The sequence below is a fragment of the Phodopus roborovskii genome, unplaced genomic scaffold (genome assembly GCF_943737965.1).
Source record: "Phodopus roborovskii unplaced genomic scaffold, PHOROB, whole genome shotgun sequence".
Classification (NCBI taxonomy): Eukaryota; Metazoa; Chordata; class Mammalia; order Rodentia; family Cricetidae; genus Phodopus; species Phodopus roborovskii.
In genome coordinates, this window is record NW_026125264.1 from 4,146,988 (window position 1) to 4,219,076 (window position 72,089).

At 43.7% G+C, this 72,089-nt stretch overlaps 1 protein-coding gene across 1 annotated transcript; it reads left to right on the top strand.

The window, feature by feature from the left end:
• The first annotated feature begins 11,453 nt into the window (after nt 1-11,453).
• Nucleotides 11,454-13,501, top strand: LOC127229090 (sperm motility kinase X). The gene has a single exon (XM_051194101.1). The coding sequence runs from the start codon at nt 11,477-11,479 to the stop codon at nt 13,499-13,501; it is 2,025 nt and encodes a 674-aa protein (XP_051050058.1). The 5' UTR covers nt 11,454-11,476.
• Nucleotides 13,502-72,089: the final 58,588 nt, after the last annotated feature.

Below are 72,089 nucleotides of genomic sequence, written 5' to 3' on the forward strand. Positions count from 1 at the left end.
TATGACTTTCATTTTAGCAATGTTGTTGTTTAACAGATAAAGGACTTGTGGCTAGACGAAGATAAAGATTTACAGTAAAGACAGATTCATATTAAGAAAAACCTCTAAAGGTTTACAGTGTGTTTTAAAATATACGTAGACAAAAAAAAAAAAAAAAAAATGGTTTTAAAGAGACAAAGAGGAACTGGGTGTTGTAGCACACGCCTTTAATCCCAGCACTCAAGAGACAGAGGCAAGCAGATCTCTGTGATTTGCAAAGTAAACCTGGTATGCAGAGTGAATTCCAGGACAGATAAGAGTTACACAGAGAAACCCTGTCTCAAAAAATAAAAAGTAAAAGAAACAGAGTAATTAATAATAAAGCCACATAAAGATGAAAAGCTCAGAGAGAATCTGGTTACTGTATGCTATTGTGTTGTCTCTGCATTCTTTGACTACTGAGAAAATAACAACAATTGATAAAGGAAATGTTGCTGGATTAATTCAATTTATATATTTTAAAAATGCTTTGACTCAAAAATTTAAGTCTAAGGACAAGTTACTTGGGAAAAGGATTTCTATTTTTGTTTCCACAGAAAATAAAAAGCTGTGGATTCCTTCCAGACTAATGTGGTTTGATCAAGCCAGGCCCCCTGAAACAGAGTTCCTGATGATCCAACATTCAAAACAGCTTGAACAAGGCAGCCATGCAGACTACTGCCATCTTCTCAGGATCCCCCATGACAGCGCCCCCTGTCAGCAGGAAGTAGTTTGGAAAGAACGACGCCCAAATTCCCAAATATTGTTTATAAATGTTTGTTTTCATTTAAATGGACTTGGTTATAAATGGTTAAGGATCACAACCAATATCTTTTTAAAGGTAAAAAGGAATTATGGTATAGATATGCATAGTTTGTTTTGGAATGGATTTTCATTTATGATACAATTTAAGGTCAATTTTGTGATGTGTATATTTCTCCTTTTGTTTAGGTATTGTGTTTATATAGTTCATTCAGAAACATATTGTATAATGTAGTACAGATTATAGATAATTACCTATGATAGTCAAAGCTTAGAGTTAAGTTAGTTAGGTTTTCAAGATACACAGAGATGTATTTGAAATAAATAGACATTCTTCAAACCTTTCAAAGACCTACAGAATATGGCATTTAAAGTGGTTTAGGGTTTTTGTGACAGTGAGACATAATTGCTCTTGGCACTACCACCTGCACCAGAAAGGAAGATGGACATCGAAGAAATGCATTATGAAGTTTGCTTCCAATATGGCAAGACTAGCCATTTGGACAAGATACTGCTCTTGTCTGGACTGTTTGACTTTATGCTGTATAAACTGGACATGCAGGACCCACAGAAAAGTGACTGCTGATTCAAGATGGACATTGCTACAGAGTTCCTGCTTCATGGAAGAGTCTGCGAGACAGTATGCAGGACACAGAGAAAAGTGATTGATAAACTGCCAATACAAGAAGACAGTTTCCTGCGTTGCTGAAGAGTCTGCTAGACACACTATGGCCTATGGGCTGAAGATGGAAGATTACAAAAGAACCTTGGGTGACCAGGCAGTGAGTTGTCTCTGTCATTTCTAGAGCTTATATACTATCCTTCTGTGGTCTTTGAGGGAGTTGAAGACAGATAGTTATGGTTATAGTTTTCCTTAGTCAGGATTAAAGATAAGTTACATATAGGACTTTAGACTCACAAAGATGGAATAGATGATGGAATAGTTTCTTAAATCTTGATAAATGTTAATGGACTAAATATTGTTAACTGTGATTCTTATTTGATAACTGTTATGTAATATATTTTGCGATGTTAAGGTTAAAACCCTTCTTTTTATTTAGACAGAAAAGAGGAGATGATGGGAGATGTCATTCTGTATATGTTTCTCATACTGGTTAATAATAAAGCACTGTTGGCCAATAGGAAAGGAGGATAGGAGGGACTAGGAGACAAGGAGGAAATAGGAAATAGTAAGGAGGAGCCAAGATGGAGAGTCTGAAGAAAGCAGTATGTAGCCGGCTCCCCAGTAAGAGAAATACATAGATCAGCAGAAATGGGTTAATAATTAAGGCAGAGCTAGCCGATAAGAAACAAGTAACCAGGCCAACAGTATTGTATCAAATACAGAGTCTCTGTGTATTATTTGGGACTGGCGGCGCAGCGGCAGGACAATACCAGGTGGCGGACGGAAAAACCAAACTCTTACACCCCACCTCTTGCTGGCCCTAGCAAAAGCCTGCTGTGTCAGCAGGGATGTCTGCTCTGCACCCCTTTTATTCTGGAGTCTGGAACTTGGCCTGTGCTAGGCAGAGGTGTCCATGGAGCCAGTCACCAACAGAACCCTGCACTCTGAGTCTGCCACAAGTTCCTGGCAGACAGCATGTCACACGAGCCCTCATAGCTCTATGCTGGGAATCTTCTGTGGCTGCACAGGACATGAACTCTGGGAGCTTCAGGACTCTGGTTGCTAGGGGGAGGAGGGGTTCCTGGTCACATGGTTTGGGCTTAAACTGTGTTGAAAGAGGGCCCTTTGAAACTGGAGTTCTCAGAACTCTTAATTTCAGAATATCTCTGAGTTTCAGAGGGCATTTCCCAAACGTACTAAACTATGGGACCCTTCTTGTGAAAAGCCCCTGTCACAACCTCACCAAAGCACAGACATCTACAAACCGAGCCATTTGTCAAATGATCAGAGAACACTTGCTGGGTCTTGTGATGCATGTGACTATTTGCCAAATAAGATTTCATTGCCAGAGACATAGATTCCTTTTCTTGCAGCAAATACGTAGGTACTTGTTGGTTCTATCTGGAGTGTCCTCCTTCTGAGGGCTTTCCACGGCACACGCACATCTGGACTCCGCTATCCTCAACACACCATGGGCCAGTGCTGGGGCCTAGACATCTGTGACCATGGGAGAAGATCACGTCAGAGCAGGGCCAGCTGGCCCCTTCTGTGTCAGGCACATGGGGAAAGACTGGATTTGGTTAGCTGCCTGGTAAAAGGTGGGGAGCAGAGAGGAAGAGCCACAAGGTCACGAGAGGCAGCCATGCATCTTTGTGTCACTAAATGCTGCTGCCTTGAGGTCCAGCTACCAGAGGCAAGAACTTTCCACTTTTTAAAATGTCCCCTGCTGTCTTTGTATAAAGGAGGAGAAGGAGGCAGAAAGCATGCTGGCTGGTGGGCACAGGGGAGGTAATAACTGATGCTGCTCATTTGACCCACAGTTAGGAGATAAAGTCTTCCACAACAGACAGAGATGAGGTCCCAACATCTTGCTGGAGGGCACACTCCCAGTGACCGGCAGGCTTGGGTTGAAGGTAACGCATCACCCACAGCTGGTGTTTGGTGTTTGGACACTTGGTCTCCAGCTGGTGGCACTGTTTGGGGAGGTTGTGGGGTGTATGGGAGCTGGGGACTTTGCTGAAGGAAGCGTGACCCTGGAGATGGATTCTGAGCCTGTACCCAAGCCCAGGAAGGGCTCTCTGCTTCCTAGGCCACGCCCATGTAAGGAGTTTCTCTATCAGCCATGCCTTCCTGTTCTGGAAGACTTTGAATCTTGAACTGTGAGCAAAATATAACCTTCTTCCCTGAAACTGCCTCTATCAGGCATTTTGTTATAGAAAAAAGAAAGTGACTAATGTGACTCACTTCCTCCCCAGAGACCCATCTCATGAAGTGTCACTCACCTTCCAGTAGAGCTTTTGGGGGACATTCAAGAGCCAAACTATCTCAAGGGTGTCTTAGGCTTCAGTGAAGAAGACCTCCATTAATCCAAGGGACAGTCTCCTGTGCCGGGGAGGCATACCCTGGGGAATGAGGTCACTTGTACCCAGTCTCCCCGATACCCAGATATTGCTGGAGAGTGAGCTGCTCCTCCCTTTAAATGTATTGTTGTTTTGTTTCTAGATTTGACAGTTACTTTTTAAGTGTGGTGATGTGTAGACATATTTTTTTTCTGGTTCTATCAAAACTTTTATTACTAAAGAATGTAAATTTGACTTCTTGTAAGCTATTTGTACAGTTTGTTTGGCCTGTGATATATGGCTGGATCTTTGTGGTTCCCAGGGGACTTCCATTCAGTGTGCAACATAACGCACTCATGCAACACTGTAGCAGTGTGGTTTCAAGGACACTGTAAGCCTTGCTCCAGACCCATGCTCCTCAGCTGCTGATGTCCCAATCACATGTGTACCCACTGTGTTCCCAGTGGCAATGACTTCTAAGTTCTGATACCTTATTGGCTTAGGCCATATGGTATTCTTTTGTAGAGAGGAAGCCCCAAATAAAAGAACCAAAATTAAAGGGCAAAATCTCCCACTCTCTAGTGTTTAGCTCCTCCCTGCCTGAAGCCTGACATGGTGTTTATGATGCCTGCCTTATACAAGCAATTGGGACCTAACTGTAAAACCCCTGGTGCCTTTCCCCAAATGGCCAGTTTCCTAAAAGGGAGCCAATGGTGTTATAAAACATAGAGATCTGTCCTCTTAACGATTCAGATAAGAGGCCATACAATGGCTAAGAGATAAGGCCAGATAACATCTCTTAATGGCTGTAAAATGGACCCCATTCATGGTCATGCAAGGTACTCTCTCAGAATTCACCTGCTGTGTGTCTGCCCAAAGTGCCTATTGTTCATCTTTCATATCAACCTGGTCAGGCAAATACTTTATCCTGCTCCTTGGGCTCCTGCATCTCAACATGACAATATAATATCTGGCATGTCCTCAGATCTTACATAGGGATTTTCTACCTTGTCTTTGAGATCCTGCCTGATGTCTGTCAGCAGAACTGTAATGACTCCTCTCAGGAAGGTCACATCTAATGGTAACCAGCCTTAGTTTGTGGGGTATCATGTTGAAACATGATCCCTCCAAATCCATGTTGAATCTTCAGTACTGAAGCAATGATATTATTGAGTTGGAGCCTTTGGAGGCACCAACCCAGGAGGTTCACCAGCATGACAGAGTATGTCAAGACCAGGTGGTGGTGGCTCATGCCTTTAATACCAGCACTTGGGAGGCAAAGGCAGGCAGACCTTTGTGAGTTTCAGGACAGTTTGGTCTACAAATTGGGTTCCAGGACAGCCAGGGCTACATAGAGAAACCCTATCTCAAAAAAACAAAAAACAAAACAAACAAACAAAAAGGCCTGAAAAAGTTTAGTCCTTCCTAGGACCATGCAAGAACACACAGTGAACTATCATGTTTGGTGGTGTTAGAACAAGAAAGCAGCCCTCATATACCTCAAAATATACCCCATGCACCCGGAATATCCAATTCTTAACTCACCAACTTCCAGAAGCACAAGGAATCAATTTCTGTTGTTTATAAATCCCAGTCTAAAGCAGTTTGTTGCAGAACAGGGTTAGACTGTGACATCCGAGGGTTCTCCTTCTCCCACACCTATGGGAAGAATGCTTTTGCTGCCTGATGGGAGAGGTCATTCTGTATGTTTCTCATACTGGTTAATAATAAAGCACTGTTGGCCAATAGGAAAGGAAGATAGGAGGGACTAGGAGACAAGGAGGAAATAGGAAGTAGTAGGGAGGAGTCAAGATGGAGAGTCTGGAGAGAGCAGTATGCGGCCGCAGGCTCCCGGTAAGAAGAACGCGTGGACATACATAGATTAACACAAATGGGTTAATAACTAAGGCAGAGCTAGCCAATAAGAAACTAGTACCTGGCCAATAGCATTGTAGCAAATACAGAGTCTCTGTGTGTTATTTGGGGCTGGCGCAGTGGCAGGACAAGACCGGGCAGCAGGCGGAAAAACCGTACTCGTTACAAATGGCGCCCACGTGGCTAATAAGAACTTCCACTTAAAATTTAACAAAAGCTTAAAAAAGGGTTTTACAAACAAAAGAACAGAGACAAGCAAGGTTTCTTGGTAGCAGCATTTTTCTTGGTTAAACTCTGCTTTGCGGGAGACAAGCAGATATTCGCACGACTCCTTTAAGGGAAGATTCCTGACTCAACATAAGCGGAAAAAAAAATGCACAGCTTTTAAATAACTCTGCTAACAATTTATTGGTGTGTATGAGAGATGGCAATGACAGTGACCACATCTCCAAGCCGGCAGCATGCTTTCTGGGTGGCAGCGCAGACCAAGGCGGTGAGCATAGCTTTCTGTGCTGGCGGTAAAAGTACCCGCCACCATCTTTGGTAAACAGCGGCTGACACAGCTATGACTTTCATTTTAGCAATGTTGTTGTTTACCAGATAAAAGACTTGTGGCCAGACGAAGATAAAGATTTACAGTAAAGACAGATTCATATTAAGAAGAACCTCTAAAGGTTTACAGTGTGTTTTAAAATATACGTAGACATAAAAAAAAAATGGTTTTAAATAGACAAAGAGAAACTGGGTGTTGTAGCACACTCCTTTAATCCCAGCACTCAGGAGACAGAGGCAAGCAGATCTCTGTGATTTACAAAGTAAACCTGGTATGCAGGGTAAATTCCAGGACAGATAAGAGTTACACAATGAAACCCTATGTCAAAAAATAAAAGTAAAATAAACAGAGTAATAAAGGCACGTAAAGATAAAAAGCTCAGAGAGAATCTGGTTACTGTATGCTATTGTGTTGTCTCTACATTGTTTGACTGCTGAGAAAATAACAACTGATAAAGGAAATGCTGCTGGATTAATTAAATTTATATATTTTAAAAATGCTTTGACTCCAACATTTAAGTTTAAGGACAAGTTACTGGGGAAAAGGATTTCTATTTTTGTTTCCACAGAAAATAAAAAGCTGTGGATTCCTTCCAGACTTGTGTGGTTTGATCAAGCCAGACCCCCTGAAACAGGACCAGGTGATCCTACATTCAAAATAGCTGAACAAAGCAGCCTTGCAGACTACAGCCAAGATTTCTGTGTCTTCTCATGATCCCCCATGACAGCGCCCCCTGTCAGCAGGAAGTAGTTTAGAAAGAACGACGCCCAAATTCCCAAATATTGTTTATAAATGTTTGGTTTCATTTAAATGGACTTGGTTATAAATGGGTAATGATCCCAACCAATATTCTTTTTAAAGGTAAAAAGGGAATTATGGTATAGATATGCATAGTTTGTTTTGGAATGGATTTTCATTTATTGATACAATTTAAGGTCAATTTTGTCATATGTATATTTCTCCTCTTGTTTGTATAGCTCATTTAGAAATGTAATGTATAATGTAGTACATATTATAGATAATTACCTATGATAGTCAAAGCTTAGAGTTTAGTTAGTTAGGTTTTCAAGATACACAGAGATGTATTTGAGATAAATAGACATTCTTCAAACCTTTCAAAGACCTACAGGATATGGCATTTAAAGTGGTTTAGGGTTTTTGTGACAGTGAGACATAATTGCTCTTGGCAATACCACCTGCACCAGAAAGGAAGATGGACATCGAAGAAATGCATTATGAAGTTTGCTTCCAATATGGCAAGACTAGCCATTTGGACAAGATACTGCTCTTGTCTGGACTGTTTGACTTTATGCTGTATAAACTGGACATGCAGGGCCCACAGAAAAGTGACTGCTGATTCAAGATGGACATTGCTACAGAGTTCCTGCTTCATGGAAGAGTCTGCGAGACAGTATGCAGGACACAGAGAAAAGTGACTGTCAAACTGCCAATACAAAAAGACAGTTTAAAGTTTCCTGCGTTGCTGAAGAGTCAGCTAGACACACTATGGCCTATGTATTGCGGTAAATAAGGGTCAGGATAAACAAATAGGCCGAATAGATGTTTATTCAGGGAGAAATAACTTACAACCTAGACAGATGAACACCAGGAAATTTAACCCGATCCTCTCCTGTCCGAGTCACGCCAGAAAGAGAGCGCCTTCCTGGCCCCCTCCGACCTCCTTCCTCAGGTCACCTCCGCCCATCGCTCCACCCCCCAATGGGCGTGGTCAGTGCTACAGAAGGACTACCTCACTACACCTATGGGCTGAAGATGGAAGATTACAAAAGAACTTCGGGTGACCAGGCAGTGAGTTGTCTCTGTCATTTCTAGAGTTTATATATTATCCTTCTGTGGTCTTTGAAGGAGTTGAAGACAGGTAGTTATGGTTATAGTTTTCATTAGTTAGGATTAAAGATTTGTTACTTAGACTTTAGACACACAAAGATAGAAGAGAAGATGAAATGTTTTCTTCAAATCTTGCTAAATGTTAATGGACTAAATATTGTTAACTGTGAGTCTTACTTGATAACTGTTGTATAATATATTTTGCTATGTTAAGGTTAAAACCCTTCTTTTTATTTAGACAGAAAAGAGGAGATGATGGGAGAGGTCATTCTGTATGTTTCTCATACTGGTTAATAATAAAGCACTGTTGGCCAATAGGAAAGGAAGATAGGAGGGACTAGGAGACAAGGAGGAAATAGGGAAGTAGTAAGGAGGGGTCAAGATGGAGAGTCTGAAGAAAGCAGTATGCCGCCGGCTCCCCGGTAAGAGAAATACATAGATCAGCAGAAATGGGTTAATAATTAAGATAGAGCTAGCTGATAAGAAACAAGTAACCGGGCCAACAGCATTGTATCAAATACAGAGTCTCTGTGTATTATTTGGGGCTGGCGGCGTGGGGGCGGGACCAGACCAGCGGCGGAGGGCAGAAAAACCATACACTCGTTACAGCTGCCTGTAGGGTTCTAGGCTGATGTTTTTCTTTCTTGACCATCTTGAAGCTGTCTGCCTATTGTCCTCTGGGATTCTAGGTCAGATGAGAAATCTGAGAGTCTCTTGAGGGAAGCTGCTATCAAACTCTTCTTCTTGGTCCCACAGACATTAGTAACTTGTCCTGGTGTGTCTTGGGAAACAGAACATTTTGTTACAGTAGCACAAGCCAGTAAAGGGCTACCTTACTTTCTACACCAACCCAACTTTAAAGAGAGGAATGAATAAATGTAGGTCTGTTGAGCTCTGTAACAGCCAGACGTTACCACATTTTTGGTTCCACTCACAAGGGCCATTAGAACATCCTCTGGGTTCACTTTTTTACTGGTAGACATCAGAGTCTATACCCAGGAAACCATAGAGCTTTGGGGCCCTATATTATCACTGTTGCCTTTTCTGTTATTATTATTAAAGTGGAGTGGGTCCTTGCTATGGTTTGCATATGAAATGTCCTCTGTAGACTCTTGTGTTTGAACTTGTGGTCTCCAGCAGGTGATAACTGTCTTGGGAAGTTGGTGTCTTAGTTTTAGGAGGTGGGTTCTAGCTCCTGGATGCGGTTTGTTGGCCTGGTGTTAGCGGTAGGGTGCCACAGGCTGACACCAACCATCCCTGCCACCACGCTTTCCCTGTTCCCTCAGCATATGAGCCAAAACGAACCCTTCCTTATGTTGCTTCCTGTCAGGCACTTGGTAGCAGTGACTGCAGAGTAGCTTTTGGGCAGGAGTATGCCCATCCCTCATTGGCCCATGTCTTGCTCTGACCTCACAAGGTGCCACTATGAGGAATGACTGACACCTGTGCATATAACACACTATCTAGGGCTGATTTTTGTCCTTCTAGTGCAGGGAGAGCTGTTTGGTGGTGATCTGTGGGACGTGGATGTTGGTGAAAGTTTTGGAGCCTGATATTGGTGAAGTTTTGGACTTGGATGCTGGTGACCTGTTGTACTTGACAGTGAGTCTTTCACTTTGCAGGATGTGTTTTGGGGCTATGGATTTTAGTTTTTCATTTTACTTTTTGTAATTTATGTTTCTGGTTTTAGATTTTAATTTTTACATATTTAAATTTTTAACTATCCTCAATTTTTCAACTTTTTAACAAATTTTCTTTAGGTTTTTATTTTTGCTTTTGTTTTAAGTTTCTGCTAGTAAATATTAAGCATAAGAAGTAAAAAAAATTCACTGTGGCACTTCTGTATATATACATAATATAATATTCTTTGATAATATTCACTTACTCTAATACACTTTCCTCCTCCTCTCTCCCCTTCACATCTCTAATCATTCCCTTTTACTATCAGGTTCTGTCCTTGACCTGTGATTCAGGATTTGAAAGCAAATGTCTTTGTGACTCTGGCTTCTTATACACAACACTGTGATTTCCAGTTTCATGCATCTTTCCCCTGGAGAATGACAGTTTCACTCTTCCCAGACGAGTGTGCGATTCTGGCCCTTCTGTTTCTGCACATTGTTAATCAGTTGGCATAGGTTGCTTGCAGCCCTTGCATGACTGGGTGAACCCATCTTGATCATGAAGTATGGTTCCTCTTAGTGCTGTTGACTTTTGGGTGAAGTGTTAAGTATTCTTACTAAGAACTGTTGTGTCTGTGCTCACCAAGGATGCTGATCATGCCTTTCTCTCATTACTGTATCCCCCTGATTTGGGTACCTGAGTAATACAGGCTCATAGGATGAGCCTGAAAGCATCCTTCCCAGTTTTATTTCAGGAAACAGTCTGAGAATCATTGGTGTCAGTTCTTTAAAGGTCTGATAGAAATCACCACTGAGTTTGTCTGTTCCTGGGCTTTTTGTAGATGTCAAGAGATTATTTTAAATTAGTTCTTTGAGAATTTCATACAATATATTTCAGTCATATTTATCCCTTACTCCAACCCCTTCAGATTCTCCATACTCCCTTCCCTACCACCCATATTTGTCTTTTTGTTTTATTTTGTTTTTGTTTTGGCCTTGAAGTACAGTTTCTGTTGTCTTTATGCTCTTGGATATATGGTGTCCCACTGGAGAATGGTATGTCCAACCTACCAGCAGCCACACCCTTAAAGTGTGTTCTCCCTCTCCTGAGAACTACCAGTTGTCAACAGCTCATCAGAAGTGTGACTACTTGTCCCACATCCCCTTTTCATGCTGAGATTTTTGTCTGGAGTGAGCTTAATCAGATCATAATGCTGTGAGTGCAGACAGGAGACTGCCCTGCTTTGTCCGAAACACTGTTTCTGTGTTGTCACCCACTGCCTCTGGCTCTTAAAATCTTTCAGTTTAGGCATTTTATATATCTTCTTAGTTGAGTTTTGGTAGCTAATGTGTGTCTAGAAGTTTATCTATTCTAGATTTTCCATTTCACTGGAATAGTTTAAAAACATTCCCTAGTGATTGTCTGGATGTCTGGATTTCAGTTGTATCCCTGATAAAACTACCTTATTTGTCTCTAATATTATTAACTTGTATCTTAAATTTTTGTATTAGTTATTTTGGTTAAGATTGCATCTGTTATATTTGCCCTTAAAATAATCAAGTCTTGGTTACAATGGTTTTTGTATTTTAGTTTTCATTTCATCAGTTTCTGCTCTGAATGTGAACGATTCTTCTGTTTCTTTTGAGTTTGGCTTGTTCTTGTTTTCCTATGACCTTGACATGCACAATTAGGTTATTTGGAACATCTATGTTTTTTGTTTGTTCTTTTTAACTTCAGGAATTTATAGCTACAAATGTTCCTCCTAGATCCGCTTTTAATTAATTTTTATCTTACGTCACTAGTTGGCATTTATACCGAGCATTTACATCAGCAAAGATGAAGAGGTGGGAAGAGGCACAAGACAAAAAGTACAAACCCTTTGATGAAGAGGCTTTAACAGAACATTATAAAATCCTAACAACCCTTGGCCAAGGAGGATTCGGGGAAGTAAAATTGGCTAGCCATCTACTCACGCAGACAAGGGTAGCAGTAAAAATTCTTCCAAAAGGCAAAAAGAACACCTTCATCAAATCAGAACTTGAAATAATGAAAGCTCTAGATCACCCCAACATTATTAAGCTTTTACATATAATTGACACCACAAATAATACTTACATGGTCATGGAACATGCCACAGGGGGAGAGCTAATGGGCAGGATTGTGAAGTTTGGCTACCTACCGGAGGAGGAGTCCTGTAGGCTGTTTAAACAGATGGTATGTGCCCTCCAGTATTGTCACAGGAAAGGGATTGCCCACAGGGACCTGAAGCCTGAAAATATTTTAGTGGATGGCAAAGGAAATATAAAACTTAGTGATTTCGGGCTGGGGGCCAAGCTTATCATGGGACAAAAGCTAGCAGCTTTCTGTGGGACCTTACCTTATTGCGCCCCAGAGCTCTTTGAAGGTAAAGGCTATGATGGCCTTGCAATTGATGTCTGGAGCTTGGGAGTTGTACTCTACTTTATGTCAACAGGGTGCCTCCCTTTCCAGGGACATACCTATGAAGGACTAAGGCAGAAGATCTTGGCAGGAAAGTACTCTGTTAAATTCAAGCTGTCACCAGAGCTTTGGGACATGATTGCTAAGTTGTTGACTATAAACCCTAGACAAAGACCAAGAATAGGTGACATTTTGAGCTTTCAATGGCTGAAGCATGTCAATGAAGGTTCTCCCAGTTCCTTTAGAGAGAATGCCAGCCACCACCCAGACCCCACGGTAATGGTCATCATGGGTGTGATGGGATACAGGCAACGAGAGATAAAGAAAGCTTTACAGGAGAAGACGTTTGATCAGGTGATGGCTACCTATTTGATTCTTAGGCAACAGTCACCCTGGGGGGACAACTTCATAAAAAAACTGAAGCCCAGGCAGTCAGATCGAACCTTGAACTCTGCAGAGCCTCCCACAATGCCAAAAGTGACGATTATAAAGAGAGGATCTAGTGTCCCTACCCTTCCAACCTTCATTTTGCCCACTCTACCTGAGAGTTCTAAGAATGACAAAAAGTGTAGAACAAGGAACAGCATGCCTCCCACCATGAATTACCCAAACAAGAAGATGGCCCCTGTTCACAGAACCTGTCCCCAGGATGTCCAGGAGGCTCACTTCATGAGCAGCACTTGGGGGGATACAGAGAGCAATAACACCTCAGATGAAATATGTACCCAACTGTCTTCAGAGTGTACACCACTGGAATCTGATTCATCCCTGGATGTGTCCAAAGCTGGCTCTAACAATTCAAAGTACAAGGCATCCTCTCCAAATATTTTATCTCATCACGCCTCTGTGGCAGAAGCCCAGTGTAAGTACACCAACATAACAAATGAAAATATCAGCTCATCTCTCCCACAAACCTTACCTCAGGAGGACCTCAGGGGACGGCCCCACAGAATGACTACAGCTGGTTCAAAGAACAACATAACCTCATGTGTTGCTTTACCTCATCACATCTCTGTGGAGGAAGCCCAGTTTAAGGACACCAACACACTAGGTAAAAATATCAGCTCATCTCTCCCACAAACCTTACCTCAGGAGGACCTCAGGGGACGGCCCCACAGAGTGACTACAGCTGGTTCAAAGAACAACATGACATCACAGGATGGTTTACCTCCAGTATCCAGCAAGGAGGCCCAGGGTGATGGTCCCACTGTACAAGAAAAAGACCTCAGCTCATCCTTTCCAGAAACATCCCGGGGACATCTTAGTGGCCGGTGCCAGACTGCACCCAGAGCCCCCTTTAAAAAGCGAGTTTGGAAAAGCCTAAAGAACAGGAGTACAAAAAGATTGAGACGTTTATGTTGCTGCCTGTCAACTGAAAATAGGGAGCGCCTAGCCAACAATAAGATCCTGGCTGTGAGCTAAAAGGGCCTTGGAGGCCAGTGCTGGTAACAGGTAGGTGGAGAGGCTACCCAAAATGCACTTCTGCACCCAGCCCCCCCCCCCTTTTTTAAACAAAGTCCTTTTCTTTATGGAAAAAATGTTTATTTACTGTATGTGTGTGGAAGTTAACTTGCAGGAGCCAGTTCTGTCTTTATACCATGTGTAGGTCCCGCGGAATGGATTAAGGTCCCCAGGCTTGGTGTCAAGTGCCTTTACTCACTAAGCCTTTCCTGGACTAAATAATATGCTTTTAAATAAACAAATCATAAACACCCGTTTTTTAAGGGTTAGGGATATTATCACACCAGGAAGCAAATCCCATGGTGCGGCACCTTCCTAAGAAACTTGACCTAGATGTAGACAGACAGCAGAAGCTAGGGGCCCAAGGCCGGGCAAGCATGCGGGAGGAGGGTTCGTGCAGAGAGCAATGGGGCAGGGCACTCAGGAGGAATCAGACCAAGGGCGCATCCCAGCACAGGGCCAGCACAGCCAAGCAGAAGTCCTGAGTATTTCTCCTAAGAGGCCCCTTTCTTGTGTCTGCTTCGAGTGCTGCTGGAGGCACTGTGTTCCCCTAAGGCTGATACTAGAGAGTGGGGAGCAGTGTGCTGAGGATGCAGAGAGGTGCAGAAGAGAGCCAGGTAGGAGGTTCAGATGGCTGTGTCAGTGGGAAGCTGTGTCCACATCACAGGCTGAGACTAGGGGCAAAGCATTCCTGTGTCTGCAGATGAAGACTGGGGAGGAGGGGCATGTCACCCCCTTTTCAGATCACCTAGGACTGTAGTGACGTATTGTTTATGATTTAATAAAGCTTGCCTGGGGATTAGAAAAGCTAAGCTAGCCAGAGCCATAGAAACTGGGTGGTGGCACACACCTTTAATTCCAGGACTCAGGAGACAGGCAGATGGATCTCTGAGTTCAAAGCCATCTAGGGCTACAAGAGAGAAAATCAGTCCAAAAAAAGAAACAGACTCATGCCTTCAATCCCAGCACTAGAGAGGTATGTAAGATAGGAGCAGGGCATTCAGCAGTCAGTCTCAGGGTAACTAGTCTCCAGCCACTGTGAGGTCAGGATCTCCCAGCCTTGGTAGACGCGAGAGCTCTCTGGCTGCTTGGCAGCTTTGCTTCTCTGATGTTCAGCTTGAACCCCCATATCTGTCACTGGACTTTTATTATTCATGCTACATGTGACCATGAGACTGGGAAAGGATTCTGGGAGGCAGGTCTGAGCTCATGATCCTCTCCACTTTCCCCTCCAGGTAGGTTCATGATGGCTGGCGGTGCTACAGTTGTGCTAGCAAAGTGAAGCGCTCTGTGGGACTTAGAAATCCTGTAAACAGGGTTCCATGGAGTGCTGGCGACCATTAGGAACACAGGCGTCAGAGGACCTTCCATGCACAGTAAGATGTCAGCCCAGCTACCTGTCTCCAGGTGGACCTGTGAGCCATTGGAAGAGACGGTGGCACTAGAAGCAGAGGAGGACCCCAGACCAAACAGCCTGACCAGTTTGAATGTGTTCAAGATGAGTATTGCTGACTAGGTGGGAGCCAGAAACTAAGGAATGAGATTGCAGGGAGTGTCCATCTTGTGCCCATTTGGGAAGGTAGAATGTATGGAAACAGGTGAGTCCATTGGTTATGGTGCAGTTCTCAGCACCATCCTGGCTTACTAGATAGCTTGCTTCCTACCCTCACCAAGATCCAGACACCTTCACAACTCACCCCAGCACTATTATTGGTGCTTGTTGCTTTGCAACCTGAGTCGTATGAATGCATTCTTCTGTACTGTGTATCTGGACAGACAGGGACACCACACACACACACACACACACACACACACGCACGCACGCACGCACGCACGCACGCACGCACGCACGCACGCACACACACACACTTCTCCCAATGCACCTTGTACATAGTTGACAGTAGCGAATTTTGCTTGTACTGGAGAGGACTCCCATTCCAGACAAGATAATTTCATACTTCATGTGATTTCCCCTCACAGAAATGCCTCGAAATTCCTCTAACTCAGCCTGTTCCTGCCCCCACCCACACCCCAAACACTTACCACCCTGCTCTACTGCTTCACAGGAACCATGTGAAGCCAGTACATGCCATGGTGTGCACTTTGCCCCAGGGCATCCAGTTGTGTGCAAGGTGAGGCCCACCGGCTGTGCTCTGAGTGGAAGCAAGGTGAAGTCTGGTGCATTTGACAGTTGAATTCAGAGATGGAGCTGGTCCCAAGCCTGATCATGGATAAGAATCTGTTGATGGGAAAACAATGGATACCCCTCCCCAACCCCAGTCTGGCAGTGAGGGTGTTCCTTAGGGTGGCTCATGGTCTTCTGCCACATTCCTACCTCCTAAAAAACAAACAAACAAACAAAAAAAAAAACTCAGAGACATTTAAAATGATTTAAGGGTTCAGATTCATACCTCTTCTTAGACCACTCTCTGTAACACCCCCAAGATACTATTTTCAACAGTAGCTCATACAAAGATCCAAGCTGTTTTCTTTCTGACACTCTGTAGGGACATTACTGTTGTGGAAGCTTTGTGTCCATAGGCAACAGACTGGGAAAGACTGATCCCTTGCTACCTGCATGACCCTATGCTGGGGCTACCAAAGAGACTCCTGGGACTACACTCATCAAGGGACAAAGCCTGAGTCCAGCTTCACCTGCACCAGAGCTTAGGGCAGGAGATGCCACTCAAGCTGTAACACACTGCATGGAAGAGGGACAAAAAGGTGATGCTCCCTTGCTCAGGCCATGGGGAAGGCCCGATTGGTTACAGGGTGATGGACAAGTGGACACTTGGTCATTTTACCAAAACACCTTGTTTTCATGTCTCCTAGATGAAAGAGGCTCCTTCTGATTGACAGACAAGTTGGACCAGAGCCAGAGACTTACAAGTAGATGGGCTGAGAGGAGCAGGAGAAAATATCTGCTGATGCAGGTAGCACACAGGCCTTTTACTAACCCCTTGTTGTGTGGGAACAGTGACTGAGGCAATTTGGAGACTCCTTACTGAGGGTGAAGCCTCTCTGTCCTGGCAGGAGCCATGTGAGGGTTAGATGCTGCTCAAGTCCTGTCCATCAGCTGTTGTTACTGTTCCCTTCATCACCGAGGCAGGGACACCACTTTCCCATCAGACTGCCAGCTGCAAGGGACAGGCATACAGAACACTGACAGTCATTTTGGTTTTTGTTTTGTTTTGTTTGTTTGTTTTGTATTGGGTCCCCTTTTACAGAGTGGCATTAACCAATACCTAGAGAACTGAACCATGAAGGCAGCCCCTAAGAAAAAGTCCTAGATGTTGAAAGCTGAGTGACTGGTTTTATGCATTGCATATCCAGGTGAAGGACAGTCACCGAGGACATGCTCAGAGAGCTGGACATAAGATTACTGCAGAAGTATTCCCAAGAACGTCACAAGCACCTGGGAAAAATACATTTGGCACAAATAAATCTGAATACATGGACTGTTTTATTACAATAAACTACTTTGTATATTTGAACCATGTGCTGTGGTGTCCTGATTTAGGGCCATATAAATATCCTGATACTGGGATTAGTCAGCACGTCTAGCTTCTGAATGACCATTTCTCCCTAAGGTGAGAGCAGCACTAATTCTCCATGATGCACTTTGATCTTCATTTTGTGTGTTCGGTCTCTGCCCTCTTCCTCCTACATACTGCCTAGTCTACATACTAGAAACGTCTCTCCATCCTGCTATTATCACTAATGGAGACTGTTTTAGGCTCCACATATGCAGTATTTCTCTCTCTTTTAAGGGTTATTTTTCTTAGCACAATGTCCTTCAGGTTGACTCAAGATGACCACAAGTCATAGTATCCCTCTCCCCTTTATTTTTCTGAGACAGGGTCTTGCTGTGTAGCCTAGGTTGACCAACAACTCCTGATAATCCTGCTCAGAATCCTGGGTACCGTGGTGACAGGTTTGTACCTCCTGACTTATAAGGCCAAATTACATTCTTCTTTAACAGAGGTGTGGATGTAGGGTAGACACATTATTAAAGGAATAGGTTTAGATTCATTTGGAAACACTCCTAATTTTCTCTGTAGTTGCCATATCTCAGTGTCATCAAAAAGATCCTTATAATTGGGAGTGGAAATGCACACAAGGGCCCTGACTATCAAAAACCTTCAAGGTCCTTGACTCAAAAGCCTTCATTCAGGGTTCAAAAAGAGGTGACACAAATAAGTGTAAGATCTAAGTGTGAGGGCTATAGCAAACAATTCTCACACCACAGTTTTCCTGTTCATGTGCTCTTGATTGTTCTGTTTCTACTTCAGTAATCCTATCCTGCTTCTAACTTCTCCATGCTTATTCTTTTTCTTCATTTTCCTACACACTTGTTTTTCCTACTTTTTATTTATTTTTGGTTTTTTGAAACAGGGTTTCTTTGAGGCTTTTGGAGGCTGTCCTGGAACTCGCTCTTATAGACCAGGCTGGTCTCGAACTTACAGAGATCTGCCTGCCTCTGCCTCCTGAGTGCTGGGATCAAAGGCATATGGCATCTCCATCAGGCCTTCCCTCCATTCCTATCCTTCTACATTTCGGATATTCCTGCCAGCTTATCCTTCCAGCCATTATCTCTCTAGTCTCCTCTTCCCAAATCTCTCTGTCCCCAGAGGTTTGAAGCAAAAGGTAAGAATTAGAGTTAGTTTTTCACTGGTTAGAATCATATTCCCAAACTAAAAGACAAAGGCAGAGCCATTGCCATGGCAGCGTAAAGTCCCAAAGGCAGTAGGAGCAAAACTGCAACCAGACAGAAAGGGTAGTGTGCCCAGTGACAACTTTAAGACACAGGCCTATTGTTAGCAGACTGGAAAGTGAAGAATAGGCATGCTTTAAGGTTAATGTGAGGTTAGCTTGGGACAGCAGACAGAATCCAGGACACTCTTGTTCTCTATCTCTCTGAGAGCTATGGCTCAACAACTTTAGACATGCCGTAATTCTTGTCCTTGGGCATCAGTAAATGTCTCAATTGAGGTCTCGTTGCCTGGACACTAACATTGCCCAACTGGCTGCCAAGGAAGATAACTGCAGTGGGGGGGGGGGGTGCAGACTTCTAGGTTTACACAAAGACTTGGTTGAGAGAGTAAGGGTATTGATTGCGATTACTTTCTTGCCAGAACCATGCATTGCTGGGGGAGTCATCCAATATACCAATGCATAGGGGAAGTTCTGCCCAGTAAATGATTAATAAACTGGAGTTTGGGGGTGAATACCATGTAGAAAGGGCATGCTGTGGCTTCACAGGGAATTTACAGTAAGGACAGTGACTATTCATAAAACAGTACTACCACTACCCTGCATGTGGGCCTCCTACATCCGAAAATGATCCTGGTGGATTAGCTTCATGATTTTGTCAGCTGCATTCCCACTGCATAGTTCTGTGGTCTGTAGTACCTGACTCCTAATCAGAAGGCACTGCCTTTGTGTACTTTGTGTAGCCTGTAATCTGGTTCTCTCTCAATTTATATTCCTGCCCTGCCATTCATATCCTGTTGAGGGGTCTCTGCTATCGTGATCTGTGCTCGGAAAGGCTTCCAAGATGACAGGAGTCCTGGCCCCCTGTAACCAAATCACTGAATGAAGAAACTCAGAAAGCAGCTCACTTCTCTTCCTGTGGAAGCACAGCCAGCACTGGCCATCTGGCAAGTCTGGTTTTGGTTTTGTGAGGAATCCTGTGCGTGGCTGTATCCACTCATCCCTCACTGCGTGCTGGTTGACTCCATAGCTTGGCTGTCATGAGTAGGCCTCTGATATGCGGGGCAGTACAGAAGTCTCTTTGGCAACCTAACATGCTCTCCTTTGTCGATGCTTGGGTCTAGGCTGGTGGCCTCACAGAACTGGATCACAGGGCAGACATGGCCTCATATTTTGAGGAATCTCCACACTGTCTCATGATGGTTGCATCAATATTTTCTCTGCCAGAAATGTGCAAGGGTCCCCAACTCACACACAGGCTAATTTTATTTTGTCTTGATACTATTCAGACTAGTGGCGTTTATGACAACTCATTTACCAATGGTTGGCCATATTTCCTGGACAAATACAGTTCAATTCACGAAGTTTTAACCTATGTCTCTGCCTTGGCAAGTTTTCCCTTCTGTTCCAGTTGCAGTTTCATAGTATCATCAGGTCTTACATTAAGGTCTTTGGTCCATTTGGAGTTGACTTTTATGCAGGAAGATAAAGATCAAGTTCACTATTCAACATTAAATGGCCCAGTTTTTTTCTAGCACCATTTGGGGTCTACAAAGAGAGTTGCAAACCGGTCTGGGCTAAGTAGTGAGACTATACAGATAGATATATATATATATATATATATAGATAAATGGATGGATGGATGGATAATAGAAAATGTGAGAGATTGATACCCATAATTCACTCCAAATTTGCTTCTTCCCTTCCTAAACATCTAGTAACTATTTAACCAACAGTAAAGAGTCATGAAGATGCTGAGACAGGAGACTGGTCAGTTTCTTGGTTCCTAAAATGTACACTTGGTAGATATGAGCTTTGTTTAAGGAGTAATTGGTACTTTGCCCAGCATTTGTCTACTAAAGAGCTGGGGGGATATGTGAGGAAGTCAATATCCAGCAACAGCGTTGCCTCTGCATTAGAAAACTTAAGAATGTCATTTAATTGATACTGTTGGATATTTGTGTACTTGGTAGAATTTGATCCATTTTACCCACAGATTTAGGCGAAGGCTGAGAAGATTGTAAGACAGAAGTCATCATTCTACTCCCAGTTATAAATATCTAGAGTGAGCGGGGTTGCAGAGATTGGGTAAGAGCACTTCCTCCTGTTTCAGAGGATGGGCACTCAAGCCCAGCACCCACACAGGGTTGCTCACAACTGGTGAAATTTGATTTCCATGTATCCAACACCTCTGACCTCCATAGGTACCTCCGCTCACATGCACCCACCCACTCAGACACACATATAAGTGCAAGGGAGGCCATAGTAAAACCACTGAACCAGGCCACTTCACAGGTGGAAAGAAGGTTTTCTTGGGAAGTCCAAAGCTTCCATGGCTACTTCTTGGGAGGCAGAGAGGATAGCAGAATGGTGGAGAAAGCCTTGCCTATAAAGAGGTAGGGATGGTAGCTGCAGGGAGGTAGGTGTGCAGGCCTGAAGAGCCTGGAAGTTTAAAGTAGTGGTGGGGAGGATTATGGGCCAGAGGAGACCAGGAGCCAGAGTGGCAGCTTTGATATATTACAGGTAAGTGCTAATAGGGCTCAAATGCCCCATTTGTGAGGCAGGGAGATAAGGGAATTGATGGCTCTTCCTAGCAGATATAAACCCACATCTCATGTTTCTGAGGAATGCTGAATGTATCAGTAATCCTGTTTACCCTGCCAAGAGTCTAGGCTGAGCTGAGCCCAGTGGCACTGCCATGTTGGGGGGGGGGTTGGGACTTAATATTCTAACCTTTTGCCATTGTAGCCATTATCTAACTTTCTTCTTCAAGGTGAATTGGGATGTTGTAGGGGTTCCAGGAACGCTAGGAAGTGGCCCCATCAAAGGTCGGGTGAGGAGGCAGACAGATGGGGGACCGTAGGAGATCTGGGGAAATTTTGTCAGAAGTGTCCGGTTTATGGTCCACGGTATAATCTTGCCAGTTTTTCCCGACAGAGCCTCAAGAAACAGCGAGCAATCATTACTATGTGGCACAAGCAGGCTTCACCTGGGACTCGCACGAAATGTGGCAACAGACACTCACCTGCCGCCAGGACCATCCCAAACTGAGCACACAACAGTGGAGAGTCGACTGCCCCACTCTGCCTTGCCAAGGTAGGTCAGGTCCTAAGGCTTTAATGGAATCTCTGAGTCCAAGGAGGACAGAGGCTTACGGAAACAGGCAAAGGGAGGGGTAGGAGGAGTCAGGAGTCTGAAGAGAGACCCAAAGAAGAGTTCTGCAAAGGAGTCAGCCCTGGAGGATGGAGTTTGTGTTGTCAGTCTTTAACTCTCTCTTTCATTTGGCCACACTGGTTCACAAAGCAGCAACATTCTTCAGCATGGCAGCCAATGGGGAGGGTCGTGGAGAAAGAGACACGGGCTAAAAGAAGTAGGTGGGACAGCAAGGATACATGTTTCCAGTCTGTTCCACTTCCCTGAACACAGTCTTAGCATACACATTTAGCGGGTTGGTGACACTATGTCTATCATCTCAGAGGGAAAATCCCATCCTGCTCTCCCTCCTAATAGGATTCCCTATAACTTGACCTAGATGTAGACAGACAGCAGAAGCTAGGGGCCCAAGGCCGGGCAAGCATGCGGGAGGAGGGTTGGTGCAGAGAGCAATGGGGCAGGCACTCAGGAGGAATCAGACCGAGGGCGCATCCCAGCACAGGGCCAGCACAGCCAAGCAGAAGTCCTGAGTATTTCTCCTAAGAGGCCCATTTCTTGTGTCTGCTTCGAGTGCTGCTGGAGGCACTGTGTTCCCTGGAGGCCGATACCAGAGAGTGGGGAGCAGTGTGCTGAGGATGCAGAGAGGTGCAGGAGAGAGCCGGGTAGGAGGTTCAGATGGCTGTGTCAGTGGGAAGCTGTGTCCACATCACAGGCTGAGACTAGCATCAAAAAGTTCTTGTACCTGCAGATTAATGGGACAGGTATTCCACCCTCCTCAGATCACCTGGAGTTCTGGCCCCTGCATTGCTCTGCAGGGATCAGAAAAACCTGTGATAGGGCATCCATGGAGTGCTGGGCATCATCATGGAAACTAAATAACAAAACCCAAAACAAATCCAGCAGGTTTCAGAGAACCTTCCATGCTCAGTGAGAATGTCACCCCAGCTACCTGTCTCCAGGTGTACCTGTGAGCTGAGGAGACAGTGGTGCTGAAAGCAGAGGACCCGGAGGACCTGAGCTGGTGTGAGTGTCCAGCAGATACGCTGCTGACTGGGTCAGATCAAGCAACAGAAGACCGCGAAGCAGCAGAAGGGTCCATCTGGAGTCCAGAAGTGAAGACAGAGCAGACAGGGACAGCTCAGCCCTACAGCTCTGCTCCAGGCCTCAACAGCATCCTGGCTACTGCACAGCTGTGCCAAGAGAGATCCCGAAGCTGAGAGAGATCCCAAAGCCTTCACAAATCACCCCAGCTCTAGTGTCTGGTTGTGCATGTTGTAGAGAAGCTTATTTGAAACAAAGAGGGTAATTTCACATTTCATGACTTGCCCCTTCAGGAAATGTCTTGTGGACCTTGAAATCAGCTTGTTCCTGTCTCCACTCCCACCTGAAACATCATCGTCCTTCTCTACTGCTTCATGGGAGCCATGTGAAGCCAGTGTGTGCCTTGTTCTCCACTTCGCCCCAGGGCATCCAGCCACGTGCAAGGTGAGTCTGACCCACTGAGTGTCCTTTGAGAAGACCCAAGGTGAAGTTTGAAGTGTTTGCCACTGGAGTCCAGAGGAGGAGCCAGTAACAAGTATTGCAGAGTGCACGGAAATGTTCATGGGAAAACTCATGAGATCCCATTGTGGGCTTTCCTCTGGGAGGCCCATGGTGACTTGCCACATTCCCACCAAGCAGAAGACCCTCAAGTGTGCTTAAAGATAAACTGGCTTCCTCCACCTCCTGACCCCATGCTCTAATGCAAACTATCTGGCTTTTTCTCATCAGTTTTACCACAAGGTGGGCACCTGGCATGCACAGGTTCTTGCCACTTCTGCCTCCGCTGCAGCTGCTGCTGCATTGTTATCTCCATTGTATGCTGGGAAAGATCAGATGCTTCTGATGCCAACATGTGAGCCTTCAAAAGCCTCATGCTGTGGACACTGCAGGAAACCACCAGGAACATTGCTCAATGATAAGCCTCATCTGCAAGGGCCTGGGGAGGGCTTCATTTATGATCACAGACATCTTGAGTGGAAGAGAGGCAAACAGGTGATGCTTCCTGGTTCAGACCACTGGGAACAGGTGATCAGTCCCTGGGTGATCCACAACTGAACTCTTTGTAATTCTTACCAAACCCCTTCTCATTCTGATCTCCCTTATGGAGGAGGCTCCTGCTGACTAACAGAGAAGCAGAGCTGGAGCCAGAGACTCACAAGTGGACTGGACTGAGAAGAACAAGAAAAGAAAACCGTGTTCTGATACTGGGAGCACCAAGCACCTCACCCTGGCTTCTTCTTGTCATGGGAGAACACTGTCCAAGGCAGCTTGGAGAACTTCCTCACTGAGGGCAATTACTCTCTGTCCTGGCAGGAGGAGGAAGGTGCTTCTCAAGTCCCCTCCATCCACCACCTCTATTCTGTGTGCATGGGGCATGGAAACTCCGCTGGTCTTACTGTCCCTTTGGTCACCTAGGCACGGACACCATTTCCCCAGTAAGAAGACTCAAAGCCTGCCAGCTGTGAGGGCCAAACATACAGAACACTGACAGTCACTTTGGGGGCTCTACATGTTTATACCACCTATAGCAGTGACATCAACCAATACCTGCAGAATGAGCCATTTTCAAAGGATCCAGATTTTGAGCAGAGTGATGGCTGATTTTATGCATTGTGTATCTGGGTGAAGACCAGCCAGCCAGGATGTGCAGAGAGAGCTGGGTACCCCACTGTGCCTGCAGAGTAACACAGGAACTTGGACAAAACATCTGTATCTGTGATACAAAGCTTATTATTTTCCTTTCAAAATAAATCTCATTATATATTTAAGGCCCCTAGTGCCACCATTTTATGACACATCATGTCATACAATTTCTCCAGGTGATGAGAATCACTGTGATTCACAGTGATCCACCACAGTCACTATGTACACTATATCTCTGACTTCTTACTACAAACTGGCTCATTTCCACCCCAGACCAACATCTTCCTTGTTACAAGTTGTTTTCCTGCCAGCCTGGTCCCACTGCCACGTGAGCCCCAAATAACACACAGAGACACACTGTATTAGATATAAAACTGTTGGACGGGATAGCTCTGTCTTAAATATTAACCCATTTCTATCAATCTAAGTATTTCCACGTGGTCTTATCTTACCAGAGAGAGTGTTCAGAGTTCTGCTCTTTTGGTCCTGCATTTGAATCTCCTCCTATCTCTTCCTGAATCCTCCTTGTCTCCTAGTCCTGCCTATCTTGCTTTCTTATTGGCCAATAGTGCTTTATTCCTTAACCAATAAGAGAAACATATTTACAGAATGACATCTCCCATCACTTACTATCATCTTTAGAATCTCACTTTATGTTCCTCTATGCAATGTTTTCCTCCTCTTGTGGCTTCCTTTGCTCAGCATATTACCCTCCCATTTTACCCATGTTGACATAAATGGGGAAATCTTTCCCCCTTGTAGGGAGCCGTCCCTGCATTCTCCATTACAAGATGGCGCCTGCATCCAGCAGGCACCTAATGGTAAACAAGCTAGTGCGCAGGCGCTGGGTAACTTTCCATCCCTTGGGCTCTGCCTCTCCCGTGGCATCATATGGGCCGATGGGCTGCAGCCAATCAGGAGGTGACACGTCCGAGGCGAAGGTTGTAAACCTATATAAGGGTTGGGTTTTGGATGTTTGGCGTCTCTGCTCTGTAAGCTTATGCTCTCCCTCTCAAGATGCATTAAAGCTTTACTGCAGAAGGATCCTGAGTGTGCCGCGTAGTTCTTGCTGGCGAGACTGTAGCGCGGGACACCCCCTTTCTTTCTCTGAGGCAGGTTGCTGTTGTGAAGACCAGGCTGGCCAGTAACTCACTACCCCTTTCAGGATCATGGGTGCTATAGTGACAGGCTTTCTCCTGTTGCATTTTTAGGTCTAATCCCATTCCTTTTCCTAGATGTGTGTGTCTTGGGTAGGCACATCATGGTTTCCAACCCATGTCACACACATGTTGACTCCTTGACAAACATTCACTGTGACTGGAATGTTTTCTGGACATTTTATTTGTTTTATACACCTGTTGCCTTCAATACCTTAAAGAGTAGATGGCTCTTTGATGCCAAGATACTTTCTTCCAGTGTCTCCCTCTGGAACAAGAGACAGGGGCCCTGCTGTGCACATGCTCTAGAGTATTCTAAGCCTGGAATGGTAATTTTACTCAGGGGTCACCCTATACACTCTGGTTAAGTAGGTGCAGTCTGGGAGTGATGAGATAGTATCTTCATTCCTGAGAGAACAGTTTTTATGGGGGTCTTAGATGTTCAACTAGGGTTACTGTAGAGTTCATTCTATGGGATGAACAAATAATTGTACATGCTAAACATAAGGTCTAGGCAGAAAAACAAAGCAGCAGGCAGATATAGATGGGCTACTTCTGTGAGGAGTATATGATACAATAATAATCTCAAACTTCAATTGAACAGAAAAGTACTCCCCATGGGAATCATGGGAGGGGTCTCAGAGGTGGGAGACCTGTTCCTCTGTCATCAGATCTTTTATATGCTTCAGAGGGCCTCTGTTCCTCCTAAAATGACAATGGCCCCTGGGTATTGAGCCTTTCCTAAAGGGAAGTAGTTTGGGCTCCCTGGTTACTACTACTGCCATATGCCATCATTGGTGTGGTCCCCTTCACACAAGGTCTAATCTAAGGTCATCACATGTAGTTGGTGCCCAGGATACTAGACCTGTCTTGTGGGGCAGTGTGTGGGACACTTGGGTACTGGGCCTAAAGCAGCCATAAATGTGATAGTGCCTGATAAGCATTGATTTACCTTGGGCACAGCCCCTGGCTCGTGCCTTCCCTGAGGTTAGTTAGGGGATAGGCCCTGAATACTTTTCCCAACATGGCAGTACAATGTAGTTGGTCCCTGGCTGTCACTCCTTCCTGGAAGGTGTCATTTCTGTCCACTACCTGAGTGCTGCTCTGTCCCGGTGTCTGCCTACAGTCCCAACCCTGGGCACTGCTCCTGCCTTGGAGAACAGTGTGCTGCTCCCTGGGTATCAGCCCTACTTGAATAAAAAATGTGCTGGGTCCTCTGGATGCCACCCTCTCAGAGGTCATTGCTTATGTGGTCTCCTGGCTAAGCTTACTAAGTGGTCAGTGGTCTGTCCTGGGGGCTATTTCATCTGTCCTGAGGATAGCATATTGGGCCCACACAGGAGGGTATCATTGTGCGCAGACCATCAGGAACTTGATCTGCCCTGAGATCCAGTATCCAGTATGCATTCAACCTTTAAGATAGTAAGCAGCTCTGGGTATGGCAATTACCCAGCCCCTGTGTGTTCCGTCTGCCCTGTAGTCTGCCTTTAGTGGCCTCCTGGATACTAGCCTTAGTAGCAGTGTTCAGGAAACCTCCTCAGTAGTGTGATTGTTGTGGCTTTCAGATCTGGGTGTTGCCCTGTGATCAGCCCCTGGTCACTGGGCTTGCCCTTGGGCCTGTGTGTTGGAGACCTGATATGGAGGTGTAGTATAACTCTCCACTTGATATTTGGCATAGCAGTAAATTATAGCTGGGTCCCCAGTTAACTGTGCATGAACTGGGTTCAAACAGTTGTTCTGTGCTTTGTCTGAAGTCAACATTTGGTCACTCTCCTGAGCAGCAGTCCTGCCTTGGGAGCAATGTTCAAGATGTCTTCTTGGGTACCATCTCTACCTTGTGAAGCAGTGTGGGCTCTCCTCTGGGTCCTGGGTTTGAACTGGGTAAAAGCAAGAGGGTAGGGCCTGGGTTTAAAATGGGTAGAATCAAGAGGGTACCCTATGGGTATGTGTCTGCCCTCACAGAAATCTGTGGGCATTCCCCAGGGTCAACAGCCTAGGTAATAATCTTCCAGGAGGTCAGCATCCAAGAAACCTTTTGAGTCTTGGTCTTGGCCTGGTTGCACCATAGTGGGAGCTGCCAAGAAGTCAGGGAATAATGGTATTCTCATATACTGAGTATGAGGGTTAGTTTATGTCAACCTGACCCACACTGGCTTTACATAGTAATATAGAGGGAATATAAAGAGTTGCATCCATCAGATTGGCCTGTGGGTACATCTGTGGGGCACAGTTTTGATTAATGTATGTTATGGGAAGGACCGGCCTTTCTGGGCAGTATCTCCCCTGGGTAGATGGTCTTGAATTGTAAAACAAAGGCTAGCTGGAACTACATAGTCAGACCATGTGTCAAAAATAAATTAATCACTTTGGAATGATAAATAGACCAACACAAAATGTCTCAAGGCATTTTCTAATAAGTGGTTTTGTGGGGGGGAGCCCAGGCCATTGTGGGCTATCTCTGGGCTGGTGGTTCTAGGTTCTTTAAGACAGAAGGCTGGGCAAGCCATGGAAAGAAATTCAGTAAACAGCCTCCCTCCATGGCCTCGTATCAGCTTTTGGCTCCAGATTCTTGACCTGTTTGAGTTTCTTCCCTCAACAGTGATAGTGATATAGAAGTGTGAGCCAAACAAATCCTTTCCTACCTCACTTGCTTTTTTGGTCATAGTGCTTCCTTGTAGCCATAGAAACCATAACTAAAACATGGCCCTATCACCCACCTCCATGGGAAGGATACTTTTGCTCTCTGTGGGATTCCGGACTCACAGTTCTTTCTTCATTATTTCAAATATGTCAACCCACTGGGACCCTGAAGTTCTGATGAGAAAGATAATGGGGAAAACTAGGTGGCTCAGAAGTTGCAGAGAACCTAAGTTTAGTGGTCTCAGTGGCCTGTACCTCTAGCTCCAAGGGATCCCACACTCTGTCTGTCCTTCATTGTCACCCATGGGCATACATTTTGACCATTCTCATACACACACACACACACATACACACACAATTAAATAAATGAAGTTAAAAGAAATTTACAGAGGGTCTTTTTTGGGAATCTATGGTGAAGTCCTCTCCATCTCAGTCCCATTAATATTAATAAAACACTATGCTACCATCCTTTTTCTTTCCTATCACTCAAACTTTAGAAAAGGTAACTACATAGCTTAGTGGTATGATGATAATTGTAAGAGCCAAAAAGTTACTAGAGAATATTAAGGACAGTTTTAAAAGTCCATGGTAGTATCATACATGTTCACTACCCAGCTAGTACATATAACAAATGAAGTATAATCATTATCCTTATTATCATCATCATTATTATATTAAGTGAAGAAGGTCCTTGTTATGGGTTGGATGTGAAAAGTCAAGGACAAGCTCATGTGTGTGACTATTAAGTTTCCAACAGGAGTTACTCTTTTCAGAAGTTGTGGAACCCCCAGGTGGTGTGGCCCAGATATACAAACAGGTTCAATGGGGGCATAAGTGGTGTTATATGATTTTCCATAGGGAAACACGAGCAAATGTCTACTCACCTCAGGTAGATAACCAATGACAGTCCAAAATAACAAGACTACCAAAGTCCATCATGATAAACCATTATGTTTATTAGGTTTATTTACAAGAATATGGGGCTACTTGCAAGAGCATGAGTGACTCATAAGCAACTACAATACAACACTGAAATGCTCATGCTTTGTAGGTGATAACTCACAAACCTGGAACTCTCTCCAGGACTTGCAAACAGTTCCAAATGTAGGAGAATCTCTACCTCAGCAGTTGTTTCTTCTATCCATAACCTTGAGGAGGGGTCTTGTGAATCTTTTTTAGACTCAGGAACTTCCTCAGATTTGTGAGTTGTTTATTTCTTGAGTTTGGTGAGCCTCCCACCTCTCTCTTAGAGAGAACATTTCAATTCTTGGAAAAACAAAAGTCAAACAGACAAATGGTACACAATATTCTACCCCTTCATCTGGCTCTTACAATCTTCCCGTCCCCTCTTCCGCAATGTTCCCTGAGCCTTGGAGAGGGTGATGCATGCCTCTGATTAAGTAACCAGTTACTATGCCACAGTATTCTCAGCATTTTCCTTAGTGGTTATGAGTCTCTGTCACATACCATCATTTCCAAAAAAGAAAGTTTCCTTCTGTGATCAATTGCAGCTGACAGCAACAGTGATCTATCTATGGGTGTAAGGAAGCACAAGTGCTTAGAAGACAGTCTGACAGACTTATCACATCCACTTAACAAAACAATAACAGTTGCCTCCCTACTGGGGTTTCAAATTTCCAGCCATAGGTTTCTGCTCTGGCTTACAGAACCAGACATGAATTCCTTCTGGTTGATCAATTCTTAACTCTAATCAGAAAGCTGTGGTTGTACCCATGCCAATATTGTAGCAGCAGGCAGATATTGGTATCATAGCATATAGGGTCTATAACTGAACAGAAATGTTGGGTGACATTTCTCTCTAAAGCACCTTTCAACACTCTGAAGGCCAACCGGTAAGGATGGAACTTCCAGGTCAGTCTCAGCCTTGTTTCTCCATGACCTGTAACCAAAGTATATGGTGTCTTCAAGAACAGGGCCTTATCAATTAGTTCTGGAAGTACCAGAGTCCTTTATGATTTGAGTGCCACAGGAACCCCCTGGCCAACAACTCATAAGGAGGTAGCCTATACTTAGCACTAGAATTCATTCAAAAATTCTATGGCATCTGGAAGTATAATTTTTGACCATGAAAGATGCCTTTTGTACTTAAACTATTTAGCTTCTGTTTTACTAACCCATTCTTTCCTTCAGTCAGCCCAACCCCAGCAGAATCATAAAGTTGGTGGGGGTATCATTCTTCATCCCAGTTCCATATATCAATTTTTAAGAAATGACTACCTTTATCACCATCAATTCTCTATGGGTGTGCATGCCTAATACTAAGTTGGGTGAGAGACTAATGGTGGCTTTACCTGTTGCTTGCTTGCATAAAATAAACCTGTGGTGGTATCCATACAGGTGAGAGTATATTTGCATCCCTCACTGGCACACACAGGCCATACATGGGCTATTTACCACTTATTTACTGAGCAAACTTACATATGCATGTGCCTCATCATAGCATACATGTGCTGAGAACAGGATTCACATAACTGAATAGTGCACAGTATTATTATGATATTTTGTAGAAATGCCCCTAGCTTTAGCTATTTTTGATTCCATGTTGGTTCCCTTTGTGATCAGATTTTACACAAACCCAATGAGCAGCCTCTAGTGGCACCTGAGAGCAAATGGCCTGTACTTTGTTAAGTACATCTGCTTGCTACTGTGAGCTGATATATGGAAAACTACCAGGAGCTCTGATTCCTCTTGAACTCTGTTATATCTTTCCTGCCATATCTGTTGTTCTCACTGTGGCTGAACCAGTACTTGCCAGTTCTCAGTTTCCTGTTGGGCCACCCATAATGTGAGGCCTCTAAATACAGTTCAACTGTCAGGACAGATTGACACAAGCCACATCTCATGAGTTACTTACCACTAAACATACTGTTCTTAACTAGACCCACAGGATACATTTCCTGTCTTTCTACAGCCACACGATACTTATGTTCGTTTGTATGTTCCTATTGATGCTTTGATTCATACCATACATGTACCAGGTATTCATAGGTATGGGTGATGTCCTTTCTAATGCATTATCTGCCATAGCTTTGGTTTAGTTATTTGGAGGTGGCTTAGTGACTTGAATGGATACTGCTGCTAGGGCTTCCAGATACCATGCCACATTATTGTAAACAATAATGCAAACTACCATTGCAGGATTTGATTCTGTACCACCATGGAAAGAGGCTTTGCCAAAAAGCCTTCACTATAATTCTCTTTAAAAAAATATTTGTCTTATGTATATGAGTGACCAGTCTTCATGCACACCATAGGTCAAGAGGCAGAGCAAGCAACCAATTGACAGGAAAAACACCATAACACCATAGACAGTAAAAGGGAGTCAGGAGGATGGATAGAGAAACTCACAGGAAGTAGAAAGGAGAGACATTGAGTTTGAGGAGTTTTGTTTGAGATGGTGCAGGAGAAAGGCCTTTTAATTGGGACGATGGCAGCAGAGGAAGATCAGCCCAGTGCTTGTTCTGCCTCTCTGAGCTAGCAGGTTTCCACCCCAGCATCTGGCTCCCGGATATTTATTGGTAAATGTGAACGTTTGAGATCTAGTTAAAAAACAATACCACATGGCATCCTATTTATTAAATTATTGAAAACATGGGCAACTCAGGTAAGGCAGTGTGTGAAAATCCACCAGTTTCCCTCTGGCTTGCATACACTGTTTCCAATAACTTTGTCAGGTAATGTGTGTCCTGATGGAACATAATGCTCCCAAGAATTTTATAGCTGTACATCTTGTGTGGACTGAGCTCTCTTTGCTGTTTCTTTAGGCACACTTTCAGTCTTTAAAATGCTGCGATAAACCTGTACAACATTCCCAGGTTGGACTTAAGGTCATCTCTCTGTCTCTCTGTCTCTGTCTCTCTGTGTGTGTGTGTGTGATGGGTATGTGAGGTGCGCATGTGCCACGTTGTGCATGTAAAATCAGAGGACAACTTGATGGAGTCAGTTCTCTCCTTCCACCTTTATGTGGATTCAGGGGATTGAAGTAAAGATTACTAGGTTTCATTATAAACACTTTTGCCCACTCAGCCAAATCACAAGTCCTAGACTGTCAATAGTTTTATTCAGTGTGTGGTACTTTCAGGAACTACATTTCTCTAAACCTTCCGTTGTTCTCAGAACATCTCTGTACTCACACAGTGTACTCTACTCATCAGCAGGCATGCGCTCCATACCACACAGCAGACTTCCATACTTGGATTCCCCTTAGGGACAGTCAATCTTCAGGAGATTCAGTCACGCCTCACCACCCATCACAAGGCTCACACAACTGACAGAGAGGCACTATCACCTACTACATGGAGAAGGGAAGTCACACCACAATTCCTTCTAAGGGTGCTCCACCCTCAGACTTTTCAAGTTTAGCTTCACACCTTACTTACCAGGACCATGAAGTAAACTTCTCTCAATTTCATCTATACTCTGTCATGTCCCTGCTTGGGTGCCAAGTATGTTGCATGACTTTTCCTGGGAAGCCTGGTAAGGTATTATTAAATGTCTACCCACCAGACAGGGGACTGACAACAGATCAGACTAACGATTCCACCAAAATGGTGAATCAGTGAGGCTATTGGTGTCACTTAGAACATGGATGATAAACAACAGAAGACAAAACTTTTACCCCCAGGTACTAGTCGGACTGACATAAGCAAGTACACCTGGCTTTTTAACCTGAATACTGGGGATTTAAACTCGGGTTTTTATGCTTGCTTAGTTGGCGCCTCAATACTAAGTACTCTTGTTAAGGATTTTCCCACATATGGTCATCAAGAGCACAAACTTCTTTTTTGACCATTATTGTGTCTTTATTCAGTTTTACTATTAGGGCAATCCTGGCCTCACATAATGAGTCTGGAAGCCCCTGTCCTTCCTGTACTTTGAATAGTTTGAGATCCACTGGTGTGAACTCTTCCAAGCACTGATGTAACCCATCAATGACTCTGTCTGAGCTTTGGTTTTCTTTTTTGTGAGATTTTTGCTTTTATTTTATTATTTCAATCTTGTTGTCTCTTTTCTGTTTAGGTATTCCATATCTTTAGGTTTAATTTTGGTATGTCATGCATATCTACAAAGTTATCTCTAAAAACTTCCAGAGAGTGGAGTATAAATTTTCAATATTCCCTAGTGATCTTTGGACTTCACTGACATCCTGCCCTATCACATTCTTCCATGTCTAAGTCCATGAAACTTCTCTAAATTTCTCTAAAATTTTCTCTTATATTTGCTTCAAGTGTGTATTTCTTATCATTTAATTAAAAAACTCTTTGTTCCATTGACCACTGTGTTCTCGTGAATATCATTTCATTACATTTCAATTCTGATCCTTATTACTTCTATCTACTGTCTCTGGGTTTGATTTGTCCTTGTTTTTTATATGAGCATCAGGTACATCATTGTGCTGTTTATTTGAGACATCTGTGATTTTTTTTTTTTACTGTAAGGCTTTATAGATATAAACTCTCCTAGATCTCAGTTTAATATTTTTTTTATCTGCCTTCTTTAGTTGGTGCTCCTACTGAGTATTTCTGCCAAGGAGAGGGGTGTAAATGGAAGAGGACTTCAAGGTCAGTTGCTCTAATGAGCACTTCCTTGAAAACTCTTACCACTGTCATCATGACACTTGCTTGGCCAAGGTGCCTTTGGAAGGATGAAACTGGCCTCATCCCTCCTCACAAAGACATAGGTGGCATTGTGTTCTTGGAACATGGTCAAAGGAATGACCCATGGTGAACAATGCCTTTGGGTACTGTTAGAGAGGCTCCAGAAAAAAAAAAAAGGCAGAGGGCCTTATACCTCAGGTATATTTCCTTCCCTGGATTGTTCTTGAATGTGATTTTGTACCTCCTGTGTTAAACATTTACATCCAATTTACAAGACATATTTATTCTCATTTGATGTCAAAACATTGCTATAGAACCCACTGAACATGCTGAATGCTCAGTATACCCTGAACCTGGATATGGCCTCTGCCTTGCTTTCATGCTTTCCTAGATATCATCTATTGTACATGTCAGGAAATTGTGTTTAAATTGATTTGCCCTGAGAAAGATCTGGGAGAGGGCTGCTCTATTAATATTTAGTATGTGTTTACTGGCATCTATTTACATGTTTTTCTGAACTCAAACAACCTTCATTAGATCATTGCTTTTCTTTGTTACATTCTTGTACACTGAAACTGAAGTAAGATTGTCTACAGCATCAAACTATAGTCTACTAATTCTTTCAGGGCCTCAGACCCCAGGTTCTACAGACAAGATCTGCACAGATCAACAAAAGTTGACAGAAGTGAAAATCCTGAAATTGGAAAGAAGAAAACCTGCCTTACCATATCTGAGGTTGAGATAATGAAATCTTTGGATCATCCAAATGCCATCATACTCTACCACACCACCAACCTCACACAACACCTATATCATTACAGAACATGCCACGGTAGCTGAGCTGCGTCACAGAGAGTCATGGCATCAGTGCAGAGTGCCACAGCGGATGAAGTCTAAGACTCATAAACTATTCAAGCAGGTAGTGTGGGCCCTCCATTACTGCTATGGAAAAGAAAATGCATATAGATACGTCAAACCAGAAAATATCTTAGTATATGTAAAGTGGACATAAAATAAGTGATTTTGGTCTGGGTAGTAAAGTGACCACGGGGAAGAAATTCAAGACTTTTTGTGGTAACACGGCATGTTGTACACCCGACCTCTTTAGGCCGGGTGCATTATGGGCTTGCTGTGAGTATCTGGGGTCTGGTAGCACTGCTGTATTTTATTGTTGCTATGTCTTATCACCCTTTCACAAAAGGGAAGTGCATACATAAGTAGCAAATATTATCAAAAAATTGTGTTATTCCTTCTCAACTTTCTCTAGAACTTCATGATATGATCGGCCAGTGGCTGGCCACTGATCCTGGACAGTGGTCTAGACAGGCCATATAAAAAGACACCTGTGTGTAAGCCATGATGATCCACCTTCTCTAGGTTATTCAATAAACAAATTCCCAACCAACTAGAACCCTACAAATTTACAAACAGGTTTGTGATACAGTCTTCAAGAAACTCGAGACTCTTTAAGACAGACAAACAGGAGATTGTATTTAACTGTTCAGCAATGGTCACCCTAGAGAGGACAAAAATGACAAGTTAAGACGCGGAAGCAGGGTAGTGCCTCCTCACATCCTTCCACCTTCCTTCTCAGCCTGAGGAGACCCAGTTTTCCTGCCCATTTTCACCCTGCCCACCAAAGGCACCTTCTATCATGGCCAGAAGAATGAAACAATGCATGGCATATCTGCAACTGTGTGCTGTCAGAGAGGAGCCAGCCAATCTGCATCATACTCTAACAAAACATACCCTAGTATAGTCAGAAGGCCTCACTGCATGAGCAGCAGATGGAGGGAGACGGATAGCACCATCATACCTTAAGGATGCATTATGGACCTTTCAGAGAGTTCATTATCAGAAACCTCCTTCATCAAGCCACCCCAGAATGTAACCAGATCTGGTGCTTACAACCCAAAGAGTAACACATACTCCTTGGATAGAACATCTCATTCTCAGGGAAGGAAGTTCAATGTGAGAATATGAGCACACAGAGACACAGACAGCAGTTCATCTCACAACCCCCAGCAGACATCACCTCTGGAACAACTCAATGGCCAGCCCCAAGGTGTGACACAGCCTGTCTAAAAAAAGCAAAAGGCCTACAGAATCAAATTGCAAATTGCTTGCACAGATTACTCCACTGCCTTCTGGCCCCAAAGAAGTGGTGTTGCCCAATAACAGACACCTGTTAGTGAATCAGGAAAGCAGCGGAGGCAGTGGTGGAAACAAATAGGTAGGTAGAGTGGTCATGTGTATGTTTGCATTTTCTCTTGATATCCTTTTAATGTCCTTTTCAAATATACATATTTTAGGGGTGGTTGACTTAACATGTCTATCACATAAGAAGGCAATTTCCAGAGCATCTCCCTTCTGAGTACTGAAGTAGACTAAACAACAGAAAATGGTGCCGGGTGGCTAAGCAAGAATGGTAGAGAAGGGCTGGCAAAAGAAAAGAAAAGGTCACTCAGGAAGAGTCAGCCTAGGAAACCATCCTCCTACAGGGCCAGCACAGTCAAAGGGAAATTTCATGTACTTCAGTGTCACCCAAAGTCCCTTTCCCATGTCTCTCTGCTTTTAAGTGTTGATAAAGCAGCTGGGTTCCCTGAAGGCTAACATCTGGTATGGAGGCCACAACCACAGCAGAGCCAAGCCTATGTCCAGGCAGCTGTATGCCTGCACCCCAGTCAAGAGGATCCTGTCTAGCACAAAAGGTATACAAATTACCATATGCTTGTCCACACAGAATCCACTCACAAAATTATTTGGTTCAGTGTGGGACTTCAAATGTGTACTACTGAGAGTAGAAGTTGAGCCAAAAGGATGCCCACAGACACCTGGGAACTAAAAGCCCCTGTGAACCCCCTGAACAAAGAATGTAACACAATGGTACTGAGACATGTCCACCTGATTGCACCTCTGTCCATTCTTTATGTTTCCAGGTAAAGGGAGATGATCTGCGTGAATTATCCTTCCCAGTCAGACTAGCCCACCATGGACAAAAGAGGCTACAGATGATGCAGGTTGGCTCAGACTATGGAGCTTGTAGCTGTTGATTACAGAGTGATAGACAATTGAACATATTAGTTTGTGCAAATCTCCATTTTCAGATTCTCATGAGCAGTGAAAGGTCACTTGCCTAAGGGGAAAGAGGATCAGAACTAGGGAGAGATAAGGTGGACAGGAAAGGAGATAGAAAAAAGTGAACATCTGTCTTGAGAACCCCCATCTCCCTGCACTGGACGTTTATATACAGCAACACTGTCTGAAGAAGTGTTACCATCATGGGATCACATATAGGAGCCTGAAGAAAACATTCCAAGCTACACATGCCTCTGTAACACAAAAATTATTTTCTTCTTTAATTTTCTTGTATATATTTAACCACACACTCACACTATGATATGCTGATATGTGTGGTAAAATGTTTTGATGCCAGAATATGCCCATCATTTCAATGTACCATTTGCCTAGGGGATAAAAGCATTGGTAACTCACTATAATTCCCTAGTCATCATTATATTTGACCTCAGACTTCTTTCTCCTACCAGCTTATCTACATCTCCTCATTCTGTGTTCATTTTTACAAACATGTCTAATATTAAGCAGGTTTGCAAAATTTTTCTTATGGGCTTATTTTCCTTAGCAAGATGTGGTTCAGGTTCACCCATTTTGTGACAAATGGCAGAACCCTCCCCTGGGTTTCATAACACAGGTTCTTGCAGTGTGCCTCAGGCTGGCCTAGAATGAGGGCTCTTTCTGCCTCAGCCTCCTTTATGCCTCTGCTGAGCTTACAAGGGTACTTCCAATAGTGGCCCTCTTTTCTAGACATGTGGATGCTATAGATGGGTGTTGTAAAGCTTCAAATGATTTGTTGAAAGCATTTCTGTGGCTGACACTCCTTTGTTGTTTTTCCAAACTCAGTGTCTTCACATGCTTCAGTGTTGATGTTTTGAAGATTCTCACAAGGGTCTACTTCTGTCCCAAAGCAACATCCCTGAAGTATAGTCTTGCTTTCACCTAGTTTGCAGGTCTCCCTCTAGAAGAGGAGACCTGGGTAGTCATGCAAATCCTGTTGATATAGCCAAGGTTCTTTAGAGGAACAGAACTAATAGCATGAATATATATCTATATAGTACCTTACAGACTGTAGTTCAACTGGTCCAACAATGGCTGTCTACCAACTGAAAGTCCAAGAATCCAAGTAGTTGTTCACTTCATGAAGCTGGATGTCTCAGCTGGTTTTCAGTATACACCAAAATCTCAAAGAAGTAGGCTTTTAATATCAGTGAAATGAGAGTGAGGGCAAGCTGACAGGGAGCACAAACTGTTTTCTTCCTTTTCCTTTACACAGGCTGTCACCAGGAGGTATGACTCCACTATAGGATGGGCCTTTTGACCTCAAATGATCCAGTTTTATAGTGGGTCTTCCCACCTCAAGTGGTATGAATTTAAGGTGGACCTCAAATGATCCAATTAACTAAAAATCCCTCACAAGTGTACCCAGTGACTTGAGTTTTTAGTTAATTCCAGACATTGTCAACTAAGAACATCCATCATGCCTTCCTTCAAGGACACAGTGGGGTCTGAGGTTAAGTGGATTTGATCTCCTGATGCTCTAGGGAGCCCTATCCCCACTTCCTCTCATGTATCAAATGCCTCTGTGGAAATATATGCCACTCTGCCTGGAATACTCCCTTATTACCAGTTCAGAAAACTGGGACTCAGGATTATAGACTGGTACAAGCTTTAAGGGAGGTGAATAAATAGGTAGAAACCATTCATCCAGTTGTCCCAAATTCTTATGTCATACTCAGTCTGTTGCCACCAGGACATAAGGTTTACATAGTACTGGGCTTGAGGGATACATTTTTCTACCCCTTTATCAAAATTAAGCCAGTCCATCTTTGCATTTGAATGTGTTGATCCTGAACTGGGGATATTAAGGCAACCTTACCTGGATCTGATTATCTTAGATGGTCAAAAACTCCCCTACCATCTTTGATGAATATTTTAACCAGGACTTGAGCCATTTTCACAGTAAGTATTCAGAAGTTACCCTACTTCAATATGTGGATGATTTACTGTTAGCAGCCAAGAACAGGGAGGGCTAGCTAAGAGCTACTCAGGGTCTCTTAGAAACCGACTCAATTACAGAAAGCTCAGCTTGTTTACTCCAAGTTGGGCTATAATTTCAATGAAGGAAAAAGGCTTTGATCTAAAACATGCATACAGAAAGGACACTAAATGTAATAGTCTCTTCCAAAAGTCCTTACACATGGACTGCAACTGCTACATCAGCATCAAAAGGGGACTTATCCCTGCCCTGGGTTTGACGCACATCCATGATGATGTTCAAGTTGTCACCAGATAAGCTGGGGCGAATCAAACAAATAATGAGGACTTCAATTTGCATGGCATACTCAACTTAGGTGCAAAACCTGTTTAGCCATTTGTTAGAAGTCTGAAGGTCTTTACAAAATATGCTCCACGCTCATCTGTGTTATGGGCCCAAATTATATGTGCAACTGAAACAGGAGTTGAACTTGGAGATACCCTGGATAGTTGCCTACTAACTGTCTGTGTTCATCATGCTTATGATGAAAGTGCTGAGGCCTTTATGAATAGCCCTGCATATGGGTACCTTGAGAAACAGCATTGATTGCTGGCTTCTGAGCAACAGTGTCAGCAACAATTTGATTGAGTTTATCCCTAAGATGGGCTCAGGGGGCAGACACACTCATCATGCCCTGTCAACCCTCAATATAAATACCAGTGGCCATCAGAATGTGGGACCCTTTTTGTCCTTTTGTAGCTTGTTTCTCCCAACACTAGTACTTGGGGAAGCTGCCTGCCGAGAGAAAGTGCAGTGTCAGTTTGTGATCCATGGAGAGCAAGGGCTAATTCAGTATCCACAGGGTTGGCAGACATTGGGCTTCAGGAGGATTGTTTTTTAGCGTGATGAGAGCAAGCTTCACTTACAAATTTTTTCTGATATACCAAGGTATCAATATGAAGGTTGGGCATGACTCCAATGACACCACAATTACCAACTCTGTAGCCCAATCCAGCTTTTCCAGACTGTTCATTGTAAAAAACAGTCTTAGAACATACCTTTCACAAGAAAGAAACCTAGGTCATTCCTTATCCATTGGTGAAACTGGTGCCAGTCAGGTCAGAAGTTGAACATTTCAAAGTTGCACTGAAGGGTTTCACTCAACAGAAGGAATACACCCCATTTGCAAGAATCTTAAACAGTGCTGGCGTCAACAACCTAGAACATGGCTTTTTCCCTCTGCTCTCAATCATTATGCTTGGTGATGTCACCAACCATGGCTGCACACTTGCAAGTGTCACCGTGGGAGAACAATACCAGCAGCTAAGGGAAGCCACAGAGGCAAAACAGAGGCTGCAGGAACACCCTGAGGAACAAGACATTAACAGACTTGGCCTTGATAAAGTTGAGACTAAGATCCTGATTGACTTCCATCGGAAGCATCATGAAATAGGAAATCACAAACCGATACCGAGAGAGAAAGGCTAGAGCAACTAGATGCTGCTATCACAGTGGCCAGTCAAAGACATGGCTATCAGTAGGGCATCCGATCTTTAGGGATGCCCCTCCAGTGGCCTTAACAGAAGAACCAGGGCCCCTCTTAGTAATGCCAGGATATTCCCTAGACAACCAGGTCCTCTGACTGCCAGTCTGGACCAGTCAAGCCACATGGATGACAGTGATCAGCATGCCACAACAGATTGTCCACAAGATGGAGATCTGCTCCTCCTGTTTGAGGCCAATTCTGATAGAGAAGAAGACAGACCTCAAAAGGGCACAGCATGCAGGCAAGAGCTTGTTAAGGATTCAGATTTGTTAGACAACCAGTCTGTTCTTCATGGTGAAATTCTCGAAAGCCCAAAAAGAAGTGGAGGACGAGGATGCTGATGACGAGAGCCATTTTGAGAATGAAATGTCATGTACTCTGACTTCCTCACAAATGTCCAAAATACTTGAAGAACTAGATGTCAACAGTCAGTCTCCCCCAGTTATCCGCAAACCAGTCTATTCCCTACAATTCATGAAACCTCTGGGGAGGAAAAAAGCACAAGCAGTCACTATAGCTTCCCCTCCCCCGATTTATCCTGGAGATGGAGTAAAAACCAAAACTGTCCTTACCAGGCCCAGCAGCGCCCTCCTCTAGTTGAAACAACAACCGAGGAAGCAGTCATTGAAGTGCACTGTCTCAGACAATTAGCCTAACAAAAGAACAAATTCAAGAAGTGGAAAGGGTCTTTGACAGGTAGGTATGTTAAGAAGGGAGACATATTCTGCACTTGGATTTTTTTTTTTTTATAATTTGACTGGTATGAGCAAAAACTTCACCACAAATGCTGAGACAATTCTCCCTTACCCTGATTGTCTAGAGCAACTCCTCCTATGATCAGCCCTTCAGGCTGGAATTTTGGTGAGGTATATCTATTTCAAGGGACAGAGTACAACTGGTCTGGGCTTGACACCTGCATTAAATTTGAATATTGTGTTGATTCTCTATGACTCAGCCACACTATCATCTTCCTTCCTCCACATCTTAAGAAATAACTGCTCAGGATCCTTAACTAAGATTAACTGCCTCATTCTTGCACCTTGATTTGGGTTTTTGAAGTCCCAATTCCTCTTTGGGGGTTAAATTCCCTATTATTTGTGGGTTCAGGGTTTCCACCTTTCTGCACTTCACCTTGTATTTTTGTGCAATCACCTCTTTTGCACGGACACTAATGGTTTACCTTATACCCCACTTATTAAGAAAAAATACATTGTTGTAGGACATGACATTAAAATGTGAGTTTGTTGGGAATTGTGTTGCACCCTTTGAATAGATCATCTCCAACTAGAACCACCTGAAGTGTCTGTCCCTCACCAGAATGGCATCAAATCCTCAATCTACCGAAGAAGCCATTGAACAACTAATGACTGGGGTGCTATCCAAGGTGCTCAGTCTTAAGGAGGAACCCAATACCAAGCAGCTGCTTAGCAAATTGACACAGGTTTTGTTGATGATTTCATCTACAGGAGCTACAGTAAATTCACTACTGATCAAGGTCACCAAGATGGAGAAGCAGATTCAACAGATGAACTCTACAATCAAGTCAATGTATTCTCAACAGGAGGAAATGAGCAAAGACCCTTTGCAATCTTCTCTGTGACATGAAGCCAACAGCAGCCACAGTAGAAACTATCAAGTGATGCTGCTTCAAAATTTGGGCCAAATATGATGCCCTAGTCATGACCATGGGGTGATCAACCTCCATGGCAGCAGTCACTGAAGGCTACTGGAAAGAACATGGGACAGCCCCGCCCTGGCCATCTCTTTTTTGAAACCCAGTATCTGGAACAAGGCTGCAGTGATCCTAATTCATCCATTTCCATAGAGGTATGAACTGCCCATGGAGTTCTTAAGATGGCCAGCAATTTAAATGAGGAGACATTTTCAAAACCTCAAATAACAGTTACAGAGTTCATGTACCTCTCATACAATCATCTCCTGGGGACTGACACAGCATTACACATACTAGCCCAAGCCATAGGAAGGATTGCAAGGCACTGTGGACATATGCAATGCTGAATTTCAGGACTGCCTGGCTGAGGGTGACTCTCCACAATGTACACATACACAAATGATCCGGCACATCCCTTGTGTAGCTGAGGCTCCACCTCCCGAGTTCAAAATTAAGAGCCAACCAGAAATTCCAAGTCTCTGCCAGAAAAGCGTTCTGGACATCCCACTAAATCCCAGACTCCTTAGAGACCAGGCCAGTATATATTATGTACTCCCTTCAGGGCACAAGCTTGGGCTTAAGATCTAACGTGCTACCCACTTTGTTTATTTTTTCTGTTTTGTTTTTGTTTTTGTTTTTTTTTTTTTTTTTTGGTTTTTTTGAGACAGGGTTTCTCTGTAGCTTTGAAGCCTGTATTAGAACTTGCTCTGTAGACCAGGCTGACCTAGAACTAACAAGAAATCCACCTGCCTCTACCTCCTGAGTGTTGGGATTAAAGATGTTCACCACCACCACCCAGCTCACCACCCATTTTTGTTCAACACTACCCTCCAATCCATCCTCCACCATCAACTCACACTGCCTTGTCCGATGAAGGTTGCTCCACCCAATTATTGACTCTAATTAGCCTAGCACTTTGCCTTCAACACTGAGGGCCTATATCACCCCATTAAGAAAAAGAATGCATAGAAGCCATAATGAAAATCTCAATTCCAATCACTAAGAAAGTAATTCCTGGGGGGGCTGTTGTTAGATACTGCCACTTCTAGATACCCAGGTTTTCTGGAATCACCTAGTCTTTGTGCTCAGGTATGGTAGGGGCAACAGCCACTTGAAATGGACTGAGGAACATGAGCAGGTGCTTTAAGAACTTGAAAGAGGCTCCTGTATAGAACCCCCACCTTAACCTCTCTGACATCATCAAGCTCTTTTAACTTTATTTCCATGGAAGAAAGGGCATTGCTAAGGGTGTCCTGACCCAAACTCTGGGTCCCTCACAAAAAGTCCAGTAGCCTATATCAAAAAGACTGGATTCTTTGGCCTCAGAATGGCCTCCTTATTTATGAGCTATAGCAGCTACTTCGATCTTTGTAAAAGAGATAGACAAACTTACCCTGGAACAGACTCTAACCACAATGGACCCACATGCTATGCTATAGAGTCCCTATTAAGAGATGCCACTAACTGTTGGATGTCTAATGCCAACCTAACCCAATACCAGATCCTTCTCTTGGATGAAAAAATTGATTGACTTTGACAAATCCATGGCCATCATCCCACCAACTTGCTCCTGACCAACTACCCCGAGGAACCCATCCATAACTGGAGATGCTTAGAGATGCTTTATGTCATCCAAGAGACCTGACCAGACTTGACAGACACTCCTTTCTCAGTCAGAGACACTAACCTCTACATTGATGATAGCAGCTTTGTCTGAGTAGGAATAAGGTACACAGGGATGGCAATAGTCACAAGTCAGAAGGAAATAATTTGGAAACAAGCCCTACTCAGAGACACATTGTCCCAAAAAGCAGAAATAATAGCCCTGACTCAGGCACTTAAATGGGCCAAGGGAAAGTAAATATTTACACAGATAGCCAATATGTTTTTGACACTGATTATGTTCATGGACAAATAAACAGAGAGAACTACTAAACTCAGAAGGAAAAGCCATTAAAAACAAACAGAATCATCTAACTGTTAAAAGTCATTTTGTTGCCATTTGAACTGGCTTATTATACACTGACTGGGACATCAGAAGGACAGTAGCCTCTAGACCCAGGGGAACAATTTTATAGATCAAGCACCCAGAGAGGCAGCTCTTGGGGACCCTTATCCCCAAGCCATTTTGAAGTTATCAGCTATCCCACTCCACTTCCATAACTATAATCCCACAGATTCTCCAGAAGAGATAGAATTATACTTCAGCATGGGGGCCCCTCAATATTGCCATAAATGATGGATCCTACCAAATGAAAAAATCTGCATTCCTAGGCAATTAGAATGAATTAGCTGACTGCTCTCCACAAGTCAATGCATTTGTCATTCCCATACTCCACAAAACAAACAAACAAAAACCCAAAAACAAAACAAAACAAACAAACACCTCAGAAGTCATCTCCCATCATGTTTGATTGCCTGTACATTGGGAAATACATCAAGACATTTCAGATTGCTGTTGATCTACACTCACAGTAAATGCCAGAAAGGACTTGCTCCCCTAAAGACATCAAAGTCAAGGTAGTCAAAGTATGTTACTTAGTGAATTCTGGGAAATAGATTTACTGAAGTCAGACAAGGACCATATGAATATAAATACTTGCTTGTTTTTGTTGACACTGTCTTGGTCTGGGTAGAAGTCTTTCCCAAAACTTGGCTTTCCTTTGACCCTGGAGTCCATCAATGGCCTGGCCTTTGTGGCCAAGCTCTTTTAATTAATCTCAAAGGCTCTCAATATAAATTGGAAACTACATTGTTTGTATGTATCATCCTTAGAGCTCAGGAAAGGCAAAAAGGATAAACAGGGTTTTAAGGAGGTTTTAACTAAATACACTCTTGAGACTGGTGGCAACTGGGTTGATCTCCTGCCTTTTACACTCCTAAGGGCCTGTAGTACCCCCTACTGGAAAAAAATCACCCCATATGAAATTATCTACAGACACCCACCTCCCATGATCCCTTGGGCAAATCAAAAGCTGTTAACAGATTCCCCAATCTCTGAATCCCTGGAGGGATTAAAATTAACTCTGGATAAGATCTTTTCTTAGATCCAGACTTCCCAATCAATAAGAAACGGAGCACCTCACCACTTGTTCCAACCTGCTGACACTGTACTGACTTCAAAACTGACTACTTTAAGCCCAGGAAGGATGCTCACTGCTATTAGGGTTGCTAGTATTCATGCCTGCATTCATCACTCTCATAGCAAGAAAGTACCTGTGGATCCCACAGAAAGAGAAACAAGCCACCAGAGATGGAAAGTGACTGAACAAAGTCCCCTCAAGATTAAAATTTCCAAGGTTTAATATTTTATTGCTAACCTGCTCTTGTTCTCATCTTATATTATGAAAGCCATTATATTAACATACTGGATTATATTCATGCCCTTAAATTTTAGCTATTCTAACTCACATAAACTACCTGCCTGGAAATGAGAACTTGAGGTCTCTGATACAGGTCAGATATTGGACATTGTTGCAACTTCTAATTGACCTAATTTGAAAGCAGATTACTGTAAGTTCTTGCCCTTCCATTCATGGATAGAGTGTGGACACAAGACTGGGAAAAAAAAAAACCCTACAAGACATCCTGATGTATGCATGGACCAGCCCAAGTAGGCAAATCTTGCCAAGGTACTAATTCATATCATTGTTCCTCTTGGAACTGTGTTATTATTGCCCCTTGGGAAAAGTCCAACAAAGATTTTCTTACCATTTCCTCCAACCCCTCTAAACCAACCCTGTCAACTGGAGTCATGTACCATTGTAAATTTCCAATCTAAACTCTGGGACATCTATGACTATTCTGGCAAATCACCCTGGGATACCAGAAGGACTTTGGCAATTAGGCTATATACAGTTGAGTCAGACTCTGGTTCCTCAATCACAATTCAAATATATAGAGTAAAACAGGAAGAACCTAAACCCATAGGCCCCAATAAAGACCTCCTCCTGGTGCCTCAAGTTCCCCAATACACCCACACCCTAAGACTCCACTAACTGTCTTACCTTTTCTAACTTACACTGAGCCATCTCCACCTGTAGGAAGTTAAGGCCTACAAGGATAAGAGATGAGCCAAACTAGAGTCTGCCTGAGGGCCCAGCAAAAGGCGATGTCAGAGATCTTGATCATGCCTAGCCAATGAGGGGTGACAACGCAATGTCGATGGATCAGAATGCAGCCTGGGTGCTGGGAGGAGGGTATATAAGGCTCTCTCCATGGCTGAATAAATGAGTCTGCTCTTTGCCTTTTACCTGACTCTCGGTGTCTGTGCTGTTGACAACATGCCTTCTCACCCCCTCCCCAGAGCTAGCCATTAGGACCCAGCAACATCTGGGACCGGAACAGGTTCTAGTCATCTACCTCCTCTCACTCAAGGCTCTGGACAGCACCCCCAAGATGGTGTTTCAGGGACAAGGCCACTCAATGTTGTGTATTTTTAGACCCTTCAGCAGGTAAGCATTGGTGTAGGGTAAGAGAGTCAGCCAAAAAACCCACTCTGGCCCTGACCAACTGAAACAGGAAATCAACCAATCCCAGAACAACCAGACTCTGAACCCAGAGCCAGTGAAAGAAGCACACCCAGGATCTGAAACCTGAACTAGTGAAGCAAACACTTTATTCCCAAACCCAGAACCAAAGAAAAACATCCTGACTTTGAAACCAGTGCCAAAGAAACACACTTTGTCCCAAGAATCAGAGTCAGTAAAATAAATATGCCCTGGCCCTAAAATTAGAGCCAAAAGGTCCAGTGAAAGAAACACAGTTGGCCCTGATATCAGAGCCTTCTCTGCCCCGACCCATTAAACTAACCAATCCCTGAGCAGGAAAACTAACCAATCCCTGAGCAGAAAAATCTCTCCCTGGTAAAAGTCCACCCCTAAGAAGCCCTATATAAGCCTCTCTTCCTGTTCAGTTGCTGTCTGTCCTATCCCACCCTGACAGAGGCAGTCACTCTCCTGGACTACTTTTTCCTAAATAAACTTCTTTCTCAGGAGAGTTCAGGGTGAAGATCTTCATTGCCGGTGCAGAATAAAAGAATTTACTGAGACATCCCTTAGGGGAGCTGAGCAAGGCTGAGCAGAACTTCAGACCAGAAGAAACTTGCTGGGACATTCCCTAAGGTGACTGAGCACTGGGGTAACAAGCGTTCGCCAGAACTGGAGGAGATTGCTGCATTTCTGCATGCAGTGGCTTCTCCTTCAGCAGATTGTAGCTGAAGAAGGGCAGAAGAAGTGCTTAGCTCTGCTAGGATGTTCACTTAGGGGAACAGCAGAGCTCAGCTGTAACAGCTCTCTCCAGGAAAGGAGCAGGATTGCTATATGGTGTGGGGAGACCATCCCCCACTGAACCCCAGCTTCAGGTATCCTGGCTTCTGGACAACTCAGGACACCTTTCTCTCCAGGGTCCACTGTCTTGCAGCGCTAGGTAGCCTGGCTTCCTGATAACACACTCATTTAATTTTGGTGCCAAAACCTGGGACTCACACTGGCTTACAGTTAGGACCCTCCCTTTCTTTGCTTCTTTTGTGTTGTCTGTCATGTTTGTCTGCCCGTCCAGTTAGAAAGGTACATTTTTTTTTTTTTTTTTTTCGTTTTGGTTCTCCCAGTGCCTCCCCAAGAGGTAGAACATGGCTGGCCTGCTGTCTCCCTCTACAAAATGAACATTGAGGCACTTCACTCCAAGGGTACCAAGGCAGAGGTGTAGCCTCCCAAGGTGGGTGGAGCTGGCAGGAAAGCAGCCCAAGCAGTCTTAACTGTGGCCACACATTCCTAAGCAGGCTTCACTGGGCCTGAACTGTCTTCCTCCTTCTTGTCAGATGCCGTAAAGAAATCAGACATGGAAGGGAGGAATATGATGTTCACTTGCTCCTGAAGGCAGAGATTTCCTCACACTTCGGTATGACTCATAGCCTCCATAGCACTTCCCCACTCCCCTCCCCCACCAAACACCCCCACCCCATCTCAGCCTCAAGGGCAGGTGGAAGCCTGTCTGATCAACCTGGAACAAAATGCTGCTATCCAGCCCTGGATTCCCACCCCATAGCTGAACTAAATCAGGGCAGAGGTTATGGCCTTTGACTCTTCGTTTTTTGAAAAGGTTTGGCATAATATAACAAAAGGCTATTTGATCCCTCCTGGATGCTCACATATGCCATAATTGGTGGGGTGGTAGTTAATCCTTATTCTCTTCAAATGTCTCCTACAGGGCAGCATCTGAGGCAGCTCTTCAGGTATTAATGGCTCTTGGGCATGTATCCCTCTCACAGTTTTCTGCAGGAGGCTATGCATATCTGGTTATCTGAAATTCAAAAGGCTACCACCTAGTCCCCTTGCCCTGGCAGCTCTCCAGGAATTAATGTTCTTTGAGAGGGGGTAGTCAATGACAGGTAAGAGCTTACTCAACCTGACAGGCACAGTTCAGTTGCTGAGCCCTTCTGAGGTGGACCAAATCTCTGGCTCCCACTGAGTGCTCATGAAATAAATAAAAAAAAGGAGTGGATATGTAGGAAGATAAGGCCTACAAGGCCAAGAGACAAGCCAACCTGGAATCTGCCTGAGGGCCTAGCAACAGGTACTAATCATGCCTAGTCAATGATGGGTGACCACGCAATGTCAATGGATCAGAATGCAGCCTGGGTGCTGGGAGGAGGGTGTGTATAAGGCTCTCCCCATGGCTGAATAAATGGGTCTGCTGTTTGCCTTTTACTTGACTCTTGGTGTCTGTGCTGTTGACACCACACCTTCTTACCAGTGCCCTTCTCTAAGGAAGCTGTCAGGTCCTAGTAACACCCACCCACCTCTCCAACAGAAGTCCTTCATGACTATGCTAACAGCAACCCTTTCTGTCCTCAACCACTCTGCACCTAACCTGACACAGGACTATTGGCTTTGCCTTGACCCCTCATTATATAGGAATGACCTGCAACCTGTCACTTGTAGAACTGCCACAAGCCACTGCTGATGCCTGCTCCTGGTTCCAGCCCAAGCTAACCCTAGATGACAGGACTATATGTCACACCAAAGTTATTAGGTTACTTAGCTTCTCCTTATTTGGATAATTGTGCAACTATTATCTAGAACCAGACTACTACAGGTACTGATAGTCAATAGCTGTTCCTTCCTGTTCCTTCTGACACCTGGTAGACTTGTATCAAAAGTCTATTGGTCTCCCACATTGTCCATAGGACATATCCTCTCTTTTATGCCCTTACTTACATCCCCACACAAGTTTATACCTACAATGGGGTCCCAGGCCACCTACATCTAGCCATGCCACCAGGCCACTCTTGACCAAAATGGGCATTCCACACACAAATTCCTCTCTTAGTGAGTTCGGGGATTGCAGGGTCTGCTGCCCTAGGATCGTCAGCACTGGTACTATAAGATCATGGGTTCAGAACCTTGAATACCCAAGCTAAGCAAGATTTAGGCTTCTTAGAAGCCTCAATCCAGGGTAGAAAACTAAGAAGACTCCTCGGCAGAAGTAGTCTTGCAGAATTGGAGAAGTCTCAACTTGCTTTTTATGAAACAGGGAGGACTATGTGTAGCCTTAGGAGAAACCAGCTGTTTTTATGTCAACCATTCAGGAATAATCAGGGATACCCTGGCCATAGTAAGAAGCAATATTAAAATTTAAATACTTAGACCAACAGAAGCGAAACAATTGGTATCCATCACTGTTCAACTGGTCCCTCTAGCTGATGCTTGTTTCAGGCACAGCAGGTTCCCCTAACCCTTCTGATGAAGTTCTTCACAACTGGTCCATGCATCTTTCAGTATCTCATAAATTGTTTCCTGTCAGATAGAAAATGCTAAAATACTCATCCCCTGTCTGCATTATCAGCACTTACAACAACAAGAAATAGAAGTTCCTTATCAAGGATTTGAAAGGGACACATAAGGGAAGAATGCTGGGCAGTGGCGGCACATGCCTTTAATCCCAGCACTCGGGAGGTAGAGGCAAGTGGATTTCTATGAGTTCAAGGCTAGCCTGGTCTACACACACCCACCCACCCACCCACCCACACACACACACAGGAGCACACCCAAAACAAACAAACAAACCAGAGTGTGGGAATTAGGAAGAGCGATTTTGATACCCTAGTTTAGTTAAGTTTCTGCTTTCTGTAAAACTTAAGTTTCTGGTTCTCAGAATTAGACTATGCCCCACTACCATGACCACAGAAAAATGTTCTATAACAGATGCTCCAATAAAATTTCCTTAAGAAGCTGGTATCACTTTTGTAACCATGCTTGCTTGCAAAAGCCCCCCAGCCTATGATCTTGCCATGTAAAAGAGATATGGGAAACTGGCTCTGGGCTGTTGTATTAAACCCCATCTGTGGTGGAGCCTGAGTTGCCAGCCTGGCTCAGGCATGCACCAAATAAAGCTTGCTTTGATTTGGCTATAATTTGTAGTGGGCGGTCTTTCTCCTTGCATCTGTGGGATTAACATCAACTGTGCACATCCTAATGGAAATGCCTGTCTATAGAAACCTGACCAGGAAACCAATCTCCTGGAAGTCAATGGAGGCTCTGGCTCACAGGTAGTGAGGAAAGCCAGAGACACTGCTGCAAGACCTGAGCCAATGTCTGAAGAGTCCTCAGTATCTGAGGGAAACAGAGGGCATAAGCAACTTTCCCTGAGAGACACCCAGCTTGCGGCTGTCCACCTGGTGCCTAGACAACTGTAGTCCCTCATACCAGCAGAATATGTCAGGGCTAATCCTAAAGGACACCCGGGGTTCTGGCTACAACTTTAAGTTATCCAGTCCACTGAGGAACAACTGTAATCCCAAGAAACTGTCCACCTATTTCAGCAGTATTCACAGTGCACCTCTGTGGAGATGGGCAGTTAGCAGCAGTGTCTCTTACCACTGAAAGGCATCTACTGGAGGCATAAAACCTGGGCTCAGAGCCCTGAGGGCAAGGCTCCCTTTAGGAGGCAAGGAGACTTCAGGAAGGGACTGTTGCATTAAAAACACTGGCTCTCACACAACTTCCTGAAGTCAAAGCTTCAAGAAATAAACCCTTTGCTGAATCCCTGGCACACATGGGAACCAGGAACAGTAGATGCAATTGGGAGTGGGACATGTTTCCTAGTATCTGCAGGAGTTTGAACAGAAGCCAAGGAGTCATCAGGGAGGGTGGGTGTTGGAGATTTAGTACCACCTGAAGGAGCTTATTTTGAGACAAGGAAAATAAGATAAAAGATTCAGGGATGGAAATATAGCTGAACAAATGCAGAAGTTAACTGTAGGTGTACACATGGGTATGTGGACATCACTGAACAGCTCATCCAACTTCTTTGAAAAAGCTTAAACCTTTTTTTTTTTTTTTTAAATAAGAAAATGTGGAAAGAGGTCAGTGAAGAACTGAGTAATGGGAACTTTCTTCCAACTGGACACAGGAGGGTCCTGGGATAGAGAGCCCATCTGTCCAGCCAGCCTTATGGATGAACACGCAAAATGGATAACTTTAAAACCAGAGAAGGTGGCTCAGGTATGATCCAGCAAGGGAAGAGTAAAATCCATGCCTAAGTATCACATAAAAGCCACTTCTCAAGAACCAGTGAGGCCCTCAAGCTACAGTCTAGAAACTTCATAGAAGGACCAGTGAGACCCTCAAGCTACAGTCTAGAAACTTCAAAGACTGCAGAAGTTGATGATGGAAAGAAAGGAGTAAGATACAGTCATTTGTGGTCAGTGACAGCATGAAGCCTAATAAATGACACCCAGAGTTGCAGACACTCCCGGCAAAGATACAACCTATACTTACTAACATTAGAGTCCTCAGATAGGAGGGTATCGAAGCAGAAATGCCATCTCCAAGAAATGAAGAGTCTCTGGACAACGAGAGAGCCACGATGAAAAGAAGGCAGAAGACACACCTGCCAGAGGCATAGGACAGCGAGGCAGGCAGTGAACAAAAGATTACCTGGTGCTCAGAAGCTTTTAAGATGGTAATTCCCAGGTCTGCACCAAATTGCTGTTCCTAGGGTCCTAGCAACCTGGGGGCCTGCATTTTCCCACAGCCAGTCTGAGTACAAGGAAGCCTATAAGCAAAGGTACACAGGCACTGTTCCTGGTCTTCCACACCCAGTGTTTGCATGGGGTCCAGCACTCATTGCTGGAGGTTCCTTTGTGACACTGGCCATTCTGCTTACAGGGGTGGATATGATGCAAACAGCTACTAGCCCTGAAGGGAACTGCAGAATGGTCTTCTCCAAAACAATCATTTGCTCCACCTTGGAGTGAGCCTGCCAGATTGACCACTGACCCACAGATCCAGGGCAACATGCCAGGGCCTAATGGCGCCACTGCCAGATCCAGCCATATAGAGCAGCCCTGGTACTCTAACAAGGAACCCTGACACCTGCACACCACACCTTTGCTTATACTGTTTTCTCTGCCTTTCCCCATCTCCTTGCCTTACTGGCAAATGCTTACCTAATAATCATCAATACCCCACCAAACATACCCTTTGGGATACTGCACCCCAATTCATGGCCAGTGAGTTCCAGGAGAGCAAAGAGGGCATTCTGAGAACAGGAACCTGAAGGAAATGGGTTACAGAAACTCTGGGGCTATAGCAATGTTCTGCCATGAGCAAGGAGTCAACAACTAAAGCAAGCCTACAGTCTTGAGTCAGCTAGCTCCCTTAAGGCCAGAAATTCTTCAAGTGCCACGCTTCTGGTAAGGAGTTAGCAGAATCAATGCCAATGATGTCGAGTGCCAACCAATTATCCCAGGCAAGAGTAGTTTCCCTGGTGACCCGATGAGTGGCACTGCTGACTGGGCATGGGCATCCTGTCTGGGCTTTGGTTCCCACACAGAGAAGGCACAGAGAGGCTGTCTATAGAGATACTGCCTCCTTTTCCCACCTTTAGACTGGCAAGAAGCTGCTGTGTCCTTCCAAACTTCTCAAATAACAAGGTTGGAATGATACATCAGAAAGCCAAGATAGCTGGCCCTGGATGACACCAAAAAGACAGAGCAGAACCTCCATGGCTACATGTCAAGCCCAGAATCATGTCCTCAGGCAGGACAGCATGACACAAGGGAACCTGGATGTGTTTGAAAACCACAACTTGTAAAAGGTGAAATGAGCCAGAAACCACCCTAGCTAACAGGTATGGCACCTGTTCCAGTGGCCAGGTCAGAACACTGGCCAGGTTAATTTACCAGGGCTCTGAGGGAATTCTCTGACCCAACTTTGTCCAACTCTTTGCTTCTCCAGGCTACCTAAGGTCACCTGCAAGATTTAGAATACAGTCATTTAGGTCTCCTGCTAAACACTTGTAGAGGGAGAGAGACTTCTAGTGTATCCGCGCAACAGTAAAGTCACATTCTGGCAACCTTAAATAGCAAGGATGTTGGAAGCCCCATTATGCTTCAGTTAACTCTGAGAAAGCCCCACAGTGCTAAGGATAGGCAGACAGGTTCATTCCAAAGACAATTCCACTGTGGTCTGAATAAAATGAAACATGTGCCACTTGACATCAGCTACCTAGATCCTGGCACCTGGAAAGCTTCCTTGTCTGGGAAGTGATGTCCAGCTTCTCTGTTTCCTGGTTTGTTTACTTTTTTTTTTTTTTTTTTTTTTTTTTTTGGCTATTTCACAGGATAATGTAGAAAAGTCCTGCTTTGGGTGGTTGAGTTGGGTTGCCTCATGGTGTCATCGGACTCATGGTAGGAACTGGTACGTCTTGAAAATGGATATCTGCTTCCATGAGTTGAGTTGCTATGAAGGCAATCCAGGAGAATAGGAGTCAAGCTAGGACTGAGCTGTAACCTCTTAGGAATCTGGATTCTTCAGAGGTGCTATTGGCCTGGCCTTCCAGCACATAGAGGGAACCAGGCGATGAGTGTGATCAGAGACTCTGACCAGGGGTTAGTCTCTGGATCCACAGAACCTGCCTGGCCTCTGAGCTACTCTGTGAGGAAGCTATCCAAAGAGCTCCCTGGACAGCAGGCCTGCTGATGGGCAGAACCCCTTGAGGCAGTCTTCATTTGCATGGTAGTCCTCAGCCAGGTTTCAGATTCCAGTCTCCACATCAGTTCAGAAGTTAGCAACCTAATCTGAAAGACAGGCATCCCAGGACCTTCCTTCCCAAGATTCTGTGACTTCCTTGGGGTCTTGAGCCCACCTGCAGAATTTAGAAGTGAAGGAGGGTTTTTATTTTTTTTTTTAATTTGAGAATGGATGGCAGGTAACTGGAATGTGGGGGACATCCATCTGAGAAGTCTGGCACTACCACCCCTTCACCAGATACCCATCTCCCTTCTTGAACCTTCCTCATGGGAATCCAGGAGAACTGTTCAGGGTGCTTTGAAAATCTATGGGAGTAATAACTCTGAAAAGAGTTCCTTCTTCCTGATAACAAAACAGGAAGGAGTAAATCTACATGCCCACCACCCACAGCCTGGCTGGGTGGGGCTCATCCCTGGTAATGAGAAACAATGGTTTCATGGCCTGAGTAAATATATATCATTAAAGAAATTTTCCTTGGTACAAAGGTATATCTGACTGAAGAGCTTAGGAATGGGAGATCATTCACACTTGTGGATAGGAGAGAAAAGAAAATTGAAACTAACAAGACAAAGAATTATAGGAGTAATTGGAAGAATGGTTGATATGCTTCCATTGATGGTTTTATTTGTAGTTGCTGCAAGTTTCTGGTTTTTTTTTTTTTTTTTGTTTGTTTGTTTTTTTTTTTGAGGACAAGGAGTAATTAGTAACCACTGACAAGTTAGGTGTGTCATACCTTCTGTACTTGGTTACATGTGTTAGCCATTCCTGTGATCTCTATTGAAAAAACAAGCATTTGTAGCCTCATGAGATCCGTGACAGAATGCTTTGCTTAGTCTTTTAGTCTAGAAAACCTTTCATTCATTTAAGGTTCTCAGTTGCATGAAAGACACATATAGCTGCTGTCCTAATAGAGGGAGTGAGTCTTATGTAGGTGCTGTGTCATTTTACCACAGATAATATAAGGAATCATTACAAAGACAATACAAGGAATGGATATGTTAAGACCTAATAGGAGGAGGAATCAAAAAATCAAATTACAAGTCACTCACCAGTTAGAGTAATCATGTTTAAGTACTTGACCTGTAAGGCTGGCTGAGAAAGGTAAAATAGATTACAGCCCTTGGGCCAGAGCTAGGGTCAGGCTCCACATGGAGCAGAGCATGCACTGGATACTTCTGAATGCTGCTTCAGTAAGGCTGCTGGGTAGCTTTTGCAATACATTTCCCTCAATGACAGGGTTGCTTTGGGCAGTGTGTGTGTGTGTGTGTGTGTGTGTGTGTGTGTGTGTGTGTGTGTACAGAGTGGGGGTATCTCCTGTGGAGGCTGGGTAGAATCTCCCTAAGGGAAGACAAGGCAATAAGAACTGACAATGTGTCACCTTTTTATCATGCTCAGGGCAAGGAGAGAGATGAGTGAAAGTGGCTACTGATGCCATTCTCTTCCTGGGTATTGTGCTGACAAGGCACAGGAAGAAGAATGATGATAGCTGAGATGGCAGTACAGTTGCCTATGGTGTCTAGTCAGCTCAGTGATTTAGAGTGACAAGTAGTCATTTTCTTTGTGGGGAGCCTGGCAAGCAATGATCACCTCTTACTCTGGGAGTTTGACAGCTTCCAGAGGAGCCATGATATTAGGATCATGATGGGGTATTTGGTAATTCCTTTCCAAGTGACAGCATGGACATGAATCACATGGAGGTAGGGACTAAGTAGTGTATGGACACAAAGTGTCCTATTGGCCAGTGGCTGAAGCACAAGGGGGAGAAGGATAAAGTCAGCTTTGTGTCCCTGTGGGTCTGGTTAGCTAGGGAGGGGGATTGTTGCAGAGCAGCCAACTCCAGTAAGGTTCAAAGGTATCCAAGCCTTGGCCATAGGTGAATTACAGGGCCTCAGGACCAGAGAGAGAAATGCCATGTAAGTTTTGGCCTGGCTTCTATAGGTTTCAGATAAGGATTCCAGGCAGCAGTATTTGGGGTGATTGGAGCATAGCTTGAGTCTGGTAGTGATCTAGCAGGATTCAGGGTTGAATTCTAGGGATTCTAAAAGTTAGGTCTGGTGTTTGTGGATACCCAAAACCCATGAGGAAAGCATTGGGCTTTAATAGATCTAACATCCAGTAGGTTGTGAGGACAGAAATTCTTTAAACTCCTATTCCTTTGGAGGCTCCCTAAACTATGAAAGAAGCTGTGACCAAGGACACTTGGAGACATAGAGAGCCATCTCTGAGATACTAGGTCTATTGTTTTTGATAGGTAAGCTACTGGGCAAGAGATCAGTGCCAGAACTTGGGTGAAGACCCCCAAAGCAACAAATCCCCAAGGCATGACAACTCATATTCCTAGCACTGACCCATATAAAATGTCTTTCAGTTGGGCCCTTTGCAAAAATAGCAAAATAAAAGTGCAAAACCCAATCCTAATGACCTTAACAGGAAGCTGTCTGAAGACTCAGGCACCTTGATCAAAAAGATGGGAAGTACAGCTAGGCACAGTAGTGTGGCCTATAGTCCAGCTAGTCAGGGGGGGGGGCTGTGGCAGAGGGATCACTGTTGTCCAGGAGTTTGAGCTAATCTGGGCAACAGGGTAAGACCTGGTCACAAAACAAAAACAACATCGCAATACTAAACAACACTGGCAATTAAGGAAGCATTAAATACAATGTCTTGGAAGTATGGGGTGTAGCTGGAATCTCAAGTGAGGGTCCTATGACCCTCACCAACCACTCTATTAGGGAATGATAGAGTCCACAAGCCTGATATTGAAGATCTCTTGCAAGCAGTCATTAGTGTTCTGGTGATGGTGGTGGCAGTAATGCTTAGAAGATGGCATTCTACAAACAATAACCAGAAGTCCCCCAAATTTGGAGATTGTAAATCCTTGTTGCAGAGCCCAGCATTATCTCTCTCCTTGCCACCTGCCCACTATGCTCATGAACTCATTTGTATAATGACAGGGTGGGTGGCAGGCATAGAAAGTTGACTAGTCAAATAATTTTATACACTCAACTATTAAATTCCTCTTTTCTCTACTAAGGCCATCTTTTTGGAGACTGTTCATAAGGGACACAAGTAATTTGTTATTATTTGTTATTCAGAGAAATCTATACAGAATCTCTTTCTCAAATTTTCTTATCATGCATACAGAAATCAAGATGAAACTGACCTAAAAACTTCCTCATGGCAGACCAGCCTTCATGGTGCCAGAAGATGCAACGCAGGCCACCAAAGGAAGAAAAATAAAATCAATGGCATCCCTGCAGCCAGCCCTGCATGGCTACAATACCCATCTGCCAGGCAAGATGGGACCACAGGTTCAATAGTGGCACAAAGGTTTTACAGGTTAACCAATGACCTAGACTGGATTTGAGGTCTGCTCCACAGGAGGGGATTCAGGCTTGGTGCTGTAACTTAGTCAAAAGCCCATGGCTTGTAAGTGTATAAGATAATGGCTGAACCTACTGCTGCTGTTTTACTAAATAATATACTGTCAAAATTGTGCTGCCCTCCCTCTGCCAAACAGGCTCCTTTGCAGTGGTCAGCAGTTAGTACAGAAACTCATAACTGGTCAAAATGCTGAGAAAAAGTGTCTATTGAGTGTTCAGCCCTAAAGGAGCCATTTATATCCACCCTTCCTCCACCTGCAAGGCTCAGGAAACATCACAGAAGGGGAGAAAGTTGTAAGAACCATAGGATGGGGAATAGTGCTGTGAAATGCTACTTGTCTTTAGGGCACTCTACTCATTTGCACAAGTCAAGTCAATAAGATCTATCATACCAATAGGCAGCACTAATCAGACACTGTGGGTTGTTAAGCAAAAAAAAAAAAAAAAAGAGAGAGAGAGAGAGAGAGAGAGAGAGAGATAAGGCCATGAAAGGGAGGAAGAGGTGTGAGGTGTGTTGGGAGTGCCATGGAAGTAAGAGAAGGTAGTTGAGGTGCATATGATGAAGATGCATGAAATTTTTGAAAAATAAAAAGTATCCTGTTAAAATTTCCTTGTAATCTACATTATGTTCATGTACCGGAGTCTTTGACCCTCCAGAGCTCATGCATTTGTTCATTTCTCCTTATAAGCCAGTTGCAAACCAGGTTGTATTTACTGTGAGGGGAGATATCCCAGGAAGGAGGTGTTCCAAAAAGTAGATTTCCTAGAAAAAGAGAATTCTACAAATTGGCTGTAAATCTGCAACTGACTTTTTGGTGGTGCCTGACTGTTTTGTCACACAGAACTGCTTGTGAACAAGACACAGTACTCTCTTCCTCTGTGATATAAGGATGAGAGACAGAAGGGTGTGGCATTGTATGTGTCAAGTTAACAAACTAAGTGGATGCCTCCCTACTGTAAAGTTTGTCTTACAGATGGTAGTGACAGTACCTTCCATAGATGCTGGAACTACTCTTATAAGTCATTCCTATAACAATGCTGAAAGTTATATCTTTCAGCCCCTTTATGTGGGTGAATCTTAAATGGCAATCCCCCTTATCCAACCCTCTCCATGAGTCTTTGAACCCTTAAACCACAACACAGCAAGCATTTCCAACTCACTGACCAAGGACCATTCTTGTGGTCTATATTTCAACCAACCTAACAAATTGTTAGAGCATTTTCTTGTTAAATGCTGGGTCCCTTGTCTAGTGAGCAAATACCAGCAAGTCAACCTGATCTTTTTACTGCCATAATCACCATCATCCCGACCCATGCACGTTCTCCAGAGTTCTGTCTCTATCAATTAGAAAGTTCAATTGAAATTTTGGTGTGAAGTACACATCACTTTGGTCACTTGGCATAATATCTCATATTCAGTGACCTGCTTAAACTTCTGCTATACACCTAGAAGCAAAGCAGGGTGACAAAGGTGCATCTGGAACATGGTCAGCACTGCCTTGCTTGGAGCTGCCTTAGAAAAGCCATGAAAGCTTTCCTAGGTTGGATGGGAGGTTCCCTCTGATAGTGCTAGGCAAATCGCATCACCACTAAGGGAGGATACTTCTGCTACCGCAGGAAAGAACAGTCTCCAAATGAGAGGAAGGATACCTCTCTCATTGGCAAAGATTCATCAAAATTTGTCTCACTATCTGTGATGGCTATTCTTGATTGTCAACTTGACTATATCTGGAATGAACTAAAACCCAAGTGGCTGGATATACTTGTAAGAAATTTTTTTTCTTAATCAAATCATTTAAAGTCAGAAGATGCATTTTTAATAAGACCTCCTGAGGAGAAAAGATACACCTTTAAACCCAGATCTTTTTAGGTGCCACACCTCTGGCAGCCTACATAAGGACATGGAAGAAGGAAGCTTTCGCTCTTTGCCTGCTTACTCTCACTGGCTAGTCCACTCCTTCACTGGCATTAGAGCCACCTCTTGGGGAACCCAAGCCTCATGGACTGAACAATGGCCGAATTCTTATAACTTCTGTTCTAAGTCATTAGTGGACTATGTTATTGAGGAAGCAATATATCATGGAAGCTCCCAATGCTTCACCACAGTTTCCCAGGGGGTAACTGAGCACACAGGTTGTTTCTAGCAAAGTCCAACATTACTGTCTTCTTCTGCTACCCATTGTGTATTTTTGCCAGAGATCAAAAGATGACTGAAGAATGAGGAATTTTTATGTTTTTCTTTAATTCAAAGACAATAAAATAACTTTAAAAGAAAGATCTGGAGACTAGTGGGAAAGTGAAGAGAAGTTCTGAACTGAAGTATAACATTTAAGAAAAACTGGCACCATCAATGACATATCCATTATTTAAAAATTTGTTTCATGGCTGGGTGGTGGTGGCTCATACCTTTAATCCCTGCACTCAGGAGGCAGAGGCAGGTAGATCTCTGCGAGTTTTAGGCCAGCCTGGTCTACAAAGCTAGTTCCAGGATAGCTATGGCTGTTAGACAGAGGAACCCTGTCTCAGAAAAAAAAGGTTTCACATGTATTTTATGAAAGTCCCTGTCCTGAAAACTGAGACTATAACAGCCCCTTTCCTATTTGAATTGGCACTGTCACAAAAAGAGGAACACAGTATGTACTCACTCATATATGGATTTTAGACCTAGATCAAAGGATCACCAGCCTATAGTTCACACCACCAGAGGAACTAGGATACAAGGTGTATTCTAAGAGATTCATATACAGTCCCTCACACAACTGGTAATGGACAAGTCACCCAGAGCTCAAGGGAAGCGGGGGGGGGGGGGCAGCGAATGGAGAGAGAAGTAGGAGAAAACGAGGGGGAGGAAAGGAAAACATATGCGACCAGGAATATTGAACCTGGTTAGGAATAGAAGACAGGAAAGAGAGAGAGAGACAGAGACAGAGAGAGAGAGAACATAAAAGAGGAAGCCAATATTGGTTTGAAGATAAAACTGAACACAAAGAAAGGTCTAGAGAACTACAAGACTGCTGCCAAATAACAATTTGAGCTTCCGTGGAAAGGCTACCATAAATGCCCCTCCCGGAGAGTGAGATCAACAACTAACTTATCCATGGAGCCCTCAACTAATGCCTGTTGGAAACAGGAGCAAACACCCATACATAAACACTGAGTCAAAGTAGAACTCAGATGCAGATGGAGAGGACAAGACCAGGTGGCAGAAACACATAGAGACAGCTTACCTGAACAAGGAGGAGCTAACGGGCCCCCCCAGACTGATAGCTGGGAAGCCAGCATGGGACTGACTCAGGCCCCCCTGAATATGGGTCTCAGCCAGAAGGACTGAGCAGTCTAAGGCACCTCAGACAGTGGAGCCAGGATGTATCCCTGGTGCACAAAAGGACTTTTTGAACACATTTCCCATGGAGGGATAACTGCCTTAATCTAGAGACAGGAGAGAAGCCCTAGTCCCTACTTCACATGACCTGTCAGACCTACATGACCCCAACTGGATGGCATTCCCCTACATATGGAATTGGGGTGGGGGAATGGGAGGGGAGGGTGGTTAGAGTGCATGTGAGAGGGCAGAGAGGGTAAATGGGAGGGAAGGAGGGAGGGAGGAAGGGAGGGAGGGAGCAAGATGGAACTGGGATCGACATGTAAAATAACAAATTAAATTAAAAAAAAAAATGCATTGACTCCAAAATTTAAGCTCAAGGACAAGTTACTGGGGAAAAGGATTTCTATTTTTGTTTCCACAGAAAATGAAAAGATGTGGATTCCTTCCAGACTAATGGTTTGATCAAGCCAGACCACCTGAAACAGAGTACAAGGTGATCCTACATTCAAAATAGCTGGACAAAGCAGCCTTACAGACTACAGCTAGGATTTCTGAATCTTCTTCGAATCCCCCAAGACAGCGCCCCTTACCAGCAGGAAGTAGTTTGGAAAGAACAACGCCCAAATCCCCAAATATTGTCTATAAATGTTTGTTTTCATTTAAATGGACTTGGTCATATAAAATAAGTAAAAAAAGGATAAATATTTCAAAAAAAAAAGAAAGAAAGAAAGACAAAGAGTTTTCACTTTGGTGTGGGAATTCATGCATTTTAGTTGCCAGAGTTTGGTAACATTGGTTCACCAACACAAGGCTCAATTTTCCCTTCAATTAGTAGGCATAGTGTTGTAGGCTTCCAGACCTTAGTAGTTCCTCACACATTAGCACAACCGATGCCATGATGAAAGAACCATTCAGGCCTTGGAACCCAGCGTGTAGGCAGCAACACTTGCCAAAAACGAGAACAAAGACCTAATAAGTCCCTAAATGTACTAACCTTGCTTTTGGGCTTCTAGATTTTGGCTTCTGGCTAAAGTTTCTTGCTAATTGTGATGTGTCATCAAGGATGTGTTTTTTTTGTGCTTATAAGCTCACTCTGAAAAAGGCTTAGGACTGCACTCAGATCCCAAACACCTGGTGTAATCAACAGCAGGCTAATAAAGAATTCCTTTTGGCTTAAACCATGCCTGAGTAGTCTTCTCAGGCAGATCCCTCACATAAGTAGTCCAAACTTGAGTGCTGGCTCTTTATTTCACAGATCCACATCCCCATTTAGATGCTTATTACTATCAGTGACCAATCATATAATTTCCTTTAGTTTGCTGGTAATAGGCTGGTCTCAGTGGGTATTTGCATACCCAGTAAGTTGATAATTGTTTGCTCCCTTGTCACTCAGTAATGAGCCCTCACAGTATTTACAGAAGTAAACAAGTTGTAAAATTGTAAAAGTTCAGAAGAGAATCAGCAAGAGCTATTGCTGGGGTAAGATGCAATCTCAACCAGAATGAAGTTAGGGAAGGATAAGCAGGTGCATGTAGTGTGTTGGCACCGACCCCATTTGAGAGACTCTACTTGGGCAGCCAGAGAACTTCATGAGGAATGTGGTAGTAACAAAAGAAGAAAGATGAAACCATCTAAAACCTCACAGTAAAGAAACTATTGGAGAGATCTCCCAGCACCAAAAGGAATAAAAGTGTTGGCTGATGATCCAAAACACAGAGGATGATGACTAACAAGATAGAAAAGATGCCTGCCTTACAGGAAAATTGTATAAGAAGTCAATCACTGTTCAAAGTATGCTTTACATGCTTTTCTCAAAAACAAAAGACAAAACTCACCATGTCTAAGATTTCAAATTGCAGTGTACTAAGAATAATTTTTTGTATTATTCTTTATTTACTTATACATTAATTACTAACAATATAAAGTTTTTAAAGATTGATTTTTATTAAACAATTTTAATTATGTTTAGTGTGTGTATGTGTGTAGATGCACAGGCAGTCCAGTAGAGGGAATGGATCCCTGGAGCTGGAGTTACAGACAGTTGTAAACCATCTGGAAGTGGGTGCTGGGAACTGAACTCAGGTCCTTTGTGAGAACAGTATACATTTTTAACTGCTGAGCCATGCCCCATGTTTGCAAAACCTCATAAGATTCACAAGGGGCTGAGATGACTCAGTGGATAAAGGGCCTGATGTTTAAGTGTGAGGACCTGAGTTGGTGTCACCAGAACTCATATAAACAAGCCATGAGTGTGAGTCTGTAAGACCAGTGTTCCTCCAGCAAAACTGGAGGTAGGAAGCAGAGAGTCCCTGGAAGACAGCAGGCCAGCCAGCCTACAATATGTAGTCAGAAACAGGAAACCCTGTCTTGAACAATGTCCAAGGAGAGAACCAGCACCCAAAATTGTTCCGCACACATGCACCGTGGCAAATGAACAACACATGCCTAAACTCACATATAAACACACACACACACACACACACACACACACACACACACACACGTACGCACACACACACATGCAACGTACGCGCGCATGCGCGCGCGCACACACACACACACCCAAACCAACATCATAAGACATTCACATTTCCCTCAAAGGAATCCACAGATGGATTCTACCAGTTTCATTTTCTAACAACCCTGCTCTTCTATACAGAGCAAGGACCACCTATTGTAAGGTGAGTTTTTAGGCCCAGCAGGTCCCACCACCCTTCTCTGTCCCAAAGACGCACACAAATGCTATATAGTTATAAAGCTCTTAGCCTTTGGCTATGGTTTCTTATTGGATAGCTCTGTCTTAATTATTAACCCATTTCTATTAATCTAAGTATTCCCACCTATTACTCCTCTGGCATCCTACATGGTGACTGACTCAGTGTATCCCCAGAGAAGAGCGCAATTTCCTGTTTGTCCCTGCTTATATTCTGATTCTGCCCAGCTACATCACTTCCTGCCTGTCTGTACAGACCTCCAGACCTCTATGGTTAGCTAATGGCAGGTTTCTGTCCAGTTATGTCACTTCCTAGGATCACTCTAGGACTCCTCTGCCTACACTTCTTAGAATCCTCCTTGTCTCCTAATCTTACCTATCATTCTGCCTGGCCAATCAGTGTTTTATTCATCAACCAATAAGACAAACATATATATACAGAAGAACATTCCCCATCAGCCTATATCATGGGAAAGTCTGAAAGTGGAGTGGGTAGAGGCTATACAATGGCCCAGGGGTGTGATGGGATGTAATATGGCTGAGCCCAGGGGAGACAGACTGTGGACACAACACAGTGTTGTATTGGGAGTAGATTGGACTTAGAAATGACCATCTGGTGTTTAAACTGTTAGTAGCTCCAAATTAACCACAGTGAGAGAATCTATATGAGAATAACACAAGCATTAAATCATTTTCCCCCTCATTTTAGACTCAGGTTTGGGAGAGTTACCATTTCATTAATGGATATAAGTACTTCCAGTCTTGATAATAATGGGCAAGAAAAGAGAGAAATCAAGACTGCTTCGGCATCTCTGAACTGTCCTGGCACTGGCACCATGGGCAACAGGGATGTGAAGAACGTAGGTGACAGAAGAGCTGACACTGCAGAGAGGATAGGGCAGTAAGTCTTTTGGGAAGTGGGTCTGGGACTAGACCCACTTGTATAAAGAGGAAAGAAAATAACTTTTATTCCTAAGTTAGGCTGGGGCTTATTTGAGAGCATCAACATGGTTTGAAAGTTTGATTAGACAGAAATCCAGAACATAGTATAGCTGTGGAGAGCATGGACTAGTGTATGCAGTGACAGCCAACACTATGGTGAGGGTAGAGAGACACCCAGATGTGCTCAGATTGGCTTTATTCCTCACATTCTTGGAGGGTTCAGAGTTGGGGCCCAGAGCCCATTCCCTGGCACCTGCTCAGTACCATGAATCCAAACCCAGTTCAGGGGCATCAAGGCCTATGCAAAGGAACAGCCACATATTATGGGCTAGTTGCTGTCCTGGGAGGGAAGGCATTAGGAGTAGCAGAAATTAAGGGTCCAATGTGACAGAGGAAGGAGAGTGAAATGAGGAATTATGTCCCATTTAATAATTTGTCATTGTGGATTATCCCTCAATTTATATGACATTCCTATTGCTGCTCTCCTCTTGGTATGCATGTCATCAGGGGATGAGAACCCCATGTCACAGGATTGTCACTTCTGGCCTTCCCAAGCCATGACCCTCTTTCCTTGTTACTTCTTGGTCACAAGCAATAGAAACATCTAAGACAGATCATCTATAACTGCTAAAAATGTGCATTCCCCTTGGCCCACAGACCTCTAGCCATCTATTAATCTAGAGATGGTCTGCAAGGAGACCATGAAAGTCAGTTCCTTACATTACCCCTTGATCCACCTCCTTCAAATCATCAAGGACGCTGTGCATACTGTTGGCAAACACTTGACATATTCCCTTCTGCATATCACATATACATCCTGGGGGTTGGGTACTACCCAGGGTTTCATGAGTCTCTTGAGTATACAGAGCATCGTATGATTACCTCCTCCAGACTCCGTAAACCTGATGCTGTGTGACATTACCTGACCCTCCAGATGGCCTTGCCCCTTCTATGACAGTCTTTGGACTACCCTCCCTCAAGCCTACAGTCAGATCTTCTGCTTCCTGTGGACATAGACAGCAGAGACAGCAACCATCCACAGTACCATGGAGCTATGAGGACTGTAGCAGATGATGCTTCCAGTTCTGAAAAAAAGGGGGTGCAGAAGGAGCCATTAGAGAAGCAACCCGAGACCTGGTTCAGATATGAGGACATGGTTCCCTGCTAGCATGGATGTGTGGCGATCTAATGGGTTTGGTGTCAATGTTGGGATTGAAAATAGGCAACCATGCAGTCCTGCCAACATTCTCCCTCTATGCCATGCTGGAGTATACCACTGACCTAGGGCCACAGAAGGAACACTATGTTTCTTTCTCACTGCCGCCTCTTTCTTTGCTGAGTGGGGACTTCTGCCACTACCTGCTCTATGGGCAGGTGCTTCTGGTACCTGCTGTTCACAGGGCTGCAAGTGATAAAGGCCCACCGCAGCTGATCTCAAGCCTACAGTTATTAGGGAAATGTCATGACTAAATTGGTGGCATTATACCCTCAACTGTTGGTATGTCCACACATAGACATCCCACCCCTTTTAAATTAATTCACAAATAATACAGTTGGTATATGGAAACCAAACACTTGCTCAGCCTCTACAATGCACATCAGTGAGCTTCTATATAAAGAGAACTCTCTTTTGTGGCCATTCTGAAGTAGTAGAGCTGTTAATGACAAGAAGTTTACTCCAGCGCTCACACTGGTACCTCAGTTATGTTTTTATACCAAAGTCACTGATCATTACAGCCAGTTTCTCATTTCTTCAGTTTGAACTTCTGAATTAGATTGAGCTACTTGCAGCCTGCACTGCCTCAGCACCTTCTCCATTCCCTCTGTAGAGCTTGACATCATTGTTCTGAATGCGCTCCAGAAACTGCTTGATCTCAAGAAAGCAAGAACCACCAGACTGCTGCTCCAGCAGCTGGGCTCCCAAAGGCTCCAGTGTAAGTGATGTTAAGCTTTATGGTCTTAGCATTATCACCTCAACTAAAGGCTCCAGTTGAGAGCCTGATCCAGTGTTCACTTTATCACCCATCACAGAGACCACAGTCACACCCACTGCAGTGGTTGTCACCTGAGCCATCAGGCCTGGCTGCCAGGGCACAATGTCAGGTAAGCCAAATGCACATGGTGAGGCTGCTGCCGGAGGCTAAGCTGTGAACAGCTTTCATCTGAGGTGCAAAACTGGCCAGAGGTGCAAAACAGAGCCAACCAGGAAAACTGGCTTTGGCTTGCTTCCACGGGTCACGCTAAGTGTTTGTATACTGAGCCTCTAGAAATGACAACTGGAAATATCTTAACATATAAACTAGCATAGTTGAGCCATGAACACCTTGAAACCCTAACCAGACCAATAATGAGTGTCAAGATTGAATAAGTTATCAACATTTTAATAGGAAAAAAAATGTTTTCCAGCTGGGTAGTGGTGGCACATGCCTAAAATCACAGCATACAGGAGGTAGAGGCAGGTGGGTCCCTGTGAGTTCAAGGCCAGCATGTTCTACAGGACAGCAAAGACTGTTACACAGAAATCCCAGTCTCAAAAAAAAATCTGTCTATTTTATTGGTTACTTTTCTCTTGCTGTGATAAAATGTCATGACTAAGTGTGGTGGTTTGAATGAAATGGCCCCATAGATTCATAGGGAGAGACATTATTGGAGGAGTGACCTTGTTGGAGGAAGTGTGTCACTGGGGGTTGGCTTTGAGATTTCAGATGCTTAAGCCAGGCCCAGTGTCACTTTCTCTTCCCGCTGCCTGACAATCTGAATGTACAACTCTCAGTTACCTCTCCAGCACCAAGTTTGCCTATAACGTCTCAACAGCATTGCTGCCTAAACAACACCCGGATAAGGACAATGCTAATAGCTATGCTAACATGGACAAGGGAAATCTCATAGGGCCTCACCAAAGAACCACGGGTAACAAGATGCTGGGCGCAGAAAATACAGTTGTCCTCAGGGGAAGAGTACTCTAACTAGTTACCTAATGGCAAGCGGTCATTGCTGGAAACATATACACGCAAGTAACATCATACAAACAGAGTGGGCTCTACAATGTATTTAGGAATAGATGTGTACAACAACTAAAGGACAGTGTTCATGACTTTAAGAGAGAACAGGGTGGGTACATGGGAGGGACTGGAGATAGAAAAAGGAAGGGGAAAATGATGAAATTATATTTTAATTTCAAAAGGCAAAAAATAAAGCAAACTGAGCAAGCCACAGGGAGCAAAGCCTTAAGCAGTGTGCCTTCATGGTTTCCACACCAGTTCCTGCCTCTAGGGTCCTGCTGTGAGTTCTTCCCTGACTTCCCTTCGCAATGGGCTATAAGCTGTACACTAAACTGAATCCTTTATGTCTGCCCCTAAAAGTTTAGGTTTGGCTCTTGTCCTGGAACTAGGCATCCACGGGGGTGAGCAGCAAGATTAAGGCTCTGGATGTCCAGGGCCAGGGGGACCTGTTGAAACAGCTGGAGGACCTAATAGTAGAGCTCTGGCTGCTCACTGATAAAGTGACAAAGGCTCCTGCCAATCTCTCCAAGATCCAAGATGTCAGCAAATCTATTTCCCATGTTAACCCAACTGTCGTAGTTAGGGTTTCTACTGCTGTGAAGGGACACTATGACTATGGCAACTCTTGTAAGGAAAACATTTAATTGAGGTGGAAGCTTACAGTTCAGAGGTTCAGTCCATTATTTTCATGGTGGGGAGAGTGCCAAACATGGTGCTGGCTACATCTCCATCAAAAGGCAACAGGAAGTAGACTGAGTGGACTGGGCATGGCTTGGACATATATGAGACCTCAAAGTCCACCCCCACAGTGACATACTTCCTTCAACAAAGCCATACCTATTCCAACAAAGTCACACCTCCTAATAGTACCACTATGTATGAGCTTATGGAGGCCAGTTACATGCAAACTACCATACAGACCCAGTGGGAAAACCTCAGGAAATCCTACAATGGCAAGAAGTGCATGGCTTGGGGGAGAGGGGATGCTGTAGCCCTAGAGGACAAAAGCCCTGCACTGACCCTCCCCCTACACCCACCACAGAGATAAAGACAAACAGCAGCTGCAAAAAGAACACTGTGCCCACTGCACAAGGACACTGTCAGGGCCTAAGGTGACACAAACTGACTGAGGAAAAAAAAGGATAGGGTTGAATACATGTAAATGAGTAAAAATTTTTCATTTCGGAGTTCCTCTGGAGAGCAAGTACTGTGGGGCTCCTAATAGCATGTGTCTTCTTTACCAAACACTTTATGGCAGGCTCTCCCTATAAACCACCAAGGATCACTTTCATAATAAAAATTTACCACTGAGTTGTTTAATGTTTCACTGTACCATGAACTTTCACCCATTTTAAATGTACCACCAGGGGCTGGAGAGAAGACTCAGAAGTTGAGCACATGCTGCTCTTTAAGAGGACCTGAGTTTGATTCCCAGAATCTACATCAGGAGGCTCCCAAGTGCCTGTAACTCCAGGTTCAGGGGATCCATGCCCTCTACTGGCCTTCTTGGGCAACTGCACATACCCACAAGTAAACACATAATACACATAATTAAAAATAAAACATTTTTTTTTAAAAAAAAAATGTGTTTCTGAGGCAAGCTAAAACAAAATGTCCTTCAGACTGTGATGAGGATGCTTATAATTTCATATGCTTTGAAAAGATATTTGTTATGTTGTAGGGAAACTTGGACATGGGCTACTTCAGTTTACAAGACCTGCTACACAGCTGAAAAAAATCACATCTTTTTCCTTGCTGAAGTCAGATTTTACATTCAAAATACTTCATGTATTGTATAAGATATAATCACTTTAACAAATCTGTTTTTTGACTTAACTGTTTGCTCTCTTCATAATGTGTATTTTTTACCATATAAACTAAATATATTTTATTTATAGGTATGTCAACTCATAGGTTTTTTTTCTGTAAACAGTGTGGGAGCCCTCAACAGCTGATAACTGGGTCCCCTTGTCTCAGGATATTCTGTATAGATTGTGTATTTTTTAAACCTGAAATGATCTTTACCCTGTAATTCTCACATTACCCTGTAATGTGATCTAATTACCATGGGAAGTAGGAAGGTGTGTACCTTTTATTTGTTGCTCTTCACATTTGAATTTTTCTATAGAGACAATATGACACCTTTTACAGATCTTACTGTAGCTTTTTCCATCCATGTAAAACAATACGCTCTTCTACTGTACACACATACACTCTGATACAGACATGCCTTGATTCAATGCTGAGATAAGCATTGGCAGAGGACATACAAATGAGCAGGTTAGCTTCCTGAGGGAATCATTCCCATGGTTAGAAGTCCATTCTGACTATATACATGGCTCAAAAAGGAAATCATGCACATCTTCACTTCCCTTTCTTCTGGAATAAGCATAAAATACTTACAGATGAAAAAGCAAAGGTTCATGATTTGTCTCTATTTTCACTGCTAAATCCTTACTTTCTTCCACCATAGAAACCTGAGAGCAAAGCAAATGAAATAAATTCATAGTTTGAAATTACATTTAATAAAATCTAAATGTAAATAAGTCTGCCATGACTAATATGCCATGACTTGTGAGCAGTCAGACTTATTCTGCCAGCACCATCTCTTGCCGATGATTTATCAGAAGAAGATGCCAAGGGCAGTGGTCTTCACCCATTTCCTAGCAATGAAGGGATACTCAGGACTACCCATTTTGTCCACGAATGTTCAAAGCACTTAGTACACTCTTCCCCAAAGTCTGGCTGTTTCAAAGTTGGCCTTAACCTGGCACCTGAGAAACTGATTTTCAGGAAGGTTCCAACCATTAACTCCTTAAGCTGTGTGCACAATCAATGTGGCTTATGTTGAACACCTGCTTCTGTGAGAATCTGGATTATTGGTATCTACTATGAACAGGACACCTATGTGACAGATTTCCAATAAACTCAGAGCACTGCATTTCTTTCTAATGTTCTTCATGGGTTCAAATATCAACATATGTTGTCACAATTTACTGTCTGAGAAATTCAACATGTTCTGTGTGACTCTGAAAGAGACCTGGTAGGCTTGGCTCTCCTTCCCTCAGATGTACCCACCCTCCAGTCCTCTATAATAAATCTCATCCAGGTGTGACTGAGCACTGAATCCTGTGTAGCTGCTACAGAATCGCCAGGGCTGGTACCATTGTGGCAATTCCCACAGCATGGGAGCCATCTGGTGTCTCACCATCTTCAGGAGCTTGTCATCTTCCAATTATTTCACTTCTTCTGTATTTTTTTCCTTTGTCTCCCTAGGGATTACGGGAAAGCACATCACTCAGTGAGTTCTCCAGTGGGTCCAGATGTTAGGACAATTGCTCCAGTGTTCTCCTAAAGTGATTGCTAGTGAGTGATACATGTTTTATCATTTTGTGATGAACTTTGCTTCCAAATTATAGATGAAAAGTTTAATCCCTCCCTGTAAATAAAACATTGAAAGGTTCAAAAGAAAGTCCTATACCATTGAATTAGTTCACAAAAATGCTATTCTTATTAAATTTACATACTGTAACTTTTAATTGTTTTGATAACTCAGCAATTTGTTCAGAGTACATCAAGTGACTTCTTGAGGCTATGGTTTTGCTTTTGATTATTTTGATTTTCATTTACTTAAAACAATGAAAATTATACCATTATTTAAATTTAAGAATGATAACCAGAATAGTGAAAGATCCATCTATTTGCATCTAATTATGCCATTTTACATATTTTTATCTTATGTGTGATTAAATTACATCTACAGAAATCTGACAGCCAGCTAGTAAGGGTTAAGGTTAAAGTTAGAAGAATTTTAACACACCTACAAACCTTATTTTTTTTTACCACATTGTTTGGTTTTCAAGTATTGGTATATTTACTATAGGACATACACACATTTTGTAAATGTGAGGGAAATAGAAAAGATTTCAGATTAAAATTATGGATGAATTATTTCTATGAAGATGGCGAATCACAAAACTAACTCTTGAGGAATCTCAAAATGAAGGAAACATTACAGGTCACAGCTGAAAACATTTTTAAGAAATTAAGAGTTGAGTGATGTGCAAAACCGTCTTCCAGGCATAACATGGTTTTGGCACTGTTGAACTCATAGCAACTGTAATGGCGTGGACATGGTCGAGCACACCAACATCCTATCATGAAGAGACAATTCCCTACTTCTTCCTGAAGATTCATAGGCAATCAATAGTTGCTAAAGGGGAGGATTCAGGAGGCCACAATAGGCCCTGAGGATTTATAGGCAGTTAGTGGTTCTAGGAGAGGGAATGCATTTTCTTCAGTGGTGTAACTACTGTTTAAGGTGCCTCTTACTTATGTTTCTTTAAGAAACTCATTTGAGCTAGGTGGTGGTGGCACACGCCTTTGACCCCAGCACTCAGGAGGCAGAGGCAGGCAGATCTCTGTGAGTTCGAGACCAGCCTGATGTACAAGAGCTAGTTAGATCCAGGACAGCCTTCAAAGCCACAGGAGAAACTCTGTCTCAAAAAAAAAAAAAGAAAAGAAAAGAAAAAGAAAAAAAAAAAAAGAAAGAAGAAAGAAAGAAACTCACTTGAACACATACATACACATACACTCACACGCAGGCACAGAGGGGGCACATGACCCTCCCTGAGGAGCAATTTACACTTGATAGCTGATAGCAGACAGGGAGTTTTCTTTAGGAGTGTGGTCCATGGTAGTTTGAGCAGGCTCCAGGGGATGGCCTCACACCCGTGCATATGTGGCAGCACTAATTACACTCAATGATTATATAAAAAATAGTAATAGGGTCTATAGAAATGGCTCAGCAGCAGTTTGGAGAACTTGCTGCTCTTCCAGAGGACTAGGGTTCAGTTCTCAGCACCCACACAATGACTCACAATCATCTGTGACTCCAGTTCAAGTGGATCTGACC

Bases quoted from the DNA above. Each gene is read 5' to 3' on its own strand.
- LOC127229090 (XM_051194101.1), top strand. From the start codon at position 11,477: ATGAAGAGGTGGGAAGAGGCACAAGACAAAAAGTACAAACCCTTTGAT.